Source organism: Periplaneta americana, chromosome 9, assembly GCF_040183065.1.
Source record: "Periplaneta americana isolate PAMFEO1 chromosome 9, P.americana_PAMFEO1_priV1, whole genome shotgun sequence".
Taxonomy (NCBI): Eukaryota; Metazoa; Arthropoda; class Insecta; order Blattodea; family Blattidae; genus Periplaneta; species Periplaneta americana.
In genome coordinates, this window is record NC_091125.1 from 63,223,778 (window position 1) to 63,283,973 (window position 60,196).

At 35.9% G+C, this 60,196-nt stretch overlaps 1 protein-coding gene and 2 non-coding genes across 3 annotated transcripts; 1 reads left to right on the top strand and 2 right to left on the bottom strand.

Moving 5' to 3' along the window:
- Positions 1–250: 250 nt before the first annotated feature.
- Positions 251–47,642, bottom strand: LOC138706007 (sialin-like). Its single transcript, XM_069834885.1, has 9 exons — positions 47,413–47,642; positions 19,194–19,459; positions 15,347–15,580; positions 13,396–13,483; positions 9,991–10,205; positions 7,801–7,953; positions 6,657–6,789; positions 4,098–4,339; positions 251–481 (listed from the first exon to the last, which is right to left on the bottom strand). Exons 1-9 carry the CDS (start codon positions 47,498–47,500, stop codon positions 314–316), a joined length of 1,587 nt encoding a protein of 528 aa, XP_069690986.1. The 5' UTR covers positions 47,501–47,642; the 3' UTR covers positions 251–313.
- On the bottom strand, positions 26,026–26,099 carry TRNAS-GCU (transfer RNA serine (anticodon GCU)). Its single transcript has one exon. It is a non-coding gene; the product is annotated as a tRNA-Ser (tRNA).
- Positions 26,544–26,617, top strand: TRNAS-GCU (transfer RNA serine (anticodon GCU)). Its single transcript has one exon. It is a non-coding gene; the product is annotated as a tRNA-Ser (tRNA).
- Positions 47,643–60,196: the final 12,554 nt, after the last annotated feature.

Genomic DNA, 60,196 nt, shown 5'->3' on the forward strand with positions numbered 1-60,196 from the left:
AGGTATGCTTGGTGGTGTTACTGCTGTACAGGTACTCGGCTGGAGAACCGTGGTCTGCCCATGCTCATCTCTAATATTTATGAACATATTTCTCGTTTTCATACTACATAAAATTCGGGCTCTAGTTATGACTACAACTGTACCAATAGGACAGAAATGCTCGTTGATGTATGTTTCTATAGGGATAAGTGTTTATAGAAAATTATATATGTTATAATTACAAAATATATTTTATTTAAATAATTTACATAGGTAAATAAAATAGTAATATTAGACATCCCTTCTTCTACAGTCTCAAGTTAAAAGCATTGCACTACATGTGAGTAATGATGGTAGTCTCATTTAAACACGATTTCTTGCTCTGTTTTGGTCTGTTCCATGGCTGTTCATCAACAGATCCGTAAAATACGTAAATTATGTATGGAACAATAACGATAACAATAGAGATGTAAAAAACATACCGCCACTGCTGCAGATTTTGCTGGAAAAAAAAATAACATGTTAGAAGGGATTATTAAAAACATATAATACTTTGATGGGAACACTGTTTACAAAATTTCCAAAAGAATAATTGCTTCAAGTCTGCACAGATGATGCAAGACCTTAAAAATAGTGCTGGAATAGAGGCAATATACCGTATGTAAAAATAAATTATTTTCTTACGAATTTTTGCATAGAAATGGAAGTCTCATATATACATTGTCCGTGACTGCATTCTGTGGTTGCCCTTATGGCCAGTGAGGCCATATTTTATTAATCATCTCAACCAATTGTCTGGTGTCGTAAATTGATACAGTTCATCCTGTCACAAATTAGAGCCTTGGTTTTAACACGTCACCTTGTGTACTTCTGGACAAGCTTACTTGATCTGTCACTTGCCTAGTTCAAGAGCTCGGATCCCTTGTCTAGCGAATATAATGACACCCCTCTCAACACTCGCTCTGTACAGAATTTTAATATCTTCAGTGATCCTGCCCTGCTGCCGTTCAGCCGTGTTGTGAATCCTACTCTGCGACATTCCTTCCTATGTGTTACCTGTTAGGTTACGTCCATTTTCGATTCTGTTTCCCCCTTCTATATTCTCTAATTTTTTTCAGTGGAACAAGTGACCAGGTTTGGAGTTCAAATAGATTCTTCCTCACAATCCCAAATTCCTTTGCAAGGATATGTTATTACATACTTTTGTTATTCCTCCCATTTTCCTCCTTTAATTTTTTCAGTCATTATTTTATTTTGTGGCTCAGGTGATTGGAAAAACTGCGATAAGAATCACCTTCTGAGAAGGGGTTCTTTGAAGTATGATTATTATGGTCCATCACTTAAGAGTTTGCAGTATCTGCCGCCATCATCATCATCATGATGGACTCAAAGATCCGTTCTGCTCACATTGGAATAAAGTCATCTGCCCATCTTCTATGTGGACATTCTATATCCCGGTGTCCAGAAGGTCTTTAATTTGTCGTATTATTCTATTTGGATTCATTCTTTGTATATGTGCGTACCAGTTTTGTTTCCTTTCTATAATTGTTTCTCCTGTTTTAAATATTTCGAGTTCTTCTCTAATTGCTTCATTATGTTTTTCATCTCTTAGTGTAGTACATCCGGCTGTTCTTAAAAAAAATTCATTTCGGTGTTTCTATTTTTCATTTTCCACTTCCATTCAAGGTCCAATTCTCACACTCATACATCAACACTGAAACAGCCATCACTTTGTAGAACTTAAGTTTGGTAACTTTCCTGTTTTTTTTTTAATGTTCGTTGAATGGTTCCACACACTTGTTGAAATTTATATAGTTTGTTTTGTAGATCTTCATCATATGCATAAGATACATCACATCCCAAGTATTTAAAGTTCTTAACTTGTTCAGTTATTTGGTTGTCTATTTAGATCTTACTGGTTGTTTTCCATGAAAATGCTATTACTTTCGTCTTGCCCACTGAAAGTTTGAGATTATATTCTTTGGATAAATTATGTGATTGATATTCGTCTAATTGTAACCCGTTTTCTGTTTCTGCTAATAAAATCGTGTTTAATGTCCATGTTCCTATTTTAAAATTTGAACGTATCTGTTGTTGCCACCCCTTAACAACATTTAGATTGGCAACAGGCTATGATTGTTTGGCCAAACGCCTGCATAGAATTGGAATATATCAGTCCCCTAACTGCCCATTGTGCAACTCAAACCAAGAAATGGATTCGGAACACCTCAAAATCTGTGCTTCAGTGGCTAGTCATGATAATATCTTTGAAAAATATTGGAGTGCAAGAGGTCAAATGACTTTATTGTCAAACACCTGGCATTAGAAAACAACAACAACAACAACATTGTTTATATAATGTTAAAAGGGTGGGGGACAATGGACATCCTTGCCTGACTCCCTGATTTATAATTTCATATCTGGAGCTTATTAAAGTTTTATCGTCTATGTAAACTGAGGTTTTCTTCATACAAATGTTTTATTACTTGGATCATATGGCATGGGTAGCCATTGTTTATCATTATTCTCCATAAAATTTATCTTGAGATCTTATCAAACGTTTTATTATAGTCAATGAACAATATATGGGTTTCTAATTTATACTCACGTCTCTTTTCTAGGCCTATAATCTGTTCTAATATGAATACACAGTCAGAGCAAGAGCGACCTTATCGAAATCCGTATTGTTCTTCTTGTAACGTGATTTCGCATACGGTATTCTATTCAGACGTGTTGTAATTATTTTACCATATATTTTGTAGGTTGAATTTAAGAGGCTTATTCCACCATAATTTTCGCAGTTTTTTCTGTTTTCTTTTTTGAAAATGGGGATTACCGGTATTATTCATACATTTAAAATTTAAAAGTCTCTGTTTGAAATTCATTGATGCACATATTAATAGTTCTGAATTTATTCCATCATAACCTGGAGTTTTCCTATTTTTTGTAGAATTTAAAGTTTAAAGAAATTCTTTCCATGTTATAATTATGGTCTCCATCTGATATTTCGTTACTATCTTCTTCTTTTTCCTCCTCTTCTTTCCCTTTTCCTTGACGACTATCTTGTGATTCTGTCCATAAATTTTTGAAGTACATCAACCATTTTTCTTGTGTTACGTTGTTAATATTTTTTGTCTTTTTCTGATCTATTTAAATGTTTCATAATCTTGTATGCCTGAATCTGTGAACCATGTACCGGTATATCATGTTCCAAATTATTTACGTACCGGTATCTATTCCAGCTACCTCTTTGCAACTTCTTGACTTCTCTTTTGACTACGCCTATAGCACACTGTCTTTTATACTCTATTTTGTCTTCGTCTGTTTGTGATTTGAGACATTTTAAGTAAGCCTGTTTTTTGTTTCTGATTATGTTTGCTATGTCTTCATTCCAGTTCATTATTCCTCATTTCCTTGTGCGTTTAGATCTTTTTCCTACTGTTTCTGGCGCAGTTTTTATTATAATTTCTTTCAAATCTTTCCATTCTAAATTGACATCTAGACTGACTCCTCTTGCATCTAAATATTGGTTGAGCCGTTGACAGTTATAATCTCCTTATACTGTCTTCTTTGAGAAGATGCATTTTATAATATTTAAGTTTAAGTTGTTTTTTCTTTATATTATTACGCCATCAACTAGGTACCATATGTTTATCTTGAATATTACGGCATAATGATCAGATTTTGCATCAAAACTTCGATATACTCTGCTGTCTTCCATTCTATTCAAATTTTATATTGTGTTTCATATTTTAGAATTTAATATAAGAACTATATCCAAGGCTTTCCAGTCAATGTGGAATGTTTAAAAAAATCCATTGTTGTTACAATCTGTAATTTTTCACTAACTGTTATGTACTCTTTGCTGCAAAGTAGTGTAGCCTCCATATAATATCAGGGAGACCACGAATTTATAATTCATCTATTGAAAACGATAAGGGTTATCCCTTTCTGGGGAAAATCCTTCGAGTACCCATGTGTCTAGTTATTTCAAAGTGAGATATATCAATGCAGAATTTTGCATGAACAAAGCATCATTGATATACTTCGATAAACTGTTTAAAATAATTTAAAAATTGCTTATATACATTTTCGTTCTTAACAACAAATATGCTCACCTGTCCCTGTGTAAGATAACCTGTTACTAAAGGAGAAAATACTCCAGCACTGTTGGACAATGTGAGCATGATGCCTGAGATGGTTCCTGCATAGTTGTGTCCTATGTCAACATGATTGATGTAGCTTCCTCCAAAATATGCGCCTCTGGTTGCCAGAGTTAACACAAGCAGGATGACAATAATAGTTGTATTGCAACCTACCAGAGTGATCGTCAGCAATGATAAGGCAGGACCACAGGAAGCTGCACCATTAATAAAAAAAAAAAACATCTTTATTGTTAGTTACACAAATGATATTATCATATATTACAGTAATGGTACAGATCCAGAAACAAAAATTTGGGCCACCTGAATTTTTAAAGTTTCAGTTATAACATACTGTGCATGCTCAGTGTTTTGTTTCTGGGTCTGTACTGTTTTTGTTATACATACCGTATGTATAATATACTACCTGACCGAGTGGTTATGTTGCATCCCAGTTCCCCCACCCATTTCTGTTGGCTTCTCTGTAAAGGCTAATGACTGAGCTGTTAGGCTTCTTCTTGAAAATATTTGCAGTACGGAATTAGAAGTCTACGTAATATTATACAACTGTTTAAAATAATTTAAAGAAAATGGTCCCATTAAGTAAGTCACTGTCATGTGATTTCCCCCATTTCAACAACTCTGCGACATAATCACTCTGTCAGACAGTAGGCAACTCACGTCACCATAATAATATAAGTACTGGTATAACATTACACATGTTTTAAAATGACAAACTACCGGTACTTCAAAGAATTTAATGACGGTATTCAAATCTGATTTATTTATCTTTTTTTTATTACGGAACTGTAATTTTCATTGTGTGTAAGTGTTAGTAACAAATATATACATCTTGGTTACACAACTTTTAATACTATATCACTTCGGAATATGTCTTTCTCGTGTTAAATTCTATCGTACCTGGTTAACATGTTTCGGCCTGTTATTGGCCTTCTTCAGAACTGGTTGTTGCTGGTCTTGGCGCCTTTTGTTTAGTTTCCTGTGGGGGTGTGTTTGTGTGGGGGTGTGACTCCACATTACACTACACAAACACACCCCCATAGGAAACAAAACAAAAGGTGCCGAGACCAGCAACAGCCAGTTCTGAAGAAAGTCAATAACAGGCCGAAACATGTTAACCAGGTACGATAGAATTTAACACAAGAAAGACATATAATATATATTCCGAAGTTAGTAACAAATTTTTATTCTTACAGATGTATGAAGTGCATCTAGTGCAATTGGACCGTAAATATCTTATGCACATGTTGAGATGTGCATGCGTGATTGCTCTTTTCCATTAAATACAAACACCCTGTCGGGAAGTTTTGTTTACTGTGACCTGAACTCGAACGAATTAATCATGTTCAAGACAGTTTGTTGACTATCTGATTACAAAGTGCCATTGGTAATGAAGTTTTTGGAAATCGAAAAGTTTGTCCATCCAGCCTAATTCATTGGCAGATTTGTGAAGCATATGGAAAGCAATAAGTAGCGGGATGTTAAGAAAGTGATGCTAAGAAAGTTCAATGAAAGAAACAGCTGTAAGCCGCACATGCTTACATAATTAACACGAGTAAGGTCGCCATTTAATCAATTTTTTATATTCAAGTGTTTAAAGTAGTGTACGAAAAATTCAACATGGATCAATGAAAGAAGCTAGAATGAAAGTCCAAGATAAGGGACTATAGGAATCGGTGGAAATAGGATATCTTAATAAAATATTTGAAAGCAATTGACATTTATCATACACCAGAACACTGTATATTAACTATTAATTGCCTGTCCTTGGTCAGTCACAACTTTGCGCACATGGTGAACGAAAAAAATTCATCAAAACCGACAATTCACAATGTTGTATTTGTCTATGAAATTTCCGAAAATCCCTCATTCTTCTTTTATTAAATTTAGATGAAACACCTCCATTATCGAGAAATACGCTTGTGGTGGCTTTCCAAAATACTGACAAACAACTACAACGAATGGTGCTTTTAGAGCTACATCACACAGGAGAAGAGGAGAAGAGAAGTTCTATAGAAGAATTGTGACAGGTGATGACATGTATTCTGAAGTATTATTTCATTGATATTAAAACTGCACTTTGCTCATGTATAAAAACTAAAAAAAAAAAAAGCTTAAATATTGGTCACGTTTAGAGAAAAAATTAAAATGAAAGATTCTGTACTTTCTCCTCACTTTTACTTTTGTTTAAATGCAGATTCAATTTAGTGCGTCTATTATCTTCTGCCTAGTTGCCTCATAAGTGGTGCCTTCTAGGTATCACTAATGAGGTTCAGACCAGTCTTCGGACAGTTAATTGAACAACAACAGCAAACAGTCAACACAGATTAATTATTAAAAGAACAAACAAAATTTATTTCACACTTAGTGTAAAAATTGGTGTGAATGATTTGAAAGGAATGAGTCTGGGAAGAGTCACGAACACTATTACTCACATGGTAACTTTTAGATGAATATACTGAACCATAAAATTGTACAGTAAAAACTATTAACGAACATTTGAAAACAACTTACCTATCCCATTGAAGATGTGATAAGCACTCAATTGTGACATGTAACCTTTCTCTGTCAGCCATTGGGAAAGAAATCCGCATGCTATGCTTGAGATCCAAGTGGAGAGGTAGGGAAGTGAAGATATTATACCACTCTACGACAAAATAATAACTCGTTTATGTAGGTCACATAGATAGTCATATATCTAGTTTAACTTAACCAGTGAATTAGTAGCTACCCATCAAAAGCACTTGTAGTGTTGGCACTGAATGAGTTTATTTTGAATGTGAATAAGGATTTTCAAATTATAAATATTACTTAAAATCGAAAATTATGTCAGCAAATAGTAGTGCAACGAAAAAGAATCTACACAAATTTATTTAGTATATAAATTAAAATCAGCTGCGCAAGGAACTAATCAAGAGAACACATGTAGTAGATAGATGCACTTCATCACAGTTTCACTTTATGCATCCCTCTCTGGTATCATTTTCATAATTTGTTTAACAAAAAACATTTAACTAAATTGTTTCATAATCACAATATAAAAGTCATGATTTAGATTCTGTTTATTATTTACATTTGAAATAGGTACAATTGCTGAATTATAGTGCTTTAATTTTATTTCTTTGTCAAGAGTATTTCTTCATGAAGGAATTTTCTTTCCCCCAAAAATGTTCACTTAGGTATAATATTTTATACATCTTGATTACACAACTTTGACTCTATACTACGAACGCACCCACACAGGAAACAAGAGGCGCCAAGACCAACAACGACCAGTTTCGAAGATGACCGAAAATAGGTCGAAACATGTTAACAAGGTACGTTAAAATTTAACACAAGAAAGTTCTTATCATACATATTCCGAAATAATATTTTAATTAAATCTTAAGACGGAGGTACAAAAATAGGCACAAATTTAATATCATTCATTAGTGAGGAAGTATTACAGAGTCCATACGCAGAATTTCGTAGGTACCAGTAATTAATTTTGTCATGATAGAAAAGACTAATGTTTTGAGTTATTGGTATTTAAGAAACATGAGTGTACATGAGGAGCAAGGTAATTGTTAACATCTTTAACATCTTTACCCTTACGATGTTTTAAGTACCGTACTGGTATCTAAGTAAATTTGTCTTGCTTAATATATTGTACCGGTACCTGAGCTATGTCAAAGTGCAGAATGTTCTTAGTGTATGTTGGCAATTCAGTGAGGAAAGTAAATGTAATCCATGTCGTACTGCAGGACATTCCAATCGCTGCCCAAACTGGTCCTGATGTCAGAATATCAAACCATGGAACAGGATCAATTTCCTTAAAAAAAATGGTATTTATACACCATAATAATTCCAAACTAGATAAAAATTGAGGTTATTTGTTGGTTTTTTTTCCCTATAATTCCTCAAATTGTGCCATGTAACTTCCTACTTCATGTAACAAAATAAAACAAGTAGAACAAGAATGAAAATTTACTTTAACAAACCATATAAAAAGTACAGAGGAGAAGAATGAGCAGGGAGAGAAGCTGAAAGAGGAAGAGTAAGAGGACGAAAGAGAGCTGCAAGAGAAGGGGAGAGGAAGAACAGCTACTAGAGGATAAGAAGGAAAAAGAACTGAGAAAGAAGATGAAGAGGGGCACAGGTGGGAGGAAGAGAACGTGAGAAATATAAAGGAAGAAAGGATAAAGAGAAAAATGATAAGGAAAAAGATATGTAGGAAGAAGAATAATAAAACTGCAATGAAATGGGAGGATGAGAGAAAATAGAAGAAAACTGAGGAAAGAGTTAGGAAAAGGAACGCAGTAGCAATGGTGGTGGTGGTGGTGGTGGTGGTGGTGGTGGTGGTGGTGGTGGTGGTGGTGGTGACAGTCTTAGTAAGCCACAGCATCAGTATCGATAGTAGTAGTAGTAGTAGTAGTAGTAGTAGTAGTAGTAGTAGTAGTAGTAGTAGTAGTAGTAGTAGTAGTAATGGTAGTACAGTGCGTTCGTAGCTCGGCTGGACCATTCAGCGGCACAGGTCGTCAATTGACGAGAAATTTTATAGACACTTCTATTATTCATGCAAGTCGTGTAAAAATTAACAAGCATGCAATCTAGTCTGTATCAGACCGATTTCTGAACTGTAATAAATTCTTATTGTTGTGTTATATAATGCCACGGAACGGTCCAGCCGAGCTACAAACGCACTGTAGTAGTGGTAATGGTAGTAGTAGTAGTAGTAGTAGTAGTAGTAGTAGTAATGACACTAGTGGTAGTAATAATAGTAATAGTAGTGGTAATGGTGGTGGTGGTGGTAGTAGTAGTAGTAGTAGTAGTAGTAGTAGTAGTAGTAGTAGTAGTAGTAGTAGTAGTAGTAGTAGTAGTAGTAGCAATTGTAGTGGTAGCAGTGATGATTTGTGCAGAAAAATTATAGTGTGCTACTTAGGTTTACACGTTGCTGATGGAAGTTACATCCATTCACAAAAATTTTGGTAAATTCAAAACTAACGCAGAATTTCACAACTACATCACAAGAACATGCAATAATTTACATTTGAATTATCAAATGCTTTCCAAAAACCTCAATAATTCATCACATAAAGAAATAAGACTATACAACAAACTTCCCAGTGAAACTAAGATCCTTAACAATACAGTATTTAAAGTCAGTGAAACATATACACAAGTAAGGTCAAATTCAACAGTGTTCATAAATGAGATATTAAGTATACAAAGAAATAATTTATTACAGTTGTATGACAAAGGTGTTCATACAACTGTAATAAATTATTTCTCTGTATACTTAATATCAGTGAAACATATTTTGCTTTGTCACATGCCATTTACCATCGATGAGTATCTTAGTTTAAAATTACAAAATTAACACTCCAATAGCTTTTTTCTTTTTTTGTATATACTGCTCTTTTTTATGTGTTTCATGTAATACCTAGGTGAGGTTATTGAAGAAAAAGAAAAAGGCTAAAGAAGAAGAAACATAGTAAACATTGCAACAGTGCAAACAGCTTGTTGTTCGGAAAAGCCTGGGGAGAGATGACTACATTATATCATCTGACAGCAATTCTACAAGCTGACACCAAATTTTATCATGTCTAGAGACTTCATTGTAATAGTATTTGTAGATTTACTATATATCTGTTTGAGGATTTAAGTTGAAATACCATGTTTTGTTATAATAACATACCGGTATATCATTATTATTTATTCTGATGATGCCATGAATTCATTGTAATTCCTAAGGTTAATAACTATCTTATCTAGTAAAGGCTGAATGGTATAAATATGAATTAACACTTTTATCCTCTTTCTATTGTTAAGTTCTCTTATTTTCTTCCAATAATATTTTAACACAAACCTCATCAGTTGATGCTTTCAATTCTGAAACGATGTAATTCTTCTCTTCCTGTGAAATTCTGGGATGATGATATGGCGAATTGTAAACAAGCAGCATCCAGGGTATAAACCACATTACAGTAACTGATCCAAAGAAATAAAACACCAATGGCCAGCCACCATATTCCACAATCATTCCAGACAGACACGTTGACAACAGACTGCCGACATTCGTTGCTGTTCAAATACAAAACTGTTAGAAAATATTGTCATTTAAATGTTTTTGTAAAATATATATTTTATGTATCTGACACTCTTGTAGGTCAGTCAGTTAATAAATATTATACAGATTAAATCCTATGAGATTTTTTTGGCAGAAAAGTGGCTGTAAAACAATTTTTCTCCTATTACTTCGATTTCCCCTGTTGCTCTGATTCCATTTATAATAGACAAAAAATCTGATCATCACTACACCATCTGTGAACAGCGGCTGTTGCTTGAAAGGGATTTGTCTAAAGAAGTTATTTAAAGGTTATTTTTAAGAAAAATACACAAGTAATTTTCGAAAAACTGGGAAAGGAAAATTACATTTCTGATTAAGTTTTTGGTTTTTGCGACGATTTGTTTAGATTTAGTTCCTCTAATGTCACCTTTATGAGTTTAACACTGAAAAAAGTGGAGGGAGTAGGATAATCGTAAATGTCCTTGTAGACAGTTTTTCAGGCTGATTCTGCGAAGTTTCACGAAGAAAAAACGAACTTTTAAATAATTTTTTTACACAAAAATAAAATTTTTAGAAAAGAAAATGAATTATTAAGTAGAAAGAAGGAAAGAAAGTAAGTAAGAAAGAAAGAAAGAAAGAAAGAAGAAAGCAAAAATTAATTATTTCAATTTTTTTTTAAATTCTGTTTAACCACTTCCCTTATTATCCCGAGTTAACTCGGGTTGCTAACATGTGTCAAAATTTATTAACCCGAGTTAACTCGTTTGAGTCCCATTGTCTATTTCATAGTGATTTTTTAAGTATGTAAGAAAATTAGTGATGTACAATGATTCTGCAATATTAAATGACCTCTTTACGAAAATAAAAAATACGACACTTTTTTTCACAAAACTGGTAAAATATATAGTAAGGGAAGAGGTTAATGTTTATTAATTAATTACTGATGTATTCCTACTGAAAGAGTGACATGTTAATAATTGTTTGTAATGTTATTCACATTGTGTATGTGTAGTAATTGCATTGAAACTGATTCCTATACAACGTTTAGAAAGAAAGAAAGAAAGAAAGAAACTTACATAATATTCTGAGGAACTCTGTGTTACATATTATGTTCCAAAAAATTTAAATGGATACCGGTAACTTTAATTCAACAAATAAAAGATGTTGCGTGTAAATTTGTCAACATACGCTTTTCTTGAGAAATGTTTTAACCACTTCCCTTATTATCCCGAGTTAACTCGGGTTGCTAACATGTATCAAAATTTATTAACCCGAGTTAACTCGTTTGAGTCCCATTGTCTACTTCATAGTGATTTTTTAAGTATGTAAGAAAATTAATGATGTGCAGTGATTCTACAATATTAAATGACCTCTTTACGAAAATAAAAATATATGACACTTTTTTTCACAAAACTCGTAAAATAAATAGTAAGGGAAGAGGTTAATACAATTTAGTTAGGTAGTTAATTTAAGTTTTTTAGTATTCGGTTATTTAATAACATTGTAACAATTACCGTAGTACCAGTAGTTATTTAATGTCAATGAAATTGGTGACAGTGAGATGGTAGATATTGCAGAGATGCGGCCGAGGATACGCCATAGATTACCTGATATTTACCTTACAGTTGGGAAAAACCTTCGAAAAAACCAAACCAGGTAATCAGCCCAAGCAGGAATGGAACTCACCCCGAGCACAGCCTCAGATCAACAGGCAAACGCACTACTGTCTGAGATATGTCTGTGACTTAATTTAAGTTATATCCCTGATCACATGTCACATATGCATGTGATCAAGTGTTATACACATTTTTGTTCTACCAGACTCAGTACGAGTAGTTGTAAGTAAAAATGCATAGCTATTTTTAGCATTGTGAAACAAAATTATTACTTTATAAATCTCGCTATTTGTATTACTACCAGAATAACTCTATTAGTTCTGAAATCTGTCTAGTTCACGGTTCTGGAAATTTAAGAATATTCCTGCTGATTGGAAATATTATAAAAATTATAAAACATTCTGGTGAATGAAACTCAGTAATTAATGCAATACTCTTATGACATAATTCTTAGTTTCCATCATCAAAATAAAAATATGAATGGTTGTTTTTCATTGCCTTTAGATACAGTCCATGATGACATTCATAATTCTATTAGATTTATAGTGCCAAATTTCAGTTCCGAACTATGGGCTTTCAAAATATGAAATTTATTACTTCCAATCATTGGATGATAGTGTGTTCAGTCTTGACATGGGCGAGAAACAGACAGCTGTTCAATTTTATCTGAATTATTTTCTTACAGAGACAGTGTTATTTTCCCTGATATAAATCTACAATTCAGAACGATTTACTGTACTTCCAAAAAATAAATCTACCATCTGGGGCAGGTTCCAACCCACAATCTTCAGATCTAGTAGCAAACATGATAATTTTGAAATTTTGTATGTTGTATTTTAGTTAATGTACTATGCTGTATTTTAGTTTTTATATGTTTTATCTAGTAATAATGTGATACATTTGACATGTGACGTATATATCACGTATGCAATCAGAAAGATGCAATAAATGAATATGAATACGAATATGAATGTGAATATGAATATCTCATCATCTGGAATGTGTATGACAATCACATAAAATTGATTTATCTTGAAAGTGTGAATAAATACAGAGCATGATATGAAATTATATTAATTACAATTAAAATTGACACTGACTGTGATATAAAAATTAAGAAAATCCAAAATAAAAATTAGTACTGATAACAAAAAACTAAATTTTAGCAAATTTAAATCCTTACTTATTACGAATTCTTTGCTTGGTTATTTAACCACATTGTAGCTACTACTCAGTTATTTAGCGAGATGGCATTTGGTGAGATGAGACCAAAGATTCACCTGACATTCTCCTTATGGTTGGGGAAAACCTCGGAAAAAACTCAACCAAGTAATCAGCCCAAGCAGGAATGAAACCCACGCCTGAGTGCAACTGCGGATCAGCAAGCAAACGCACTACCACCTGAGCTATGCCGATGGCTATTATGAAATAAGCATTACGTACGAAGTTTCAATTTCTTTTTGTCCAAAGACAGAGCCCTTACAGTAATTTATTATTATTTGCTCTGACTCTATGAGCAAAATCTCACCGCATTTTAAATGGATAGGCCTATATAATAACATACTTGAACGTATTCATGTTTACATACCTGAAAATATTACTCCAGATATTTTTGCCCTCTCGGAAGGTGGGAACCAGTTTGCAAACATTGCATGTAGAGCAGGAATAGCGACACCCTGAAAATATATTTTACATTATCATCTGTATGTCATTTACTGATAGCTGTTGCCACAGTAGCCTAATATTGTACTGATACTTGACTGTTGTTTACTTAATCGTTGTTGCTTTTTTCTTGGAAAATTTTCATCCTCTATCTTTCATCCTTGTTTTTAATTACTTTTTTCAGCATCTATATAATATGTACCAAATGACGAAGAGCACAGGTTTTCAGATTTATATCCGAATGCTTCATCAACACTACAAATATAGATGTAGGTCATCCCATATTATTTGCAGATAATACAAGTATAGTAATTACAGCCAATAATTCCAACACATTCCAATCTTCAACAGAGGAAATTCTCCTCAAAATATGTGACTGGTTCTCAGTTAATAAATTAATACCGGTATTAATTGTAACAAAACTAACATAATTCAATTTAAATCCTGTCCAAATTCAACCTCGCAAATTACAAGCGCAATAATTAACAATAGATCCCTAATTTAAACAACTGCTAAATTTATTGGCTTAAAAATCGATAATGTGTTAAATTGGAAAAGTCATATTAAAGAAATTAGGTACTGGTACCTCCAAACTAAATTCAGCATGTTTTGCTATTAGATCTGTGCAAAAGATAGTAATATATTTTGCATACTTCCACTCGGTAATGAGTTTTGGAATAATATTCTGGAGAAATTCCGCAGATAGTAACAGTATATTCCTACTACAAAAAAGAGTAATTAGAATAATAGTAGGTGCCAAATCTAGGGAATCATGTAGGACTATTTAAAAAAAAACTGCAAATAATGCCCATGGCTTGTCAGTATATTTTTTCATTAATAACTTCCTCATATGTAATCGTGAAAACTTTGCAACTAATTCAACAGTTCATAGCATAAATACGCGTCAAAAAATTACTTTCATTCCCCATCGGCAAGTCTATCGTGCTTTCAAAAAGGAGTGTGTTATATGGCAGTAAAAATTTTTAATAGCCTCCCTATGGATATAAAAAATGAAACTCAAAACATAAGATTATTTAGGGCCAAATTAAAGAAGTACCTAATTTCTCACACCTTCTATTCTGTAGATGAATTCATGATACCGGTATTCAACAAAGCTTCATGAAATTGATACTAAAACTTTGTGTTGTACTAGTAGACTATATTGTAAACCTCTTCTGTATATATTTCAACTAGACTGTGATTATAAATTAAGGCTTTATAGTACTGTAGTATTAAATTTTTTGACTTGTTCCAAATTCTAGCTATGAATCAATGCATAAATACCATGGAATGTTAATAAATATAAAACAATACAATACAGAGTGTACACTTATATAATGTAGGTCGACCAGGAGCCACATGATCGGCATGAAGGCAATGCAACAAGTAGCAAACAGTCTTCCACACACTCAGCAGTCCAATTCAGTCTCTCTGTAGGAGTAGTTGCGTTAACGTTAAATTGCGTGTTATTCTTCCGATTGTGTTAGTGAAGTGTTTAGATTAGCTTGCTCACATGGCATCACAGAAACTTACATTAGAGCAAAGGATTTTCATGGTAGAGACTTATCTGAAAAAGAGTGACTGCAGAAAGATAAAAAGACGATTTGCGTTCCACATAGCAACAGCAGCAAAAGACCACTCTTAAATCTAATTCCAAACACTTCAATAACACAATCAGAAGAATAACTGTCTATCTAACGTCAACATAATCACTCCTACAGAGACACTGAACTGAACTGCCGAGCATGCGGAAGACAGTTTGCCTTGTGTTACTTGGCCTTCATGCTAGTCGCGGCCACACGGTCGACCTACATTGTGTGTACCTTGAAACTATACAGAGGATAAAAACATTTAACAAATATTATTTATGTACATACCGATGCAGCCCCTGTCAGGACACGGACAATAATAAAGGCATAGAAGTTAGCTCGTGCAGCAACAGGGGTAAACAAGCACAAGATTCCAGAGAAAGCTATGCCTGGACCGTACACCATCTTGCCACCAAATATTTCACTTAGTCTTCCACCAATGAGCTGTGTAATTACGTATCCATAGTAGTAAGCTGACAGAACATGACCTTGCGTCTCTTCATCCCAAGAAAATTCTCCTGTCTGTGGAAGAAAGAAGACTGTAACCTAATTTAAACAATCTTCATTTTCTCATATGTATATACAAAAACTATAAATCTATGTTATTTGTCCATGCTATAAATTAAAATTACGTGCGCACGCGCGCGCACACACGAACGCACGCACGCACACAGAGACACACACACACATACACAGAATTACCAGTTTTTTACATCTCTAAGTGATAATGGATTATATTTTTATTTATGAAATTTGTTTCTATTTTAAGAACAGAAGTTGAACTAGCAGTTAGGGAAATGAAGAAGAATGGGAAAGCAACACAAGTTAATGGAATCTCCATTGAGTTAGTGAAATGCTTGGGTGAAGACAAGAAGAAAATTCTATCATTATGCAACGAAATATATGAGAAAGGCGAATGGCCTGAAGGTTTACGGAGACAGTGTTGCTTCCAATACCGAAGAAAAATAATGCCAAGAAATATAATGAATTCAGGACTATCAGCCTGATATCACACTTGGCGAAGATCCTTCTGCGAATACTGAATCAACGTTTATATTCTAAGATGAAAGAACAGTTGGAAGAAGAGCAGTTTGGCTTCAGGAAGGGAAAAGGTACGAGAGATGCAATTGGAGTCCTACAAACAATCGGTAAAAGATATCTAGAGAAGAATAAAGAAGTGTACGAGTATGTAGTATTTGTGGATCTAGAAACGGCGTTTCACAGAGTGAATTGGAATAAACTGATGGAGATCCTAAAGAAAATTGGCGTGTATTGGAAAGAGAGAAGGCTGTTCAGTAACCTTTATATGAAACAAGGAGTCAAAGTCAGGATAGGAGAAGAAAAATGTCAGAAGGAAGTGAAATAGGGAGAGGAGTACGACAAGGATGCCCTTTATCACCTACCCTGTTCAACATCTACTTGGAGTATTTAGTGAAGAACTGTTTTCAGAACATGGAAGAGTGATAGTAGGAGGAAGAATAATAAAGTGTGTAAGATTTGCTGATGATATGGCATTGTTAGCAGAAGAGGAGATGATACTAAGGGATATTCTACTGGAGCTAAACGTCAGCTGTGAGCAGTATGGAATGAAGATATATGCAAACAAGACGAAGACCATGGTTATCGAAAGAAAAGTAAGAAGGTAAACTTGTGAATTTTAAATGAGGCAGTAGAACAAGTGGACAGCTTAAAAACTTGGGGTGTACTATAAGCAGTAACATAAGTTGCTGCCAAGAATTCAAAAGGAGAAAAGCAATGGCAAAGGAAAAAGGAGCATCTTCTGCAGACCTCTGGAGAAAGAACTAAGGAAGAGACCAGTGAAGTGCTTTGTGTGGAGTGTAGCAGTGTATGGTGCAGAAACATGGACATTACGACGAATTGAAGAGGAGTGACTAGAAGCATTTGAAATGAGGATATGGAGAGTAAGAAACGAAACTGTGTTGGAAAGAGTGGATGAAGAAAGAATGATGCTGAAACTGACCAGAAAGAGGGAAAGGAATTGGCTGGGTCACTGATTGAGAAGAAACTACTTACTGAAGGATGCACTGAAAGGAATGGTGAATGAGAGAAGAGTTCGGGGCAGAAGAAGGTATCAGATGATAGACGACATCAAGATATATGGATCATATGAGGAGACAAAGAGGACGGCAGAAAATAGGAAAGACTGGAGAATACGGGTTTGTAGTGAAAGACCTTGGGCAGAACAGTATGAATACATACATACATACATACATACATACATACATACGCACGCATATACACACATACGTACAATAGAACCTTACTAATTCGGGTTAATTGGACAGCAAATCCAATCTGAATGAATGTAAGTCCGAGTTATAGAGAATTTATTGGAACCGGATTGTTTCGACAATTGAAAAATAAGAACATTTTATAGTTGTTTAGCATATCCCAGTAATATAGTGTTTAATAATTCTAGGAGTATTTTACTGACATAGGAACACAAAACATCGATTCAAATAATCAGTTTGAGTTCTTTAATCCAAGTTAATTACTGCACAGGAAGTACAAGGTTTGGAATTTTCAGACTGTGATTTAAAGAAAGTGTTAATTGTTGCCTGCGCTTTTTAGTTCTGCTGTTCTTAATGAACTTAATGACGTATTTCTTTGAAGCCAAGATAACATTTCTCATAGTTCGGATTAACGTCCACAAATTCAATTAATGTAGGCTATATAAATTAATCTTATGTTGGATAATTTGAATTTATCACCACATTTTTACTCTGACGCATTATCCGTTACAACACAGCCTCTTGTCAATAATGCTCTTCTAAAATAGTGTAATAACAAAAATGAATGAGGGTGAAATAAACAGCAGTGCAGTGGAGTACTATCTAATTATTTGCCAGCAATTTTACATATTCTGTAAAAGCTACGTTTTGAAAATAAAATTCGTTAGTTCTTAACAGTTGGGCTTCATCCAATTCCTAATAAAGTTCGAAACCATCCCATAGCATACTCCTATTTCATTTATTATCGGACAATGAGTATCGAAGATAGACAGTGCTGTAGTTGGACCGGAACACAGTTCCAGTAAAGTAATATTAGGATTAAACAGTTCCAGTATAAATAATACAGGAAACGACTGATAAAGCACAATTTAGGGGCTTCTGAATAGTCGATTTCCAGTAATTTTTTTTCAATTGCAGCATTGAAGATAAACAACTGATAACTTAGGTATTTTTTCGTCGGAGACCCTGGGTTCCTTACCTCAAATTGCTTGTCTACAATCTCTCTACAACCAGATATATATTTTAAGAAACATTCTGTATACACATACACGCACGCACGCACACGCACGCAAGCACACACATAGTATACATACTTTGAAATTACAGCCATTGTATTTAATACATAAATATATTACTAACTTGCACTCATTAGCATGAACTTAGAATAAATGTTATGTTTTATTTAACGACGCTCGCAACTGCAGAGGTTATATCAGCGTCGCCGGATGTGCCGGAATTTTGTCCCGCAGGAGTTCTTTTACATGCCAGTAAATCTACTGACATGAGCCTGTCGCATTTAAGCACACTTAAATGCCATCGACCTGGCCCGGGATCGAACCCGCAACCTTGGGCATAGAAGGCCAGCGCTATACCAACTTGCCAACCAGGTCGACAACTTAGAATATAGTAATAATAATAATAATAATAATAATAATAATAATAATAATAATAATAATGGTTTATTTTAACTGGCAGAGTTAAGAGTTATTTAAAGGAATCTTCTATTTTATGTTTACATATCAACAGCCAGTCTGCAGTAAATTCAATAAAGAGAAGAGATTAATGGTACACTTTAAGCCTGCTACGATAATAATGATGTGTCGGAATATCTAATTCCATAGCTAATCTTATTTTTACTGTTGCATTATATGAAATAGTTTAATTTGCAATTAAATTAATAATCAATTTTTGTTCCCACTAAGTAAGTTAAGAGATGTGATACTGGTGCTTAATCTTTGTTTATTTTGCTTATCATGTGGCTTGTTAGACTGTCAAATTATATTGTCGCTGTACAATATTCCGTGCACCGCTCACTATTTGCGATGGAGTGTTTGAATTGCAATAAAAATACATACGGTATTAGGAAAATATGTTAACCAAACCTGATTGTATGCACTGGTGCTGTATGTTAAATTTTCATTTATGTGCGGACTCGGACAAACTGTTACATCTTCATCAAGGTTTTCTGTGAATGTAATATTTCCATTTGTCTTCAATATGATTCTGTCTTGTGACGATGATTCTACAGGTTTCACCATAGCAACAATCGCCACTGACAAACATACGTTCAATGTGAATTGCACAGCACAGCCGGCGAATCCAAGAGCGGCCAGAACATATCTGGAAGGAATATTACACAGCCAACTATCTGTAAAAAAAACATATCACATGCTTTATTACTCGAATTATCCTAAAAAAATAATTTGTAGGCTAACAGTAGACAGGGTGTAAACGATATAAACTGTCAAAATTACATAGGTATACAGCTCGCGCGAAAGATCTGAAAGCTTCGAGACCATTGAGATTTAAACGGTAGATAACGGTATCTTGTCAGGCATATATTCCACTTGCAAAACATTTCTCTCTTTGTCAGTCGCTTGCTCGCTATAAGCTCCCTATATTATATTACGGGAGTATTCAGTTGTAGCATCTTTAAGTGTATGTAACAATGTACCATAAAAATCGTGTATATAGAGTTAGAGTGCGTGTGTGTATATGTAACATTTCAATTTTGTACATACAGTTAGTTTAAGTGGTTTTAAGTTGCAATTAGACCTATTGTTACGGAAATTCTCCGGGCATATGCCACTTAGACTTCCCCCTCATCACTTCGAATTAAGCCCTATCGAGAACATTTGGTCGATAGTGAAGGGATGGGTTACTTCCAGAAACATAGATTGTAAATTAAATTCAGTAAGAGAACTATGTGAGCAGAAATTTAACAGTATGTCTGAACTCAATTGGCGTCCTCTTTGTGGGGGAAAAAAAAAAAAAAATAGAACAATATGGACCGGGAAGTACTGTTTGATGACGTCATAGACCCAATTATCATAAATCTCGGTAGTATTAGCGATGATGATTTCAGCTATGACGATGCGATGAAATGGAAGGGATAGCAAAGTTTGAAGACTCCGACTTGCAGCTCAAGGTAAGAGGTTAATGTTTTCAGTTAGTACATAGAGCGTTTTTATTGTTTGCACTCTGCTCCCCCCCCCCCGCTTCTCCCCTGTGACGTCAGCCAGACTATCAGATCTTTTGCGCGAGCTATACATATCGATCTACTGAACAAAATATCTAGTGAAATATAATTATTTCGTATAATTATATTTTTAATTTGTAAAATAGCAAGTATTGTGTGTCCCTATCACCACGGAATGGCGCGTCCTCAGGTTGCGGATAGAGGAGACGACCTCTAGATATGAAGGATAGCTGCGAATATATTGAATGAGCAGTCGTGGAGTTGGGCGAAGGACTAACAACCCATCACCGTAAAAAAAAAAAAAAAAAAAACTTTTTACACAACCACACAATAAGCCTCGGAATGACATGACATGACCACAACAAAGACTGTGGGCTAAAGCAAGGAGATGCACTATTACCTTTACTTTTTAACTTCGCTCTAGAACAGGTATGCTCAAAATTGTAAAAGCCCCGATTACACGGATGATGCTGCACTGCATAACACACGCAGTGTACGGACTGGGCTCCGCAACTACATTGCACTGTACATTGCAGCACCTCCCGTGGCATAGTTCTTACACTCTTACAAATACGGATAATAAACTAAATTTGAAAAAGGAAAGAGTATACACTGCAATATTCAGTTATTACATTATTTATTATATTTAATATAGTTATGATATAATAATATCATAGATAATATCATTTTCATATTCCACCATATAGTCTACTTTGCGGTCTATTCAACATCCGCATTCTTTTCTGCAAGTAATCGGGAATCTATTTCCAACGAATTTACTGCAATGCGCTAAAGATGCTCATCTGTCAATCGGGACCTATGTTTGGATTTATTAACCTTTATTCTCGAAAATAATTGTTCGCACACATATGTCGAGGCGAAGGTAGCTAACACAGTGGCAACGAATAAGCTCATCTTGTAATATTTAGTTTTGTTCATTTTTTAAATAATTCTATGCTTGTCAAGTCATATTCTCTGCATTTAGTTCTGAATTCTACGTTACTTAGTAAATCAATTAACTCGTCCTGGAACTGCACTCTCACGGATAGTAATAAATTTATGAAAAGATTAACAAAATACTAATATCACTCTCCATACGTCTAAAATCACTAAATCTATGTTCTGTGAATTCACATTTGAACTGTTGCAGTACAGAGACATAATTAACTATATTTTGTTCAGGCACCATACATCTCTTTACAAGTTCACCATCCGTGAAGGTTTTAGTGCCTTAGCTAATTCCCAACATACTACATAGGCTAACTTGCTCCAAAACATAGACTCTGAATTGTTCGACTCTCTTCAATGTTTGGCCTTTCATGAAGTGCTTTCAATTCTTGGAACTGTAGTGCACGTTGCACCCCTGAAAAATTATTTTATCAAAATATCTATTTCTGCTAGAATAAAATCACCACAATAACAACAACAATAATAATAATAATAATAATAATAATAATAATAATAATAATAATAGTTCTAATAATAATAATAATAATAATAACGTTGGTATATGAAAATAGGCTATATTACAAAAAACAGCTTCTCTGTCACTTCGGCATGTTCTGGTAGCAGAGCCTATAATGTAGTTTTATGTTGCTCAGTAGTATTCCTGACAGTACCTTACAATATAGTAATCACTTTCAGTTTTCACCGAACGTACAACAAAAATAGTCTTCCTCCCACACTGTACGGAATGATCGTTGGGTATGGCATAGTTGCGCCCCGCGATCAATTGGGAGGCCTAGGCATGGCATAGTTGCGCCCCGAAGAAGTCAGGTAGCAGAAGGGACATGGCATAGTTGCGCCCCGAAGAAATCAGGTAGCAGAATGGACGTGGCATAGTTGCGCCCTATGGGCATAGTGCACACGAAAGTGATTGTCATAAAATATATAAATTACTTAAAAATATTATAGTGGTAGCTGCATTGAAATCAGGTAGCATAATGGAGAGGGTATAGTAGACACGTAACTGATTGCGATAAAATACGTTACAGAGTTTTGTAAATCTAAACTTAAAACCATTGTGAATTAACTCCACCCATTTCACCAAACATAACATTCATTTTAAATTAACCTCACTATACGCCACAGCTGGTGTGGAAATCACAAATAAAAATGTCAAGATTGCTAAGGTCCCATATTCCAACGACTCATCATTTGAATATGTCAATTAATAAAGTACTGCCAACTTCATGGTGTTCATTTTTACGGTAGGCTAACGATAATCACGGCATAAACAGTAGAAAAACAGTTAATAAAGTACTGTCAACTTCATTTAACGGTATCGATAATGAATAAACTATTAAATCGAATAAGAAATCAATAAGATTGGTTGATTACGAGGTTCAAGTTCCCGTAAGGTCTTTTTCTCTACCTATTTCATCGGGGCGCAACTATGCCATGCCCTTTTCTCTACCTGATAGGAACGGGGCGCAACTATGCCCACAAAACAGGGACCCTTTTTTATCTGCTGCATCTTACCTATCCGTGGGGCGCAACCATGCCCTGCCCTGATCGTTTGCTTACAGAAGGTTTTGACTGTGCCATTGTCCCGCACTGTTCGTGCGTTTACTAAGTACTTGAACTGCCTTCTGCAGCCATCCGTCGAGCTTCGAACGGGGAACAGCACGCGCTACATTCGAAGGTTGTGATTACAGAACGTAATCGGGAGTCAGAGAATGAGCATACCTGCTCTAGAATATATCATTAGGAAAGTTCAGGATAACAGAGAGTGTTTGGAATTAAACGGGTTACATCAGCTTCTTGTCTATGCGGATGACGTGAATATATTAGGAGAAAATCCACAAACGATTAGAGAAAACACGGAAATTTTCCTTGAAGCAAGTAAAGCGATAGGTTTGGAAGTAAATTCTGAAAAGAAAAAGTATATGATTATGTCTCGTGACCAGAATATTGTACGGAATGAAAATATAAAAATTGGAGATTTATCTTCAAAGAGTTGGAAAAATTCAAATATCTTGGAGCAACAGGAACAAATATAAATGACACTCGGGAGGAAATTAAACGCAGAATAAATATGGGAAATACCTGTTATTATTCGGTTGAGAAGCTTCTGTCATCTAGTCTGGTGTCAAAAAATCTGAAAGTTAGAATTTATAAAACAGTTACATTACCGGTCGTTCCTTATGGTTGTGAAACTTGGACTCTCACTTTGAGAGAGAAACACAGATTAAGGGCGTTTGAAAATATTTGGGGATAAGAGGGATGAAGTTACAGGAAAATGGAGAAAGTTGCACAACGCAAAACTGCCCGCATTTTCTTCTTCATCTGACATAATAAGGAACATTAAATCCAGACGTTTGAGATGGGCAGAGCATGTAGCACGTATGGACGAATCCAGAAATGCATATAGAATGTTAGTTGGGAGGCCGAAGGGAAAAAGACCTTTGGGGAGACCGATACGTAGATGGGAAGATAATATTAAAATGGATTTGAGGGAGGTGGGATATGATGATAGAGACTGGATTAATCTTGCTCAGGTTAGGGACCGATGGCGGGCTTATGTGAGGGCGGCAATGAACCTGCGGGTTCCTTAAAAGCCATAAGTAAGTAAAATACAATGTTTTTAAGATTGATAGTAGGTTAATTAATTGATGAAGGATCGGTGGAGCGGAGAAAAATTCTCTCCAGCACCGGGATTCGAACCCGGGTTTTTAGCTCTACGTACTGACGCTCTATCCACCAAGCCACACGATGCCGGATTGAATCCTCTCAGTTTAAGCTCCACCTCTTAGTTTCCCTTTAGTGGCCAACCCTCATGCACTGTGTCACAGATGTGTGACAGTGGTACAATGTCCAATCCCGGTGCCGGAGAGAATTGTTCTCCGCTCCACCGATCCTTCATCTTATGATAATGCAGAATTTCTGCACGGAAATATCATATGTACTTTCGGTACATCGCAATAATAGGTTAGTTATTTGTTTACATTTCGACAACGTAAATGTTGTTGCCAATGACCCTGCACCCAACACATACCAATACACAACGAATAACAAACGACTGCTTCAGCGTACATAACAGGTAAAGTATCCTAAATAATGACAGTCTATTCTCTTTTCCAAAAACGTTACTGATAAAACATATTTTTTGTTGGAAAACTGGGACAGTAACAGAAAAAACATTTGACTTTTTTTCTTCACTTATTTATGCTCTACCACCAGTATTTTTTGACAGTTTATATCGTTTACACCCTATTTTTATTTTATTTTTTATTTTTTATTTTTTATTTTATTTATTTTGCTAATAATTGTAACATACAATATAAACAGAAAAACTTTAGCTCGCCCCTGAAAGAGTAGAACTCGTGGTCAGGGGCGGAGTCCTGAATTGAAAATTAAGAAGTATATAAGACAATTTGTCTTATGTCTACTACGCAATAAGAATATATTATAAATTTAAATTTACAATTTTTCAATTTTTTATAACTTTTTAAATTTAATATTAGAACTATTAGAATTGACAAGATTAGGATATTTAAATATAAGTTTGTTATATATTCTTGGGCCTAAATTACTACTATGATTAAATACTGTAGCAGTGTTGCATTTTGGTTCAAACAATCTTAAAGAATTCATACAGTAAGTATGAACGATAACCATAAGTATGACTTCATTTTTATTTTGGTGTGAAAAATATATAACACAGAATAATGCACTCCTTTATTTGTGTGTTTGTACTAAGGAAGAAACTAGTGAAGTATTTCGTGTAGAGTGTGACCTTGTACAGTATGAGACAGAAACGTAAACGTTACGTTACGACAAAGTGAAGAGAAACGACTAGAAGGTTTGAAATGTGGATATGGAGAAGAATGGAGTGTGTGATATGGACAGACAGAATAAGAAATGAAGTTGTGCTAGAAAGAGTGGGTGAAGAAAGAATAATGCTGAAACTGATCAGGAAGAGAAAAAAGAAAATGGCTGGATTACTCGCTGAAAAGAAACTGCACTGGAGGGATTTATGAACGGGAGCAAAGTTCGGGGCAGAAGAAGATATAAGATGATAGAGAACATTAAGATATATGGATCATATGCGGAGACTAACAAGCAATCATTCTGACGAGGAAAGATAAAAAAGTTATTTTTTTCTTCTACCATGTTAATAAAGTCAAAAGAAGTGCTTGTACAAATTTTGGCCACTCGAGAGCAATTACGAGGGCCGTAAAATAAGTTTCCCTGCGGCAGATTACAGAAAGAAAACACAATTTTATAGAAAGATTTATTGGAACAGATACAGCATTTGTTGAGCTATTTTTCAACATATTCCTCACCGGAACCGTCTCTCCCGATCCTATGGTGGTATGACAGATATCTCAGTTTCACTGAGGAGTAGCCTATGTTGAAAAATAGCTCAACAGTTGTTCCAATAAATGTTTCCATTAAATTGTGTTTTCTTTCTGTAAACGACCCCAGGGAAACTTATTTTTACGGCCCTCGTAATTGCACAAGATTGGCCAAAATTTGTACAAGCACTTGTTTTGACATTATTAACATGGTGGGAGGAAATAACTTTTTTTTTGTCTGCCTTTATAAGAATGTTTGCTTGTAAGAGGAAGACGGAAAGGAGAGAAGATTGGAGAATACTGGGTTTGCAGTGAAGAAACTGCTATTGGGCAGAGAAGTATGAATGAATGAATGAATGAATTCTATTATACAAATCTGGCTTTCAGGTAGTAGCTCCCTGTAAAGCAGGTTTGAATAATTTCAAGGAAAAATTGTTCCGGAGCCGGGTATCGATCCCGGGACCCTTCGCTTAGCGCGCGAACGCTCTACCGACTGAGCTACCCCAGGAACTATACACGACACCGTCACAATTTTTCCTTTTGTATCCACACAACTCAATGAGTTGACAAGACGCCAGAACTCAACTATGAGTGCACACAATACTGTGTGACTTAATATGTGGCTTTCTGTTAACGTACCTCCAGTAACAAATGTATTATACAAATCTGGCTTTCAGGTAGTAGCTCCCTGTAAACCAGGTTTAAATAATTTCAAGGAAAAATTGTTCCGGAGCCGGGTATCGATCCCGGGACTCTTCGCTTAGCGCGCGAACTCTCTACCGACTGAGCTACCCCAGGAACTATACACGACATTGTCACAATTTTTCCTTTTGTATCCACACGACTCAAATGAGCTGACAAGACGCCAGAACTCAACTATGAGTGCACACAATACTGTGTGACTTGAGTTGTGTGGATACAAAAAGAAAAATTGTGACGGTGTCGTGTATAGTTCCTGGGGTAGCTCAGTCGGTAGAGCGTTCGCGCGCTAAGCGAAGGGTCCCGGGATCGATACCCGGCTCCGGAACAATTTTTCCTTGAAATTATTCAATGAATTCTATTGTTTACATATTATTAATTAATACCCATAATTATAAGTAGTGTCTGAAAATGGATTACAAAGAGCGACACATAAATTGAGGAAGAAACTGATATTTTATGGTATGGGAATGTCTAGTTACGCTCGTCTATTAAACATTTATTCTCACGGCGGCAGGTATACAACACGCTATCAAGAATTACAAATGAACAGATAATAAAATCCTTAGGGACATACCTTTAGAAAGCAAGAGAAAAACGAATGAGGGAAATAAATAAGTTAAAAGAAATGTAAAATGAATTTTAAAATGTATGTGTGCATATAATGTAAGAAAGTCTACCTATGTATGCCATAGATCGTCCTATTGCTAGTAAAGACGATTAAGTCAACTTTTTATGTAAAATAATTTAAGTACAGTCCCCGACTTGTCTTTCCGTGCTCTGTATTCCACGTCCGAAATATTGCATGCAGGCAACAAATCAATTACTTTATTTGAAGAATTTACTATGATTTTTCGTGCATTAATAAAGTTTTAATTCCTGTTTTTACAAAACTTGCATTACTGGTCTTAACTGGTTTTACTAGTAATAGGACGATAAATAAATTGTACACTGATAAGTGAGCGCTAGCTATATGACCGGATGTCAATGCTGTCATTCAACATTGTAGCACGCGCGCACGCACGCACACACACACACACACACAAATACGCGTACTGCAGTTTAAAGAGAACTGGAACATGGCAAAATCTTAACCCGTGAAGAAATACTACTTCCAAATAAAATGGGAATATGATTATTTTGTTGCTGAAGAAGAAAGAATTGCTTGTTTACTGTGTCCCATCCAATTTATTTCTACTCGTCCTTTCAGTATTAAGCCACAATTCAACACAGCCCGTATTAAGAATTATGGAATGCACAAACTTTCAGGTAAATTCATTATTACGAACTATATATTGATTATTTATTTATATACTGTTAAATTAAGGACGTCACTCGTTGTGTTCATTTTGAATTTAAATTAATAGTGACTTTCAAAGTTCATTACTTAAATGCTATAAATTTATGTTTCCGTAGGTGATGATAGGAGGAAAGTTTTCGAAAATCTAAAGCAAGTTAGGTGCAAAGAAATCTCAAAGAAACTACCGACAATAAATCTAGCATAATTGTAAACCTTGAAACGAGATAACGCATTATAAATAAACTTAATTTATTACAATTCTTTTTGAAAATTACAGTGCCGCCACTGATGGACCTTGTACGGGCAGAGCATGTAAACAACTCTACCCGGAAGTCGATCATCCCCAATAGAAGTGGAGTGAGGCTGACGTCATATTTCCCTACTTACGTTTTCTGCAGGCCTGGTTTATATATATATATATATATATATATATATATATATATATATGTATATATATATGTATATATATATATACAGTATATATATATTTGTGTAAATCCTTCTGTTGTAGAATTTACACACCAATGCCTGTAGGGGATGGGACGATTCTATAAGTAGTAATTACGTCGCTAGGGATGTAAATTTTATATTAAACGCCGCAGAGATACTGTAGACAACTTCTTACGGCATCCGTGTAATGAGGGGTGCTGACTTTGCTACCCTATTTTTTTTTTTTTTTTTTGTACTGCAGTTGTGAAGACAGTATAATATGACGGTACCAGTAACTCAAAATGTTTGAATAATAATCAACAAAGGCCACATTGAGCAGAACACATTGATTACTAATCAATGACCTATCAGTTAGCCTACTGTACGCGCGTAAAATCTGCGATGAGTAGTGTTTCGTTGAGGAATAGGACTGCATGTTTTCCATCGCTTTTGAAGTTGGAATTATAGTCACGATTTGTGATTTGTTTAAAACCGGTTGATGGCGAGATTAAAAAATATATATATATATATATATATATATATATATAATAAATTTAGTAAAACGATTCATAACGTTAATTGAAATCCTAAAATTATGTGACAAATCTTGAAATGGCAAGTATAGTAATTAATTAATTGGAAATGTTTATACCAACAATTTCTTACTTTATTGAACTGTTTTAATACAATAATTTAACCTCAAAACTTGCACCAACGTCATGCCTTCAGTACATTCGAAAACTCATCGAAATTGCTAATTGTCACGTGACCAATAAAATAGAGATTACTCATAGAGGTTTTCTGCCAAATGTGGTCAAACACCTTGTTCCATGCGCGCCTTACGTAGACTGAAATGACGGACATGCACTTAGCTTATGGTGCTGCGGACGGAAATTCACTTGCAAATCGAAGTGTTTAAACACACTTAAATTTCATCGACCTGGGCCGGGATCAAACCCGCAACCTCCGGCAAAGAAGGCCAGCACTCTACCGACTGCGCCACCCAGGCCGCCAACAGAATATATCCAAATAGGACTATTCTAAGCCTTTATACTTTTGCTTTTATTCACAGACTATAAAAAACAAGGTTGAAGTCAACAGGATACAACACAGGACTAGGCGAACGTTACGTACTTCTGAATTCGATGAATATGTTCGTTATTTTGAAGATAATTCTACAAAGAGTGCGCCAAGTGTTGCTTATCAAGTGTGTGTAGACCACAAACTAGTTTGAAATGCACTATTGTGTGAGTAGAAATGACGCCCGTTCAATCTAAAAGAAAATATACTCTCTTCTTTAGGGCGATTTGGCTATTAGGGTACCGGTATAATATACATAAATAGACCCTAATTTACGACTGTCGTCCACTTTACTGATGAAGTTATTTTCTTCAGGTAGGAACATTACAATAACCATAACAAGTAGGTATATCTGGTAGGAAGATAATTATCCTCACGGGACAATTATTTACTGGTTTGACGGATTTCGGGTTTTAACGGTAACAGATAAATAGGCTTGATGGTCAGAGCAAGAGGATCCATCCCGAAACAGTTTGTTGATTTTTGTAAGACTTTTCATTTACTATCATCTATAATTATAGCTCGAGCAAGAAACGATTACCGAAAACCAATGATGGCGTTGCTGTCTGTTTTGACGAGTGTATGTAGGCACGCCGAGGGGGGAGAAATGCGAGCCAATGGAAGTACTGTTCTCCAACCAGGAGATCAACCGTGAAAGGAATGTGCTTACTATTGCGACATCTATTGGAGCATCCACACCTGTGGAGTAACGGTCAGCGCGTCTGGCTGCGAAACCAGGTGGCCCGGGCTCGGGTTCGATTCCCGGTCGGGGCAAGTTACCTGGTTGAGGTTTTTTCCGGGGTTTTCCCTCAACCCCAATATGAGCAAATGCTGGGTAACTTTAGGTGTTGGACCCCGGACTCATTTCACCGGCATTATCCCCTCCATCTCATTCAGACGCTAAATAACCTTAGATGTTGATAAAGCGTCGTAAAATAACCAATAATAATAATAATAATAATAATAATAATAATAATAATCTATTGGAGCGAAGTAGATATATAATATTATCGTTATAACGCCTGTTTAAAAACCATGCGCTCTCCTGCATTTGTTATTTCCTGTAACAGTGACCTAATTTTGTAACTAGGGTAGTATAAGCATGTGTGTATCAATGTTATTGTTTGTGCTGTGACAGCGAGCCAATAGAGATATGAGTACCCACGTGTGTGACCTTATGACATCAACATTCATTCACAGCATTACTCCCCTTCGTCTCATCCGGCAGAGACTTTCTCGTGGTTGGAGCACAGTACTGTCCCTTCCAAGAAGATGAACAAATGAGGCCATCGCTGTGAAAATAAGGAACGTAGCAAGAGAAAAATTCGAAGCTAATTAAACGCGCAACATATGTTTACGAATGAAATAATAATACCGTGCGATACAAGACACGTATTCACATGCAATGGAACAAACTAAAGTCGTAATGTAACCAGTGACGTCGCCAGGATCAGAGCAAGGGGGGTGCGGATGGGGTGCGAGCTGTAAAAATGTGGTACATAAAAAATCCAAAATGTTCTTTCATGCACTTGCGCGCATACTATACATCTGATTATTATTATTATTATTATTATTATTATTATTATTATTGCTCATCACATCCATTACGATACACTAAGGGACGTAGTTTTTTCATATCCAAGAAACTGTTTGTTTGTTTTTGTTCTTCAAAATAACTTATGCCTAGTATTTTGTTAATAAATTGCCCTTTGGGGTGCGGAAAGGGGTGCTCCGATTTTTATGGGGTGCTTACGCACCCTTTCGCACCCCCCCCTAGTGACGTCCCTGAATGTAACTATCACAACGCAAGACTGATTCTATCGATGTCATTTCTCTTCCGACTGTACTCTTGTCGACCTGGTTGGCGAGTTGGTATAGCGCTGGCCTTCTATGCCCAAGGTTGCGGGTTCGATCCCGGGCCAGGTCGATGGCATTTAAGTGTGCTTAAATGCGACAGGCTCATGTCAGTAGATTTACTGGTATGTAAAAGAACTGCTGCGGGACAAAATTCCGGCACATACGGCGACGCTGATATAACCTCTGCAGTTGCGAGCGTCGTTAAATAGACATAACATAACCGACTGTACTCTTTAATATCATACAAGTTATCTCGTGACCTTTCCTCTCGCCCGCTCTTCCTTATCGCAGTGTTTGATTCGCATTCCTTCCGTCGGTAATCCGTACCTTGCGAGACCTATACCAATGTTTGTTTACTTGCATTGAAAGTTTCGATTGCATTGTTAAGAAATCACCTCAGATAAGACATTGCACTGTAACTTCTTTTTCTCTTTCTTGCGTTGGTTTTATATTCATAACAAATTATCCATGTAATAAGTACTATTAAAAATTTTGTTTCTGTAAATGAAATACTTTGTCTTCTAAGTAATACCTGTTTAGTAAAAGTGTTTAATAATAATAATAATAATAATAATAATAATAATAATAATAATAATAACAACAACAACAATAATAATAATAATAATAGTCTAATAATAATAATGATGATAATAATAATAATAATAATAATAATAATAATAAAATTGTTTTACATTTTAAATGCATTTCTAAGAGTGAATGAAATATGAGCAGTACATAAAACAACACTCTTGAATTAAATTCGTTGGTTAGTTTGCTATGAGGGACTAAACAAAGCCATCTTTACATATAAGTAGTGGAAAAAAAAACATATAAATTAGGTACTTAAAAATGATATGAGTCTTCTTCAACAACTTACACCACTGACTATTGTTCACATATAAAACGTTCACTTCATCAAGCATACTCAATTACACGACGTACCTACCTAGACGCGGACATCAAGATGTACAGTACGTACACACACAGGGGTAGAGTTTGAGTTTTTAACATCCATTCGGGGAGAATAAAAAAAACGCAACTTGCTTGCTATATTAATTGAAAATTTTTAAAGCGTTACAAGGAAAGTAATAGAAAAGGAGTTTCGAGGAAATATCAGAAAACACTTTACTCTTTCTGCCTATTATTTACTTCGTTCTGTACCTAAACGGCCTAATCAATTATTATTGAGGTCTGGCTCGGTTTTTCGAGGGCCGGACCCAGGACGGATCCCTGCACTTATTTACATTGGCCCATTATGCGTCCTATGATTGTCCAAGTCCGACAAAACACCCTTAAAAATATACACTATACTCTTACTAATCCGACCCTCAGTAATCCGGCCTCTCAATTATCCGGCCTTCTTCTTGTGACAAAGTAGAATTCACGTAGTATTTTGCAATTTGCAAATTTAACACTAGACTATATTTTCTTATTTTTACTGACGCTATAATCATTTCGAAAATATTTAGTACTGTATATATAATAATGAAAACACAACCAAGACTTTGGACCTTTCTCCCCAATCGATGGGTTGTGATCTTAGAATTCCGCTGTCACGTTCTAATTTTGCACGCCTAAATCTGTATTAATATTACTAAACATTTTGACAGAGAAGAGAAAAAATTTGTTTTTGACGACAGGTGTTACCTTACCACTTAAGAAAGTGTACTGGCAAATTGCTTGCAGGATTGCCTCGCATTTTACTTGCTTCCTGTAAAAGCGGCTGAAGACAAGGCAAATTAGGTAAAGTTAACAACTATAGGCGGCTGCGTCTCATGAACATAATGAGTCCAAAAGAGTAAGGACTCGTGGTAAATATAGAGCAAAACTGAACTCGCCCTTTGTTGGAATTACTTTATATGGCAATAAACCCATATGTACACTATTAAGTTTGCAGCGTGAAGGTCAGGTAATAATTCTTCGTTTAACGACCCAGACTTTAGAGGCTATAAACGAACACCCGCGCAGTGATAGGCATGCTTCCGGACACATTAAACTATTCCTCACACTTGAAGTTAATTTTGTCAATACTATCAGGAGTTTTGAAGTGATGCGTAGTCAACAGATCGCACATTTTTTTTTACGTATAACAGTAGTGGATCGTCCGTATAGCTGTACAAACAAATTAAAAGTTATATGTGGCATAAAGAAATTCAACGTTAAAATTAATTTTCTCTTAGTTAATATGTCATACATGAGATGAGAAGTGCTACTTTATATAAATGCGTGTGTTTATTATTACGTTAAACGTATATTTTTGTGATTTTCATGATTTTCTGCCAGAATTTTATAAACTATTGCCCTAGTATTGTTTTATATACTGTTTTAAAATATTATGTATGTATGTATGTATGTATGTATGTATGTATGTATGTATGTATGTATTTATTAACACTACAATTGGGTATACACCCGGTGGTAGTATCACTATAATATACAATAATTACAATTACATGAAATAAAATAAAATAAACGTAAAAGAAATGAAATAAAATAAACGTAAATCTATAAATAGATGCAATAAACCTACTTCTATTTCACCCAACTATTACCAATTTAAGTAATTACATATCACCTTAATTAATTACATACTTACTTACAAATGGCTTTTAAGGAACCCGAAGGTTCATTGCCACCCTCACATAAGGCCGCCATCGGTCCCTATCCTGTGCAAGATTAATCCAGTCTCTATCATCATATCCCACCTCCCTCAAATCCATTTTAAAATTATCCTCCCATCTACGTCTCAGCCTCCCCAAAGGTCTTTTTCCCTCCGGTCTCCCACTCTATATGCATTTCTGGATTCGCCCATACGTGCTACATGCCCTTCCCATCTCAAACGTCTGGATTTAATGTTTAATTAATTACATACCAACTTAATTATATATCACCTTAATTAATTACATATCACCTTAATTTATTTACATATCAACTAAATTACATATCATCTTAATTAATTACATATCAACTTAATTAATTATATATCAACTCAATTAATTACATGACAAATTAAATAATACACTGCATCTCCAATTAAATTTTCAGTTCAATCTTCTCAACCTTTCCTTAAATGTATTGATTTTAAGAGGACCACCCTGAAAGATTGCCGCAGGTAAGCTGTTCCAGTCTACTATTGTACGGTTAACAAAGGAAAATTTTGCCACGTCCGTTCTTTGTTTTCTAATCTAAAACATTTATAATAAAACCGTTGATTGGAAGAGCTCAAGAATTCTTTTTACGTGGAACGTAACTTGGGAAATGAACTTCACATAAAAATGCAACTCCCTCTTTGTTCTCCTTATATTCACCTTGTTGTCCTCGTGTTTCTCTTGCTATGCCCCTGTCTATAGGTGACCTCACCCACAAATAGTTCTACGTAAAAGATATTCATCATAATAAAGCTTTGCACCTGTTTATTTTTTTCCTTTTTCTTCCAATTTTTTGTTACAGCAGTTGTCTAACAATCAACTGTATTTCTTTAAGATCGTATAATTTATTATGAAATTTAATTTATAAAGTTCTGTAATTTATATTTATTCTCTTACTGTTCTATAAACAAATTTACAATGTCGCACTTCACCCGACTTGATTTATCATTCAAATGGAAAAGAATATTTTTGTCACTGAACAAGTAATAACTGCTTTACTGTGTTAATATTATAGTAAATTATCTGGCTGACTAGTTTCCACGTGGTGTCCGTCATTCTCCAAAGCCTAGTGAGATCCTGCGCTATCTTATGGTTTGCTGTTATGGTGGGGTGTGTTCATGATTGTGGCGAAAAGGGTGTGTGTTTTGAAAAAAAAAAAATTGGTGCACATAGCCAAAAAAAAAAAAAAAAAAAAAAAAGGAATAGTATCAGAACTGACCTCAGCAATTGGGGAAAAATTATGGAACGAAAATATCGCCATCATTAATCCGCAGAGGACTTCGTAAATCTGTCTTCCAGCATGCAAGCTTTGCAAGAAATCCAAGATCAGTAATAGCTAGAATAACTTGACGGTCCAAGGACAAACTACTTCTTGAATGATTAGAGTAAGATGAGCTTTCAAAATTTAAGAAGTCCAGTTTGTAAAACTACAACTTTATGTTATCGATAAGAATACTAATTCTTTAGTCTAAGCCAGTAGAGTGTGAAGGAGAATTTCTGTAGAAAATTGTCTCAAATAGAAAAATTTTCGGAAAATGACTGCTCTCTTCTTCCTTTGCTCACAGCCTGAAGAGCTGCTCTATATTGCTCATATAATATTCTCATTAACCATTAGTTTAAACTGAAATAGTAAGTCGTCTAAGCACTGAAGGCTTTGTCAATACTAACTCCAAAACAATCGCCACTGTCACTTTTGCTTTGCCATAACATAAGGGTGTAGTAAATAAAATAGTACTAGGGCACTCCGCGAAAAGTTTATTATTATTATTATTATTATTATTATTACTATTTTGTTATATTATTATGTTTATATTATTATTATTATTATTATTATTATTATTATTATTAAAGTAAAATCCCGACTAGATGCTCTTCAAGGAGCCGCGTGTAAACCGCGTACATATAGAGACTGCGTATTAAGCAGTTATTCTAATTTCGACTTGTGCAGGTCTACAGCAGGAATGCTATATGCTTACTAATAATTCCGAGCGCGAGTTTTTTTAAGCTCTCTCCTTAGGCGCGGCGCTTTTCTTTCTCAGGCACATTGTTACTACAACAGTAAGAAAGGGTGTACATCATATACAATGTTGCAGACCGTAACCGATCTCAAGCGAGATTACAATAAAGATTTTAATGATGAGTAGAAGGTTCAGTTTTTATATAATGAACATGGCGGTGAAGTACAGTGCTTAATAAGTATATATATATATATATATATATATATATATATATATATATTTGTAAAAAAATGTCAAACGTCAGTACGAAACAACACAAACACAGATATAGACATTATTCTGGAGATGAGAGAAATTGATTTCAGACAAGACATCACAGGTGCAACTACCATTTAAGGGGGCACTGTCGTGAAATAATGCTGACAAATTAAGAAAATTCACTTCTTTGTTTTTGTGATCGCAATTACAGTAGGTATACCTGTAACTGTTTTAAATAATCTAATCATATAATCAAGTGTGACCAAACATACGGTGCATGAGTCGAGAGAAATGTTTTTTTGTCTTTTTAATGCTGTTTCCTCGACTCTAAAATTTTATACAGTTTATTGTATAAAAAAGTTCTCCTTGCACAACAGTTATTGTTATATTGTCTTAAACTTCTCAAGGAGGTCAATTAAATGTTGATAAATAAAACTGAATTAGCATTTGCATAAAATATTAATATTAAGTTCCTTGGGGGAATATTCATATTGCACTAAGATTAAATATGCTGTAATGGTAAATTCATTGAGTTAAAAAAATTATTGTCTCTCTATTTAGACTGAGCCCAAAAAGCTAATTAATTTTTATTCCCAAACTATCCTCAAGATTCTAAGCAAATATGAACTAAAATTTTTGAAAACTTTGAAGCAAAGAGCCTTTTTAGTGATGTCAATATAAAATATATTTAAAGAATATAATTTCAAAACTATTAGCTCTAATAGTACTGTATCAAATTTTGTACAGATGGTATATTGTAGATCTGTTTATGTTTAAATTTCACAAAATGTTGGATGAAAATTGTGGAAGTTTTAAAAATCATACTTGTCCCCATAAATGATTGAACCCAAAAATTATATTATAGTTTATTATAGTTTACAAAACAGTAATGTAGTAGCGTCGCATGTCGGTATTTGTTCGAATCAGTACTAACAGCCAGGTAACTACAGGCCGAAGCACAGTTACCAGTTGAAGCACAGATAACTGCTGTTTCGGAAACTCATTTTAAACATGTAAGCACGTTAAATCATAGATAACTTTGTATGTACAGGTAACTGGGCATCAATCTACAACGCTTCGTACGTCAGCTTGTTTCCCATTCTTTTCTCGGACACAACGACACCTATCACCTCTTGTGACACCCTGACCTGAAGAGGGCAGTTAAGTCCCTAAAGCAGGTGGTACTCCTAAGCAGGGATACCGAAACGCACATCGCATCGCATTTTCTCCATTATTAATAATAATCTTCGTTTCTGGAACTTTTTCAAGTCTTATGTGGTTGTCGCATTTTTGCACATTTACATTGAAAGTCTGTCGCATTTTTAGAAGTCGAGTCGCAAAATTTCACAATTGCGACTGTAGCTTAAACCCTGGTTTAGAATGAAAAGAAGGAATTTATTTTGAGACTTAAATGAAATGCTAACAACTTATACAATTGACATCTATAAGACTTTTCAATGTCAATTTTCTAAATGGAAAAATATCATACAATTATTAGGATACATACAGGTACTGTACTTGTGTAAATCTGCAAATATATATATATATATATATATATATATATATATATATATATCTACTTCAACAGTACAATTCATAAATAAAGACAGTCGTCTTTTTTTTTTAGTTTGTTACTTAACGATACTGTATCAACTACTATGTTATTTAACATTTATATAATCGGTGATACGGATATGTTGTATGGTGAGATAAAATTCCCTACGGAATTACCTGATATTCGCCTTTCAGTTTGGAAACCTCGGAAAAAAACTACAAGATAATCAGCCTGAACGGGAATCGAACCCACACCCAAGCGCAGGTAAAGATCAGAGGGCAAACGTGCCTACTGTCTTAGCTATCCGGTGGCTCATCAAATGTATTACCTTTGGGATTGTAGAATGTGTCCTTTGAATCAGAAAAATAAAGTCAATTTTATTATTTGGGTAAGTATAACAGATTTATGTACCCTGTGCATCTTTTGAATGGTAATTTAAGAAAATTAAATATAAAAGGCAACTGCATAAGCAACATGACGAAAAAACTGATTTGTTGTAAAGAAAAAAACTTGTGGGGAAATACGTAGGCTATAACTTCAACTTACTTTTCAACTTGATAGGCCTATCTAGTATCTAGTTAAACGTGAGATGTAGGTCGTGGCTTCTTTCTTTCGACACTTTCTACTTTTCTTTTCAGGATAACAGGCTCTAGTATCTGTCGACTAGGAGAAACAGGTTTGTGAAATTGAACAGGAAACACAGTCTGTTTGTGAAAAAATAAAGAATTAAATTATGGTTTATTTATCGACGCTCGCAACTGCACGGGTTATATCAGCGTCGCCGGTGTGCCGGAATTTCATCCCGCAGGAGTTCTTTTACATCCCAGTAAATCTACTGACATGAGTCTGTCGCATTTAAACACACTTAAATGCCATCGATCTCGACCGGGATCGAACCCGCAACCTCGAGCATAGAAGGCCAGCGTTATACCAACTACGCTACCGAGGGCGACGTGAAAAAATACATGACCCGTTTGCGAACGAAGGCAAAACGATTTTATTTCTCAATTTTGAGGTGCTTAGGGGTGTACACGGAATGGATATGTCACTTACTTACAAGCCGAGGGTTGGCATGTGTAATATCGGCTCTTTATTCTTGCACATTTTCTACAGCAATTTATTTTTAATGTGAATACGTCTGTAAGTTCGGGACAGTACTACGGTGCCAGAAAGTCGACCGACATTTCCAGGCCACTACAGTTTTAGATAAAATTCATGAATATAAAAATAATCGGCTTGCGCGTGTCCAGCGAATACCATGAGAACGTCTCCCAAGAATAACGAAATATTATGAACCTAGAGGAACAAGACAAGGAAGATCTCTAAAACGGCTATTAGAAAATTGTGACCGGAACGGATCTGTGACATGATGATGATGATGATGATGGTAAGAAAAAAATAATAATCAAATGTAATCAGTAATTTATAGAACACAGCCGACTTTAAAATGTAGGGTATAAACACTTTTTGAGTCGTAATGACAATATTTTTGCATGTAGGCCTACCGGTACGAACAAGTTTCCAGAAAAAAAAAAAAAAAAAAGAAAGAAAAAGGTAGGCTCGAGATGCTAAACAAATCTGCATCGTCTTTCGAATTTTGTTTCTCTGCTTGAATATGATGAAAAACTATAGTTGTTCAATGACGAATTAGAAGGTAATATGAAATTCCCGTTGTTTAATTTCAATATTCAGGGCAACCTTTTTACTATGTCAACAAACATTCTCAAAATTAAACATACTGGATCAAGAGTGATGGCAAGTCTCATTTAACTGACCGTCATTTAATTTCACATCGCCGGTTGTGTACATCAAGTTTTCAGCCCAATATAAACGTATCTGTGAACAATAAACTACTGAAATTTTAAAGTGGTCTGTAGAAGTCATGTTTTAATTTATATGTTGGTTCTGATGTTTGAGGATACATGTAAAAAGTTGGAGTAACATTAATGAGGCCAATTTTATTTTAAGTGTCTGCATGTAACTTCAGTTCGAGGATATTATTATTATTATTATTATTATTATTATTATTATTATTATTATCCCCCAGTATTGTTTATTACAATCAAAATTACAGAAATAAATAATTTGAAACGCAAGTGTTTGGAATTTCATTACGTATTCTTATCATATTTGCCCACTATTATTTGCCGCCACTGGCAGACGTGACGTGATAAGTGTTAACAGGAGAGATATGTGTAGTGTAGATCCCTACGGTGGCTGAGTTTCAGACCTTCAGCCTTGACACGCAGACGGTCCGGTTCGAATCCCGGTCAGGACTGGAATTTTTTATTGAAAAATCCATTAGTAATACTTGTGGCGGACAAGGTTGCAGTTGGGGCTTTCTTCGGGATTCTCCCGTTTCTCCATATTAGACATTTACATCATTCAATAGCATTCGTTGACTGGCGACGCACGGAGGAAGCTGGCTTAGGGACGAGTGAGGTTCCTTGCTTTCCTTGCTCGAAACCTAGGTACGCAGCGAACCTTATTGTAATCACCCAGTGTGGGTTTTGGAACGCGCCTATCTTAAGAGCTAGCACAATAGATCTTGAATGGTCGCAATGTCTCCCTCCCGAAATTGCATTCCAATTCATATGTAGTCACAGTAGTGGAGTGAGAATAACCTCCTCTCTTATATCTAATTGAAGAGCTCATCCATCTATTCAAAATAAGAACTGCACTTCATGTAAACACTATCCGAATTACCCAGGGCGGGAAAGAAGAAAGAATTATTTACGTCACATGTTTACTTGAGTACATGAATTGTAATTTCACAATTTATAGCAAAGGTAATCTTATTCTTGCTTACAGTAATAGACATTGCCTCATAATGTGAAAATGAAAGTTTCTTATGGAAATACATAACAAATATGATGACAAATACTCTTTCTCGAATACTTGCTTACAAATGCCTTTTAAAAAATCCAGAGGTTCATTGTCGCCCTATCCATCGCTCCCTAATTAATCCAGCCCCTACCATCATATTCCATCTCCCTCAAGTCAATTTTAATATTATCCTCCCATCTATGTCTCAGCCTCCTCAAAGGTATTTTTTCTTCAAGTCTTCCAACTAACACTCTATGTGCATGTCTGGATTCACCCATACGTGCTATATGTCCTGTCCATCTCAAATGTCTGAATTTAATGTTCCTAATTATGTTAAGTGAAGAATACAATGCGTGCAGTTCTACGTTGTGTAACTTTCTCCATTCTCCTGTAACTTCATCCCTCTTAGCCCAAATATTTTCCTAAGCACCTTATTCGAGGACAAAAACGAATAAATAGCTGAGTAAGCTTAAATATTTTGTTTAATGTGTGTCGTCAATATTTTATTTGGATGCAATATTTCATATTGCGCACAGAAGCGTATGAATGAGAAAAATAAGTTACATTTTAAGTAAATAAGTTGCAATAAAACAACTTTGGAGTAGAGTTAGTTCACCGCTGTCGAGTAACGGTTAGCATGTCTGACAGTGCAACGAGCGGATGAAACTCGGGTTCAAATCATGGTAGGACAAGTTACCAGGCTGAGGTTTTTTCCGAGGTTTTCCTTCAACCCATTAAGAAAAAATGCTGGGTTACTTCTGGTACTGGACCCTGGACTCATTTCGCTGGCATTATCACCTTCATTTCACTCAAACGCGAGATGATCATTGGAGTTGATAAAGCGTTGTAAAATAAGTGAATTTTTTTTAAAGTAGAGTTAGTCGAATACGTGCGCGGTGTAATACATATTTATGTTAAGTTACTGGTTTTACATTGGATGGATTATATAATAGCATCACCCATATCGGCACTTCAGAAGCAAACTGGTGTTATAAGGAGCATGTACTCAGATATAATTTACATTTATTACGATATTTGCCCTATCAGAAATTACGTTTGCTTATCCATGCTAAACATAACCTGCATTATTAATTAAAAAAAGTGGTGACTGATAACATGAGATTAGCTCGAAACGAGTTAACTTCAATGACAAAAACTAGACTAGATCATACCAGATGGGGAGGAGGGAAAACAATAGTGGCTCACTAGTGAGCAGCAGCGTTTAATCTTGTTTCCAAGATTATTAGATTGTTTATCGTAATTTAATGGTGTGCAGAACCGCTAGGTCTGCTTATACTATTCTACAGAATTGTGCTGAATTAAACGTGACGGCAAGTGACCATGAATCGCTCATGTGAATGAGTAAAATATGCGAACTGCCTCTGACAAAACGATAATAGACAGACAAAACATTACAAAGGAATGCCGTTGTAGATGTCTATAAGGAAAACTGAAGTCTATGTGTACTATTACGTGCGCAATCGATCAGTCCACTCACATGCTGATTGACTGGTTCAATCACTCACTCATTCACACTCTAGTCCAGAATACTGTAGCTGAATCCAATCACTTGCTTTGTCACTCACTGGCCCAATCTTGCTGACTTTATTCTCTGGACAGTCAATCGCTCACTAAATCATTCACTGGTTCATTCACCCGCTGGTAACTCACTAAATCATTTACTGACTAATGACGCACTAAATAATCTATAGTCAATCTCTTTCCAAATCATCTACTGACTCAATCACTTTCTCACTAAATTTAATGACTCTCTGGAGAGTCACTTACTCACTAAATCATTCACCGACTCAAATCAGTATAGGGATAATTGCTCTTCCATTAACTCATCCACTGACTCAATCGTGACAAGATGGATAGTCAGTCGCTCACGAAGAGCGTACCGGTATTCCGAATCTCACCGGTGAGCAATCCGATGGCATCACGGTGTTCCGAATTAACCCATGACGTCATTGATGCTCCACCGGTGTCGCACCGGTGCCATCAACTTGCAGAGGTGGTGGCAGTCTCCATCAGCCGCCATCAGTGAATCTGATTGGTTCTTGTATAGGGCGGGAATTAGCAGACGAATAATCGTACACTGTTGTGTTATGGCGGTGTGTTCTGCTGTATTGTTTGTAATGAGCACAACGTAAAAACAATATGTTAATGGCTTATGAGCGAACATGTCAACGGACCCGTTATTACTACCGGTTCAAGAAATAAATTGTTTGTGCTATCTTTTCTTTGAACGAGATGGGAGTACGAAAATTTCGCAAAATTTTGCTAGCGTAGAACAGACAACAACTTGTACAGTCGCCATGACAGCCATCGATCCATCCAGCAATTTTGTTCCTTATTTCGCTGCAACGTGACGTCATTGATGCCACCGGACCGGTGAGATTCGGAATACCTGTAAATCATTCACTGACTCGATCATTAATCGCGGATAGTCACTCTCTCATTAAATCATTCACCGACTCAATTGTTTCTGCTAGATAGTCACTCGCTTACTAAACCATTCACTCGCTCAATGAATTATTCACTGATTCAATCACTCCCTGGCTAAACACTCGCTCATTAAATCATTCGTCGACTCAATCATTCGTTCACTAAATCATTCACTCACTCACTGGACAGTCACTCGCTTATTAAATCATTCACCGACTCAATTGTTTGCTGCATAGTCACTCGCTCACTATATCATTCACTCGTTAGATAGCTACTCCCTCACTTAATTATTCACAGATTCAATCACTCGCTGTCTAGACACTCGCTCACTAAATCATTCACAGACTCAATCACTCGTTCACCAAATCATTCACAGACTCAATCATTCGTTCACTAAATCATTCACTCACACACTGGATAGTCACTCGCTCACTAAATCATTCACTCGTTAAGTAGTCACTCGCTCATTGAATTATCCACTGATTCAGTCACTTGCTGGCTAGACACTCGCTCATTAAATCATTCACCAACTCAACCATTCATTCACTCACTGGAGAGTCACTCGCTCACTAAATCATTCACTGATTCAAACATTTGCTGGATAGTCACGCGCTCGCGCTCATTAAATCATTCACTCACTAGGTAATCATTCGCTAGTTACTCGGTCATTAAATCGTTCACCGACTCAATTACTCGTTCGCTAAATTATTAATTGAACCAGTTGGATAGTCACTCGCTTATTAAATCGTTTCATGATAATCATCACTCGCTGCACAGTCGCTCGCTCAGTAAATTGTACGTTGGATCATTTACCTGCTGATAACCGATCGCTTTCTAGCATTTCACTAATCTGATGCAGTAATTGGTCCATTCGCGGACTGTTCGATCTCTATTGCCATTTTATGTTTCAATAAATCGATGGCTGACTCCCTCACGCTTTCACTCAACTCACTTATTTAAACCTCACATTAACTTAATACGTATTTAACTTATTTATTCTTCTATAAATCCTTGTATTCATTCATTCTTATGTAGAAGGGTTAAGAATTTGATATATTTAATCCAGTATTTGTAAGTTAAAAACATAAATTTTATTAACACTTGTAACTTTGTAAAGTTTAGAATTGTATCATTTGAAAATAACAATGCTTCATTAATGACACGATGATGATGATGATGATGATGATGATAATCATCATCATCATCATCATCATCATCATCCGATGTCGTGGCTCTGTGGATAACGAATGCACTTCCCATCCAAACGGTTCGTGGTTCGAGTTCTGGCAACTTTGATTTTATTTCTCATTCGTATAGTGTTTCAATATCCCTTCTTCTCCTTTTTCCGTGTGGATAATTTCATACTGTTAAAAACCATCAGATTATTATTCGGAACAAATAATGTTAGCAACTTTATTGAGACATATTTTATTCCCTTTGACTCATATCTTATTTCATCATATTTTAGTACTGGAACTATTATTTGAACTTAGTTTTTTTTTTTTTCGCCTCGTCCAGCCCTACTAAAAGAAATTTTTTTTATCCTTGTATACATTTCCGTTTACAATTACATTGGATATGTTCATGCCTAGCTATGATTTCTTGACAATCATATGACATGTATCGTAATGTCTTCCGATGTTTGATTTATAAGAATTTTAGAACACACGAGACATCTACATTGTCACCACGTGCACAACAAAATTTAATACTGTTCCTCCCATTCTTCCTTAAACACACGTTTCCGAACAGCTGTTGAAGGTTTTGAGAAAGAATCAATATAAGGCTATGTGTATACAGGCGACAAATTGTTGAACGACATTTTGTCGTCAACCTCTCTCGCTGGCAACTGCACGGCAACAGTGAAAGACAAAACTGTCGCGTCTTTGGCGTGTGTGTTCACCGGACACAGTTTTGTTGCCAGGGTCATCATGGACGTAGTAGAAGTAGCTGCTATTTATAGGCTATTGGGTCTTATAGACTGGAATTGAAAATGACGACGTGAATGTTAATTTTGGGTGCATCCTATTACAGTGAAATACTGTCACTTGTGAAGTTTCATACAAGTTTTCAACGTTATAGTAATTATCCTGATAAGTTTTATACTACTAAGTTATAGAATGAGAATTTCCAGTTTTTATGAACTTTCGGCTCTAGTTGGACTCTCAATTGCTCGCCAGGACAATTGGATAAGAAATATGTCAGAGCTCGTCGTGTGGTAGAAGCCACCTTTGAAATTTTAGCATCGAAGTAATGTATTTTGTACAGGCCGTTAAACACCAGCTTACCTCTTTATGAGTCAATTGTAAGATCTACTCCTTCCTATATAATTACGTGCGGACGGCAAAGCTCCACTCCCCCATTGCCATAACAATACAGACGAAGTAAGACATATCTCCTTTCTCTCTCTTTTCACAGTGAGACAAGATACATCACACAGACTTTAACTATCAGGTGGCCGAGGATTGTGACGGATTTTGAGTGGGTTTAGTATATGAGAGGATAGATAAGTGACAAAGTCGACTACTGTGACAACTTAGAGTGGATTAGATGAGGGGCAGGAAAGCCGAGAAATGTGACGAGATTAGAGTTAGATGAGAGGATAACTACGTGACAAGTCGAGAACTGTAACAAGGCTAGAGTGGTTTAGACGACAGGATAGATAAGTGACGGGAGGTCGACGACTGTGACATGCTTAGAGTGGATTAGATGAGGGGCAGGGAAACTGAGAAATGTGACGAGATTAGAGTGGGTTATATGAGAGGATAAACTAAGTCACAAATCGAGGACTGTGAAAATATTTGAGTGGGTTAGAAGAAAGGATAAACTAAGTCACAAATCGAGGACTGTGAAAATATTTGAGTGGGTTAGATGAGAGGATAGATAAATTAGAGGAGGCTGTAACAAGGTTATAGTGGGTTAGGCGAGGAAATAACTGACAGTAGGCCAAGAACTGTGACGAAATTATAGTGAGTTACTGTGATGAGATTAAAGTGGCTTATATGAGGGGTAGCTAAGTAACAAGTCGAGGACTAACAAGGTTAGAGTGGATTAGATGAGAGGATAGATAAGTGACGGGAGACGAGGACTTAAACAAGGTAAGAGTAAATAAGATGAGAAGATATCTAAATACAGGAGGCTAAGAAATGTGACGAGGTTAAAGTGGATTAGATGAGGGGAAAGCTAAGTGACAGGAGGTCGAGCACTAGGACAAGTAGGGTTGCCTACCATGATCTCCACTATGTCTCTAATTTTTAAGACTCCCGGCTCCCGTACTTTTCTTCTCTTCGAGCATTTTTCTCCCTTATTTTTGCATAATTTAGAAATTATAGTTCCAAACATTTGATTTTGCCATTAATTATGATTTATACCAGTGGTCGTCAGCACTTGCTGAAATGGGTAAAGAGTAAGCGGAGCCGTCCCATGTGCCCCATCATGCAGCAGGAAGAGGTAGAGAGCATACCCGCTAGCAGCTACGATTGCACCATAGTGCAGTGTGTTCTCCGCGGGTAAGAGATGCTAGCGCAAGGGTGCTCTGAGTTGATGACCGCTGATTTATACGATGAATTTTGTTGTTAAAAATGCATTAAAATATGCAGTTTTTCCAGAACGTAATGCTTGCCAGAAATGAGTTTTAATGCTCACCCGTTTGAAATCAAATAATATTAATAGCCTATTATAAATTAAAAAAAAAAAAACTGGCTGGTTTTTTTCTAAGCACACCAAATAGTAATACTAACACAAAGAGTGTGTTTCATCTCATGAATAGTAATTGAACAGATGTTCGAAATAGGAGCACGAACATCTAATCAAACCATAGTTGCAAACTGCACTTGATTTAAACTATTACGCGAGACAAAATCTGTCTCAAAATACTCTTAAATTAAGCCTAGCTACCGAAGTGTAGAATAAAGTTGTTTTTCAGTAACTGAACCGAATAATTTGTCTGTTTTCTATGTGAAATTCTGTCGATTCCTTAGTCTCCCATATATATTTTTTTTTTTTCAAAAAAAGTTGGCAATCCTCGTGACAAGATTACACTGAGTTAGATGATGGTATAGCTGAGTAACATAGGTTATATTATTACATCATCATTGTTTCTATTTTCGACCTATTCTAGTAAACAAAACAAAAATATCCTTATATTCTATAAATCCTTATATTTTAAACATCACGGTACTAAAAACTCTCACTTTTATATAATTGTTTTATCCAAAAACATTACAGTATGTCCCTGTCTCATACAGATTCTTCCACAATTATCCTGCGATAATATTGAAGTCAAATATCATCGGTTTACAAGCAAAACACATTATGACAAAAATATTACTTCTGAGAAAAATATGTATATAATGTATGTATATAAAGTTAGAATTGGAAAATGAAACACACATAAAGAGAAACAACTTATTAAAAATAATATTTTGAGAATTCAGTTTTGTCAAGAATGTTTAAACGCCTTTTTCTCAGATGTAATATTTTTTAATTAATATGTTTTGCTTGTAAACCGACGATATGTATACGAACAGTTAAAACGTTAGATGAAAATAAAACGTAAAAAGAAAAAGATACATAGAGACAACTGTGTATTTGATTTTGTTCTTCGTTATGTCAATTTTAATAATTCACATGAAAGACTAGCAATACTGACACATGTGGCAGCAGAATTTCACTCTAGTGACTTTCACTATTTCAACATTTGTTGCACCGGGAACATCACTTGCTTTCACTTTGTTCCTACTAGAAAGCAATCTATTTACATACCTTTCTGCTGTTCCTTTTTCACCCTTTCCACACTGTAATTTTTGGGTGAAGATTGAAGATCGTGTTGCAGCATCATAATTGTTGACATTGATAAAACACAGGGCACAAGAATGTGATCAGAAAGTTAAGACATAGCAACACACAAGACTCCTAATCAGAGCAGCTGTACCATCTCGCTGTCCACATGGCCAGCACACAGTTTGCGCTGCGGTTACTTGACTACGGTACCTGATACAAGGCAATTCCCTCCCTCCCGCTCACTAACCCTCCTTTAACAAACTGATACGGCGCATACCGGTAAGAGCCACAATGAAAAAATGGGTCCTATTTCTTAAATATCCAAATATCGTAATTATAACCCCCTCTATCTTGCTTTTGTGTAGAGTTTCGATTGATATCCCACCATTATCTGCTTGATAATAGTTAATTCAGCCTACGCGAATGAGTCAGGAAGACAACCGATTTGTTTCAACTTCGTAGATAAATATTTTTGCAAAGTATTAAGATCTTTGTGTACATTCAAACCAAACTTGCTAAGATGGACAGGTTGTGCAAGTCGATAATACGATCTATCAAGCATAGTGATATATGAAATTTAAACGATTACGCATTCAGCTTACATTTCATTTTGTGCCCTTCAATTAACTTAGAACAAAAAGTTAAAGATAAAACACAAATAAGAAAAAGTAACCAACGAGTGAAACATTACCACCAGTCAACAGAAATTTATTTTTACAATCTTTACTCTTAATTACATTTATTTTACACTTAACTGCATTAATTTTAACAACTTAGTTCTTTCTTACTCTACTTGACCTTCTCTTTTAGTTCGATTTACACAGCACTGCAGATGGGAGAACGAATGAAATGGAATTTCGGGAGGGAGGGCATTACAACCCAGCACTGCGACCTTTCAAGATCTGTTGCGCTAACCCTCAAGCTAGATGCATTCCCAAACCCATATCGGTTGACTACACTAAGATTCGCTGTGTACCCAGATTTCGAGTAGACATCACTTTTCCATAGGGGTCAACCCACTCCGTGCGTGGTGTTCGGGGAATGCTATGAAATGTTGACGAAATGGAGAAGTGTTGACAGAATTATGTAAATGTCTAATATGGGGAAACGTGAGAACCCCGAGAAAAACTCCAAATGCACCTTGTCCGCCACAAGTATCACTATGGATTTTTGGCTTGACTGGGACTCGAACCCGGACCGTTGCGTGACAGGCTGAAGGTCTGAGGATGGAGATTCATTTGATCGTACATTAGACATCTCACAAATGCGAGTCTCCCTGGACATGGGATCGTCATGACGCAGGACCACCGCTGAGACATCGCAGGATAGGATAATCACAAGAGAGCCGACGGACACCCGGTCCCGTGGACAAAACATAAATTTTTTCAATTGCCCACTACGGGAATCTAACCTTGGACTATTTGCTTCTGAAGTGCACACGCGCTTCCGCACAGCCACAGGACGGACATTAATTAATTATTAATTAATTTTATTAAACTTCTTTTTTTGTCAGTTTTACCTCCCCTATCCAAGCAGGATAGAGAAGACTATAGGCCAAGGCCTGAATCTGTGGCTCAACAGGCACATATTGATCGTGTGGTCAGCACGGCAGAGGGCCACCGCTGAGACAACACATGACAAGAGACAAATATCCAGCCCCGTGGACGGAATATTAATATCTTCCATCTCCCAAGCCGAAAATTGAACCACAGACCGCTTGGTTGTGAAATATTGTATTAACATGAATTTTATATTTTAATTATGGTGTATAGTATGATTAATCGCGCAATGAGTAGGGGAAAGCTACCCATAGGTAGTATCGGACATCGGGTAATATCGGACAGTGAGTTTCTTTCATCTACCAACAGATGATAGTACCAGAATGACATGGTTACGTTTCTGTGATGTCGCATACAGAAACGTAATCATGTCATTCAGGTACTACCATTTGGTGGTAGATGAAAGAAACGCACTGTCCGATATTACCCGATGTCCGATACTACCCAACTCTCCCCTAAGAAGTCTGAAAAAAATCGTGAATGAAACTGTGCAGCCAATGACTATTTTGATACGAACATTTAATAGTGAAACAGGAACTACAGAGATAGAAATAAACATACCTATCTATTCACATCATTCACAAATAGCGGGGCTCCTTAGTTATATGGTCTGCGTGGCGCAAGACAACCACTTAAAACAATATGGAACAACCATAAGACAAAGGACATGCACCAGCACGAGGAAAAATATCAATTTCGTGCTGAAAATTAAACTCGGATTCACTGGAACTATAGTTCTGTCGTCGATTTGCAAAACGGGACACGTCCAAAATGACAAAGTGTTGAGAAATCGCAAAAAAAAAACCATGATAGACTTAAAAAATTAAAATGTTCATTGATCTTGAATTGTACCCATAGTGATCTAATTAGAAAAAAAATATGAACATTTTAATTTGTTAACTTAGTTACAGTTTTTGCGATTTTCCAACACTTTATTATTTTGGACATGTCCTCTTTTGAAAATCGACTACAGAGTTAAGAACTCGACCGATTGCACCACAGATGGTTGGAAGACAGGATAAGGTAAGAAATTGGTACCGACGCGACGTGGAATTAGAGTCTCTTTGGGTCGCATCTGTGGCTCAGAATTAGCGCGGTGGTCCTCCATCCAGGTTCGATTCCTATTTAGTCGTCGTGGAATTTTTGGTGAACAATTCAGATGTTGCAGAGGGTTTTTCTGGAAGTACTCCCGTTTTCCTCATTTTTTGCACCACCACTCTCCACCTCCTTCCTCTTAATCTATCAATCATCTGCAATAGTTAGAAATTGGCTGGGGGTAACAAGCTCATACAGGATTTAATGGCTTCGCGCTCCGAGCTGTTGGATTTATCAAACATACGTCAGGAGGAGATGAGGTCGTGGCAGGATGGCCGGCTGCCAGCATCGGATTCACGAATGCCAAGTAGGCCACTCATCGTACTTTGAACGATCGCGGATAACGTTCTTGCCGTCTTATGGCACAACAGCCTGGCAAACTATCTTTCGCATAACTAGTGAATTATGTGTTTATTTACGGAAATGGAGAGAATGTTACCTGAATTTCAGAGAAATTGGTCAAAATGTCCTCCATTACGTTCTGTAAACATGTTGTAGCGATGTATGAAGTTCTGACACACGTATAGAGGTCGTGAAAAATCAACAAACTAATAACGCAATTCGGTAAGAATTCCGTGAACTTAGATATTATATGGTCGTCTCAAGAAACAATGCGTGGATATTCCTCATCAGTTGTTGCACTACGCTCACACTTAGCTGTCTGAACATTATTAAAATAAGTACTTTTAAATATAGTTTGGTACAGCAACGAATTTTCTTCGTTGAAACGTAGCCACAGATATCGCTCCATCGTGTATACAGAACGTAATGGAGGACATTTTGAGCAACTGGGTCATTCCATGCAAAAAAGTATGTTTTTGGACCATGATGTCTCAAAAGTTAAAAATATTGTAGTAGGCCTAGGTTATTTTGTGTGTTCTAAATACGAATTTCAAGCAATACCACATTTATATCTTTCATAATCTGGAAGCAATCAGAATTTAAAATATTAGTTTAACAAAGAACACGGTTTCATTCATTGAAGTTTTATTACTATGCAAAGGAAGATGGAAAAGTGATTTTAATGCAATTCGAAAAAGGAGAGCCTTGTTTATAAATGCCCTTAAAATGAAAAAAATATATAATTTTTAAAATAGTTACCCACCGTAAAATAATTTTAAAAATATGGAACACAAAATGCAATTCATTTTTACAGACGAAAAAACATGTGTTTAATTCTTTAGGGTATATTGATTCCACTGTGAAAATTTCAGCAAGTTGACTTGAATATCATATCGGTTTTTAATAAAAATAACTCACGGGAACAAAGGAGCTCAGCAGGTAGGTTCTTCCGTCGTACAGAATGTTGCGCGATCAAGGTCAGGGAGACGGACGTTTGAGATTACTCATCGTTATGAAGTCTCGCGAACGCTGCGACCGCCACACATAGCAAGCTATTTTCAACCGTCGGAACAAAAGATTTTTTTAGATAAAGTCATAAAACTTGAGAGATGGATTAGGAATAAGATTTTCTTTAATACGAATGAAATTCACATGAATTTAATTTGTTGCATTCGAATATAAAACTATTTATTTTTTTCAATGAGGTGTTTTTTATGAGCATGCCTTAGGCTAATATTATTCGGATTAGTTTTTAAGGTATTAAAATATTGTTATTCAGGTTTATAATGGCGTCTGTTTAGTTTCGATGACACTTCATATCGAGTGTCTAAAATTTTTTAAATTATGGATAACATGTAACTGCCACCCATTTTTCAGTCATCCGTATGACTAAAATATTAATGATATGGCGATCATAGTTGACAGTTTAATTTATTTTCATAATAACATCATTATATTAAAGGCCCAAAAAAATTCATGACATCGCTGGCATATTCTTAAAATTTTGTATGGAATGACCCAACTGCTATGAAATTCAGTACTGTCCGTCCGCGTGGTTATGTCGCATTCCTGTTTCTTCCACCCGTTTCTGCTCACCTCTCTGTAAAGGCTTATGGCTGGCCAGTCATAGCTATTTCATGAAAATATTTGCTGTTCGGAATTGGACTTCTACGTAATATTATACAATTGTTTAAAATAATTTAAAGAAAAGGGTCCCGTTAAGTAAAAGTAGGCCTAACTGTCACGTGACTTCCCCATTTCGCCGCTTGTGCGACATAACCACTCGGACGGACAATAAAATTATCTCGATTTCCTTATTGTTAGATAAATAAGTCACTATTTACGCGAAAGAACATTTACCAGGCTGTAGTTCCACGAGAATTATCGCTCTCGTTGCCAAGAGAGCCGTAGCGCCAAGAGACTGGTCCCTTGGTTTGACTCTCCTTATACAGGGACATCATTTTATTTTTACTTCAATTTTTATTGTACCTGAGTTTTTGAATGTACTTCACTCCAACCCCTTCTACTAGCAAACTTCCAATCATCCTCCACACAGAACCAAGGCCGCGTATGCAGTCAAAGTGCCTTACGGTAATAATAAACAGTGCTGAGTTAGTGAGTATAGTACGTTCTATAAACATATTCGCGTTTTTCAGTGACGAAGGAGTTTTCAATATTGAATAATTTTTTCGTACAAGTACTGTCGTCCGTTTGCCTACGTCGCATCCCGATTTTCCCCATCTACTTCTGCACGCCCCTCTGTAAAGGCTAATGGCTGGACTGTCTCAGCTATTTTATGAAAACATTAATTTCTGTTAGAATTGGACGTCTACGTAATATTATACAACTGTTTAAAATAACGTAAATAAAAGGACCTCCTCCCTTTCTATGGCCCTGCGACGTAATTACTTGGATGGAAAGTAGATAGCATGTCTAAGTAATTAATTTTATCTTTTCCGATCAGGCAGAAGTGAAGATTGAATTTACAGTACGTCAGGTAATCTTTTATAGATTAGGTACAGAATTATTTCAACATGAGTTACTAGTACGAAGGACGAAACTGCTAATTGGAATTAGGTACAATAGTCTATAGTGCGATAATATGCACAAAAGAACTGAAGCCTGTATCGAAATGAACGGTCACCATTTTCAAAAATGTGTTTAAATATCCATATTATGATTATTTTTCAATTTACTTCATTCTCTAAATTGTACGCTAATGTGCTAATATACACTGCATGAATATGTCCGAATGGATAGTTCAGTTCATAATTAAAAACACTTATTGTTAATACAGTACTGTATTTTGATTAAACAAAAACCTAATGAAAATTATCAAACTCAAAATCGCGATATTTCCTAGTTTACGTAAATGGATGAACTACTTTTCTTCCTTCTTATACCTAGGAAAGTGATTTGTTTGTATTTTTCGCCAGTATCCTCGAACTCTAGTCGTGGAAGGGGGTAGCAAAGGTATAGGCAGGTTAATATTAGAAATGTTAGTAAAAATAAAATGATGTCTCTGTATAACACAAACGTACAAAGGAACGGCAAATTGTTTTATAAAATATCAATATCAGTAATCTCTTATGCAAAATATACACTGTGTAGCAAGTAGCGAAACCAACGTCTGAGTCATCAGGATGCTTGCTAGAATAAAAATAATAAAATTGGTAATGGGAAATTCGTTAGATCGGAGAAGGAAAATGAAACAAGCTTCCCTATCAGAAATCTGCCTGTTAACGATTTTATTTCACAGAAATGCTCCTTAACGATGTCCCTGGTCAGAAAGCACTTATTGTGACATGTAAACATTATTTGCACTTGATGTCGTAATGCAGCACAGCTGCTTGGAAACAAACACATAATAGTATAGTGAATAGTCATATCAGTTTATAGCGATCCGTGTCGATTATATTATCCATAAAACAATACTGATGATGGTGAAATTGACCGTTACACATCAAACGAAGAATTACTCACTTCTTATGCTCCAAAACTATTTACTCTTTGCTCGAGTAATAAAAACGGCCAAATGAAGCTTCTTAGAATTAATCATCATGTATTTCAAGCAATAATTATTATTGAAATATGTGATTTAGGTGGGAAGAGTACTGTTTAAATATTCGTTTATAACAATTAATTATTGCATTCAATAACTGAATGAACATGTGTGATTGATCAGTCGAATTGTGAACTGAATGAAATATGCCCCCGAAAGTATTTTCCTTTCTTATGAAAAATTATACAGGATAATTCAAAAGGTAAGGTTAACCGTTGAGGAGATGATTCAGGGCGACATTTAGAGCAGGAAAGTCCTTTGTCATGGTCTTTATGTGATTTTTCTGTCATGATCCTTATCTTGGTAAATTTCGAAGTTCTTATCGTGGTCCATGTCGTGGTTCCTACCGTGATTCTTGTTTTGTTTGTCGTTGTCCATGTCGTGATTCTTATCGTGATCTTTTTCGTGGTGTTAATAGTGACCCATATCTGTGATCCTCATCGTGTCCCATGTCGGAGTCCTTATCGTGATCATTCTCATAGTGCTTGTCGCGGTTCACGCCGTGATCCTTATCATGGTCCATGTTGTGATCCTTATCGTCGTTCTTGTCGTGAACCTTATCCTGGCCCTTGAAGTGATGCTTATCGTGGTCCATATTGAGATCCTTATTGCGATTCTTATTTTGAAGCTTGTCGTGTTTCATGTCGTGATCGTTACCGTGGTGTAAGTCATAGTCCTTATCGTGCTTCTTGTCGCCATATTGTGATCCTTATCGTTTTCCTTACCGTGGTCCATGTCGTCATCCTTATTGTGGTCCATATCGTCATCCTTATTGTGGTCCTTGTCGTTCATATCTTTGTCCTTTTCGTGGTCCTTATGAAGGTCGTTGATTTTTTTGTCGTGGTCCTTATCGTTGCCCTTGTTGTCTTTATAATATCCTTGTAATTCTTATCGTGATCCATGTCGTAGTATTTATCGTAATCCTTGTCGTGGTATTTGTCGTAGTATATTACCGTGGTCCTGATCTTTGTCCTTATCGTGGTCCTTGCTGTCTTTGTCGTGGTCGTTACAATGTTCCTTATTGTCTTTGCCGTGAATATACTTTTGTCATTTCAAAATTAATATTGTTCTCCCATTTTGGCGAATGACTTTCGTGTTACACGGTATATTTCAATCTTTCATAAAAGGTAAACGATCAAGGACATAAAAGAGACCTACACCAGAAATAGACACACAACTGATAACATTTTGCTCTGGTGTGTACTTTGGAATAGGATGAAAATAGACCTACGCATGCACGACCAGATATCTTCCTGGCTACGTCGATATTGCGTCAACCGCGCTGTAGAACTTTAACTTTCGACGACCAAGAGTCGTTTTATCCCTTTTTGGGGAACTGTACGTACGTCTGTGCAGAGTACTGCCTGCTCAACATGTTGCCACGTCTCTCACGCCAGAATATTAACAAATTTAAGCAGACATTATTATTTAATTTCACGAAAACGTAATAGAACACAAACGTATTTGTTTAAACTAATATTAACTCTTTGCTAGATATACCTACTGATATCATTGTTTTCGTAATTTTACTAACGATATAAGCAGTATAACGCAAATAAAATAAGAAAAGAAATATTTTTTCTGAGAAAACTATCAATTTTTGACCCTATGTTGTATGGACATTTTTTGACGACTGTGAAAAGGACGGCACTTATACCCCCTTACATCCTGTATACATGTATTAAAGTTTTATTAATGAGCGGACCACTTTTTATAAAACTGCAAATTGGGTAATTCACTGTCATTAGGCATTATATTGATAGTACCTCCTAATGTAATTCCGTTTTTACCGCGATATCGGCAAGCGACTTCACGGTACATGTTTTAAGAATTCGACTATCTAACAAAATTGATAAAGACAAGGGGCCATATTCATATACATTCTTGGCGCGGGCTTCCGGTGGATGATCAGCGAACTAACGTTTTTCATATTCATAAACCAGTGTTAGCGATATTATATGATATGAATCCTGTACAAGTAATCAGTCGATAGCCGGGGCTAGTTTAGCACCCTTGTAGCGCGGGCTAGCGAAATGTCTATGAATAGCACTGTAGAAAACTAAACATTGTATTTGGCAAACAATTGCCTTGCGAATATGGTTACCTTTCTCTACGCTCTTTGCCTCTGACAACGCGTCTGCAATGAGCGAAGAAATAATGAGACCTTATCCCAAACGTGCTTTAGATAACCCAGAAAGGAATTAACTATCTCCGTTCAAGGGCAAGAAAAATAGTAATGTCTTTGGAATACTGTGCTCCAAGTTTAGAAATTTTTCTCATAAACTAGTAGTTTGGGGCGTTAAGAAAACTGATAAGATCGTCAATGCTGTCTATGTAATTTGCAACATAATATCATCAAAGCTGTTTGAGAACAGTACTTCTACAAATTTCTAAGAAAATGCGATCGAATATTTTCATTTTCTAATGACTCCTTTGATCTTTTCAACTACAGTGGAAGCTCTTAAGTTCGACAGAAATCAAGTTCGACATCCTATAGTTCGAATGCTTACGTAGGAGAATTAGACACGCCCCTATACGGGCACTAAGAAATGGGTTTGCCATTTGAATGGGAATTGGTTCTGTGTTTTGTAGTGATACTTTTGTTAAAGGAAAACAGAATATTTTATTGATTAAGACATCCATATTGATCGCTGATTTTAAATTAATTAACTCTTCTTTTCTATTTGAGAATTGTGCCGTTTGTGAGACGTAACTGTCGAAACCCATTGTGGTACTAGAAGCGCATACACAAGTCTCGGGGTGGGCAGGAAATGCAAGTACAGTACTGTATTCGTTCATGAATAACCAACAAGAATTTTTATTCATTTCACCTGCCACATCCACAACCCTTATTGGATAGAACTTTCAATTCTGTTCTGTCGAACTTAGGAGAATCCATCGTATGAGCAATTTATAGGAACACTAACTGTTATAATTAGCCAACAGCTAAAGCAATTCAGTTAAGGATTAGTGCATGTCAGTATTTGTTAGCCGCGTCTGTAGCTTCAGTGCGCTAGTTTTCTGTTTGTGCTGCCCGGGTTCAATCCCCAGCCAAGTCTTGATAGAATTTGTGATGGGCAAAGAAGAACATTGCAGAGAGTTTTTTCTTGGAGTACTCCCGTTTCCGTCTTTCATTCCACCAACTATATCACTGTCCCCTATTTCATCTATCATATATAACATAATTAAAAATGGGGTGGGTTTAAGTCTTGAGAGTAGTAAGTCTACGGGTTTTCGAGGCTCATATAGGAAGGTTTTGGGGCTCCAGACCTGGGGCTTATCAGATACTTGTCTGAAGATGGGACCTGGTTCTGTCAGCACTGAGGCAGGTTGGTTTACCTGCCGGCATCGGATTCACGAATGTTACCCAGACAATCTGTTGGATTTGGACAATCATCGCATGTATAAGGCGGATAAATGGCCAATGTAAGTTTAAGTGCAAGGATCCCTCCCTGGTTCCGCTCCAAAATGTAAGCCGAGCAAGTCATTACTGGCTAAACGTGAAATATCTATTTCGTGTCAAAACAGGTGTGACTTTAGTAGAACATGGAGCATTGGCTTTGGCATACAGGATCTAGAAAGCAAGTTCTTGTATTAGCCGGTTCTATGTGAACCATAATTTATATAAGAAGCTAATATGTTAAACAATGTAAAATATTTAGAACAAAAGTGTTCTTAATTTTTTTAAAGTTGGTTATTTAACGACGCTGTATCAACTACTAGGTTATTTAGCGTCGATGAGATTGGTGATAGCGAGATGGTATTCGGCGAGATAAGGCCGAGGATTCGCCACAGATTACCTGGCATTCACCTTATGGTTGGGGAAAACCTCGGGAAAAACCCAACCAGGTAATCAGCCCAAGTAGGAATCGAACCCGCCCCCGAACGCAACTTCAGACCGGCAGGCAAACGCCTTAACCGACTGAGCCACGCCGGTGGCTTCTTAATTGTTTAACCTCTTGAGTCCTGAGGGTATAATATACTATATTATACTTCGTACATGATTATGACATAAGATGTATGTGCAAAGACTCGAAGTATAGTATAATATACCGCATTTGTGCCCTGACTGTAACCTACAGAATTTTTTCAGCATTTTTCTCATATAAGTGATTTTTTTAAGTGTAGAATTATATTGAACTTTAAAAATAAAACAAAAAATGTCTCAGAACTCAGGATGCTATCTGCTCTGCTACTTCCTGCCACCTTTTATTTTTAGCATTTTAAAATATTTTTCTAAGTTGTAAAAGGTAAAGGTATCCCCGTAACATGCCATGAAGGTACTTGGGGGGCATGGAGGTAGAGCCCCATGCTTTCCATGTTCTCGGCACTAGAATGAGGTGGTGTGGTCGGCACCATGCTCTGACTGTCTTTTACCCCCGGGAAAGACCCGGTTCTCAATTTTATAGGAGGCTGAGTGAACCTCGGGGCCGTTCTGAAAGTTTGGCAATGAGAAAAAATCCTGTCACCACCTGTTCTAAGTTGTAGTTATAAAAAATATAAGTCTTTTACTCACGTCACAAAAGAGATAGTGAAGTTTGAATCGTCATTCATTGTGATGTATTGCAGTGAAACTGAAGCAAAAAGTTGAGCGGGATGTATTTAATGAAACAAGTTCAAACCAGACTCTTGTTGCTTTGGTGTCACACGAAACGCAATGCATAAAAATGTGTGGATTCCAGTTCACTACTAATCTGTTCTTATTGTCTTAAGTCCATTTCGTGTTTTACGTTTCGAATTTTCTTGATGAACGACAAGCCTAAAAATACAAACACATCTTGTTGAAATGAATGTATGTTTTTATTTTCACGAGTTTCTTTTTTTCTTCAGTGCAATAGATTTGTTAGGCCAATAGACTACCCGCCCTAATGGTCCTCTTCTATTGACTGCATTCTTGGACTTTTCTTTTCCATTGGCTTAGCCTACTTGAAGAGTCTTTATTGGCTTGGTTTTTCAAAGATCGGATTCGGGACGATTCCCCGCACTAGGCTTGCTTTGGCCCATTGTGTACCCTATATATGAAATGACTGTCCAAGTTCGACAAGTGGCCTGGGTGGCATTCGTGAATTCGATGCTGACAGATGAACAATCCTGCCTCCGGACTGACAGAACCAGGACCCATCCTCAGAAAGCCCCAAACTCTTGCTATATATATATATATATATATATATCAGAATTGGAAACCTGTACTACCCACAAAACTTCATCCCAGTCTATTGAAATGAGGGGAGGTAAAGAGTTTTGGTAGAATGATAGATGAAATATTTCGGAATCATGCTTAATAAAGACGGAGGAATGCACATGAAAATACAATTCAGAAACGTCAAAGGAAGAAAGTCAATAATACCTTTACTAATTGGGATAAGCACATTACCAAAAGAAGAAAACAGAATATCTATAATGAAATTATTAGGAAATTTATACAATATGGGTCAGAAATTTGGCAGATTAAAAAAAGGGAGGAGAGGAAATTATAAGTAACGAAAATGGACTTCTGGAGGAGATCAAATCTGCAGTGCTTGGGAAAAGTGACACAAGTCAGTTTCCACAAACCTTTTTTGATAATTTATTGACAACTTACGGAACATCTGCTCTCTTGGAAAAAAATACATGCGTATTCCTCCCATTACAATAATTCATACAGAAAAAAAATCAAAACCAGTGTAAGTTGTCAATAAATTATCAAAAAAGGTTTGTGGAAACTGACTTATGTCACTTTTCCCAAGCACTGCAGAAATAAGACATCAAGAAATGAAAGAATCAGAAATGAAATAATTTGAGAAAAAATGAAAGTAGCAGAAGGACAATGTTTTACACATACCAATTTTCATTATTGTATAAGATACAGTAATGGAAGAAAAGATGTTGAATATTTCCAAAAATGTTACTGCTGTAAGCTGTACCTAACCCATTAATATATCGTTATGTAAACAGTTAGGGCAGACTGGGCTAATTTAGTGATACTAAGGTTTTGGTGCAAAAATAAGGTTCAAATTTAAAAAATAGTGTTTTTAGTGTACCCACTTTATAGATTTCAGGAAGTTACATGTCATGAATTTTACCTCAAATAAATTTATATAACAATTACGAACAAGCAATACAAATAAACAAAAAACTTTTGCACTCTAGAAGGGTTGGTATAATTTCGTGATAGTACAAGGGTATTTCCGTGATAGTCCTTACATTCAAAATACTTAGGCATATTCAG

What these genes read in the sequence shown, in the direction of transcription:
- LOC138706007 (XM_069834885.1), bottom strand. Translation starts at nt 47,500, where the DNA reads ATGTCAACAATTATGATGCTGCAACACGATCTTCAATCTTCACCCAAA. An exon ending in GAAAAAGGAACAGCAGAAAG is followed by an intron (nt 19,460 to 47,412) that starts GTATGTAAATAG and finishes TTTTTTTTACAG; the next exon opens with ATAGTTGGCTGTGTAATATT. An exon ending in TCCTGACAGGGGCTGCATCG is followed by an intron (nt 13,484 to 15,346) that starts GTATGTACATAA and finishes ATATATTTTCAG; the next exon opens with GGTGTCGCTATTCCTGCTCT.